This window comes from Mobula hypostoma, chromosome 1, assembly GCF_963921235.1.
Source record: "Mobula hypostoma chromosome 1, sMobHyp1.1, whole genome shotgun sequence".
In the NCBI taxonomy this organism is placed as follows: Eukaryota; Metazoa; Chordata; class Chondrichthyes; order Myliobatiformes; family Myliobatidae; genus Mobula; species Mobula hypostoma.
Window position 1 is genome coordinate 131918498 of NC_086097.1, and position 72089 is coordinate 131990586.

Below are 72089 nucleotides of genomic sequence, written 5' to 3' on the forward strand. Positions count from 1 at the left end.
GCGGGGTGTGGGAACTATGAGGTTGGTGGCAAGGGATGGGAGATCCCCAGAGCTGATAAGGTTAGTGATCGTGATTGTGAGGATGTGATTGGCTGAGACAACTACAACCTGACTGGAGATCCATTCACAATTTGCATGCTGCATCCCTTGTTTTAGAAGGAGTCAACTGAAAACGAATTAAGAAAGGTAATGCATGATGATACAGTTGTCTCCATGAGCCATTGCCCAATAGAGGGCAAACAAGTGTTGGTGCCAACGTCTGTGCCTCTGGTTGGAAATCAGATTGGACCAAAGGAAGACCATGCTGTTCAGAGGAATTGTATAAATGACGAAAGCCATGGTCTGAATACAACAGTTTTTGTGGCCAATGTATCTGAGAAAGCTTCTGATATGTTAATCAGATAGTTACTTGCAAAGTGTGGCTTGGTTTTCAGCTGGAAGGGGAGTTCAAAGAGCTTCAGGAAAGTTGCAAGTATTTGGCATTTATGAGTCTAAAGCGCCAGAATCCACTCTGTATGCATATTAAGTGGGAGACAAAAAGTTGCTTGGAAAAGTAGATGCAAAGGCCAAAGCCCAACTGGATGAATGGAAGGCCAAGATGAGACACAAAAGCAGAGTATTTGTTAGATGATGTGAATGAGGAAACCTAAAGGAGAGATCAGATTGTAAAGGGATCATTAGAAGAATTAATTAGAGAATATTCCAGTGAACTAAATGGAACTTCCCAAGATCCAGATGCACATCCTAGAAAGAAGAAAAGGAAAAGAAAGAGGAGGATAACATAAATCTGTGAAAATGGAAGAGGATAAACAAGAACAGAGTTCTCAAGAAATTCGCAAATGGAGAGATATTCACAAGAAACTAGAAGAAAAAGGACGACGAGAAAACGGAAGGCAAAAAATTGAAAAGGAGAGAAGAGATAGAGAGAAAGAACATGAGTGAGAAAGAATTGGAGGAGCAAAAGAACACAAGAAAGAACACGAGTTGGAAAAGAGAGAGTAAGAAGCTGGGAGAAGAAAGGATTGATGTAAATCAAGAGAGAAAAGCCAAGGAAAGGAGAAAATAAGGTGTCCAGAGCTGTCAGAGCCATTTCCTGCAGTCTCAGAGTCAACCACCATGGAGGAGGTCCCAGAAAATGAATTTGCTACACAGCTATGAGTCTCTCCTGCCAAATAGACTGACCTTCCATATCAGGAAAAACATTACCCCACATGAGTAAGAGATCTTCCACAGCAATTAAATCTTTAGGCCTGAATGGGACAATTTAAAATTTATTATGCTGTGGGTGTCTGTATGGTAGTTGTATTATATAGTGTACTGTGTATATAGTTGATGCACTCTCTATTGAGTTGGAATTTATAGCTAAGCGGGGAGGAGCATTGTGTATTCAGTAACATTTGAGCAGTATTGTAAATATGTTGTTTGATAAAGCTTTCTTGTTCATTGAAGTAATTCACTATGGCTATATGTAAAAATTAGTGATTTCCATACATCATGATGCCACCACGTGATACGTACGCATCTCGCTTAATGTTAGATATGTTATTCTGAAATCCCTTGCTTCTATTTTGAATAGTTTTTATGCTTTGGAGTTACAAAACATAACAGTAAGGCAAGCCTTCCTTGGAGTTAGATCAGCGGGGTCGATGAAATACTCATAATCCTGTATAAAGATTTTGCACCGCCTATGGCTGTTAGGTTGAAAACCAGGCTAGGTGAAATGAGAAGGTGAGCCAACATCCTGATCTCTTTGATGATCCACTTGCACAACCATTCTGCTATCATTCTGTTTCTGGGCAATGAACAAAAATGCAAATTGGTATGGATTACAGTTAACTCCAGTGGGAGAAACTGTGTGAGTGCTGATTTAATATGAACCTTAAACAGTGGACAATAATGCTTCTTTTTTGGAGCAAATCTCGTCTCTAACTACAAATAGAAGAAAGCTACCCTGAGAAGAATTTGTCAAGTCAAGTCTTCTTGGTGCAGCCTCATAAACACAAATAATTCTGCAGATACTAAGAATCTTGAGCAACACACACAAAATGCTTGAGGAACTCAGAAAGTCAGGCAGCATTTATTGAGGAGAATGAGCAGTCAAAGTTTTGGGCTTCATTACAACAGGAAAGGAGGGGGTCAGAAGCCAGAAAAAGAACACAGCCCTTCCATCCTCTTTTTTTCCATTCTTTATTCTGGTTACCCCTTCACTTCTCCTCACCTTTCCATTACATCCCTTTAGTTCCTCTCCTTTTCCCTTTCTTCCATGGTCCACTGTCTTCTCCTTTTAGATTCCTGCTTCTTCAGCCCTCTATCTTTTCCAATGTCATCACCCCTCCCCACACACCCACCTTCCCTTCAGCTGGTCTCATCCATCATAAGCTAGTCTGTAGTCCTTCACTTCCCCCACTTTCTTATTCTGGTTTCTTCCTTTTTTCTTTCGAGTCCTAATGAATTGTTGGAAATGTCTACTGTTTAATCCCCTGCATAGATGTTATCCAACTTGCTGAGTTCCTACAACATTTTGTGTGTGTCATTACAGTCTCAACGGGGAAGGGTGGTAATTGGTCTTATCCCAGCCTGCTTGTTCAAATAGAGATTCTTTATCATCCAGCCAATTTAAATAAGTAACAATATCAGAAGAAGTAGCACATAATAAGAGTTTTCATATGTGTCCCTGGCTTGTGCCTTTCTAAACTTTTAAGTATTAATTCTGTTGTCCACCAGTGTATGTCACGCACTGTAGCATGGCCATTGGTGTTCTACATCACCCATGATACTAAAACCACCTGTGCCAAAGTTTAAAATAATGTATATTGTGATTGCATGAAAACATACAGCATGTAAGTGCATATCCCAAATGTGTGATAACAGAAACACATCTCAGACATGGTAGCTTGTTTTGAACCAAATATCACAGGAAAAGAAAGAGGAGAGACACTGAGTATTGAAGTTGGGTTGTTAAGTTGCAGTTGTACAAGTTTTAGTAAGGCCGCACTTGGAATATTGTGTTCAGTTTTGGTCACCCTGCTACACAGAAGATGCCATCAATCTGGAAAGCGTGCAGAAAAGGTTTACAGGGATGTTACCAGGACTCGACAAACTGGGTTATAGGGAGAAATTGATCAGCCTTGGACCTTATTCCCTGAAACTCTGAACTGAGGGGTAAACTGAGAGAGGGATATAAAAGCATGAGGGGCATTGATAGGGAGAATGTATGCAGGGTTAGAGAATGAAGAACTAGGAGACATAGGGTTAAGGTGAGAAGTTAGAAAAGAATAATAGGAACCTGAAACACACATCAAAGTTGCTGGTGAACGCAGCAGGCTAGGCAGCATCTCTAGGAAGAGGTACAGTCGACGTTTCGGGCCGAGACCCTTCGTCAGGACCCTTCGTCGGGGTCTCGGCCCGAACGTCGACTGTACCTCTTCCTAGAGATGCTGCCTGGCCTGCTGTGTTCACCAGCAACTTTGATGCGTGTTGCTTAAATTTCCAGCATCTGCAAAATTCCTCATGTTTGATAGGAACCTGAAAGGCAACTTTCTTATACAAAAGGTAGTCCATATAAGAACAAGCTGCCAGACAGGTGCATGTGTAGGAAAGGCTTAGGCACAAAAAATATGGGAATAGCTTAGATGGGTGTCTTGTTAGCATGGACCAGTTGAGCCAAAGATTCAACGTCCGTGCTGTATCACCCTGTGACTCTGAATATGACTCTAGAGGATACGGTGATATATTCAGAATATTCTATATTGCAACAGTGCATCTATGTAATCATTGCTCCATCCACTCATTCCCTTACCTTCTCAGCTTTTCATTCTGCCTTCTATCCCCCTTCCTTTCCATTCCTGATGAGAGGTCTCAGTCTGAAACATTGACCATATATATAATCTCCATAGATGCTGCCTCCAGTTCCGCCAGCATTTTGTGTGTGTTGCTTGAGGTTTCCAGCATCTGCAGAATCTCTTTTGTTTCTGTGTGTTGTTCCACTACTATGGAGAGAAGCATGCAGAAGATGTACTGTGACTATTCATCAAAGTTAGGATTCTCAGGCAATGCAGACCATATATCTTTTACTTGGCTGCCTTATTGCAAAGGTTGAAAATTAGTAAATAATGTGACTGCCTCTACCATGATATAGGAAGGCCCACTTAAGCATTTCTGCCACTCAGAAAGATCTGACATACAAGTTTGGAGGAGGTTCTTACTAGCCCTGTGATCCACATCAGGTTGGAGAGAAGGACTGGGAGCCTCTGAAGTTTTTTTTCCTCTTGAACCTAATGAAGCTTATCACTACTTGCAATGGTACCATTGGAATCCTGTGCTTTTGAACCACAACTTAAAATTAAATACATTGCCAGGAAGGATATAAGTTACAAAGGAAGTCATACACCCCAATTGATGCCATCAAGTGTAAGTTAGAAGCTGAGAAAGCTATGAACCTTCTCATGTAAACAGAGATAAAGATGCTGAGTCCAGATTTGCAGTTGCAGTGAATTCACTTGAAAATTTTCATTTTTGACAGGATTTATTGAGGTGTGATTGGATTTGAATTGCAAGATGTTATTAAAATGTTAATAATGCTTAAACTAACTAAAATTAAACTTTTATTGCTGATGATGTCACACAGCCTTTTGTGCTGGTTTATTATTGTCACATATACTCTGATGCAATGAAAAACTCTTTGTTTTTCACATCATCCTGACAGATTATTCCATATATAAGTAACTTGCACTAGTCTAAAGAAAACTGAATGCAGCTGCAGAGAAAGCACAATGCAGGTAGACAACTAAGGTGGTAGGGTCATAATGAGGTAGATTGGGAGATCAAGAGTTGTTCATTTAGCATGTAAGAGGTCCATTAAAGAGTCTGATAACAGAGGGATAGAAACTGCCCCTGAGTCTGGTAGTAAGTGTTTTCAAGGTGTTGTATCTTCTGCCCAGTGGTGGGGTTTGGAAGGGGGTGAGATGAGATGGTAGCAGGGTGAGAGGGACCCTTGATTATGTTGGCAGATTTCTCAAAACAGTGGAAAGTATGGTCAAAGACAACAGAGGGAAGACTGGTTTTCATGGTGGACTGAGCTGGGTTCACAACTCTGCAATTTCTAGCAGTTGACATATGAAGCTGTGATGCACCTGGATAGAAAGTTTCCTATGGCGCTTCTGTCTTTAAAAAACTTCATACTTTTTCCCTTAACATCAAATCATTGTGAGTTAATTTAACCCAGAGTTCTCACAGAAGGGCTTCAATCTGAAATGTTGACTGTTTCTCTTTCCACAGTTGCTGCCTGTACTGAAGAATATTTCCTGCATTTTTGTCCTTAGTTCATATGCCAACATCTCCTTTTTTCATTAACCCCCCGGAGCAAGTCATGTGTGCAATCACTTCCAGGTCAAAATGTGACAATTATGAAATTCAACCAGTTACTCTTTTTATGACTTATTCCTGTGACTCTGAAACAATTCCTATGTCCACAATAAGACCATCATGAAAAGATACAGATGTAGAATGAGGGTATTCAGCCCATCAAGTCTGCCCTGCCATTCAATCATGGCTGATATTTTCATTTTCTCAAACCCATTCTCCCGCCTTCTCCCTGTAATACTTCATGCACTTACTAATCAGGAACCTGAAAAACTCTGCCTAAACACACCCAAAATGAATTGGCCTCCATAGTCCTCTGTGGTAATGAAGTCCACAAATTCACGACCCTCTGCCAGAAGAAATCCCTTTATATGATTCAGGTGAAAATGTCATTTCATGTGCATAACTCCTTTTGGGGTATTGGAGGAGTCTCTAGCTTTCGGCAGCCACTGTGGGACATTGAATATGGTCAACCTACTGAGCTGACAGGCTTGAGCTTACTTCAGTATTCAACATAAATCTCAGGTATTTCCACCTTCTTAGAGGGTTGCTGCTGCAAGGAGAGGGTGGACAAACCAATTTTGTTTTTTCTGGAGCAACTGAGGCTGAGGGGAGAACTGATAGAAGTTTATAAAATTATTAGAGACATAGACAGAATTGATAGCTGGTATCTAACTCCCAGGGTCGAAATGCTAGATAACATGCACTTAAAGTGAGAGTAAGTAAATTCAAAGAAGAAGTGCAGGGTAAGTTTTTCACATAGAAATCAGTAGGTATTTGGAATGCACTACTGCGGTGATGGAGGAGGCAGGTATGACAGAAGCATTTAAGAGCCTCCAAAATAGGCAGATGAATTTGCAGAGAATAAATGGATTTGGACTATGTGTAGGCAGAAGTGATAAGGTGCCATCTGCTTAGTTATTTCAGAACAACATTGTGACCAAAGGGTCTGTTCTCCTGCTGTGATGTTCTATGTTCTATGTTTCTGTAGCAGTGTCCAAGCTGTAACCTTCTGCCCTCTCCAGCACTCAGCCCAAAACATTGATTCAGTCTACACTTACACTCCCAATTCCATCTTTTTTCAAATGAACTGATTTGCCACTCCCCTCCCTACATCAGATGCTACAGTAGTTCCCTCCCTTCCCAATCTCATGCATTCCCAGTCTCCTCAACTGCCAGCTTGGATCCATATAACCAATGATTGATGGTGAGCTATATGTGTCTCTCTCCCCACCCTGACCTGTGCCCAATCTACCCCATCCTAGCCAAGGAAGAAAAGGATCTAGTGACATCTTGTCTTGATGCAGGGATTTGACTTGGAACATTGACAGCTCCTTTCCTCCTACAGACGCTGCTGACCTGCTGTGTTCTTCCAGCAAATCATTGCTCGAGATTCCAGCAACTGAATTCTCTTGTGTCTCTCTAGTGAAACCTTAGTGACAGACTTGACTACAAGTGATTTGTATTGGGGTAGGTACAATGACTAAAATGACTGCAGTCCTATTCCCGTAATAACTTTCCAGCCCATCCTGGAGTTTCTGGGAAACAGTATTTCTTGGAGCAGTCAGCAGCAGGTAGGAGGCTATATCTATTCATTTGGTGAGGTGCATTTCACAAGTACAGTTTTTGGATGATTGTTACTAAATGTAACTGCTATGTGCATGTGGGCTGCATATTTCCTGTCAAAAGACTTCATTGTCTGCACAGTGCCTGTGGTTGTGAAAGGTTCCTTGACCAGAAACCATAAGGTAGTTCTCCCTAATAAACTTCTAGCTACAACTCTATAAGGAATTAGATGTGGATGAGCTGGTCATTTCTCTTTCCCCTCTATTGACCAAGGTTATTCTCTTTATCATTTGGTGATTTTATTGAGTGATGTCAGCTGAGATGAATGGAAGCAAATAATGACAGTCTTGTGGTAACAGAGGTCAGTGGGTTTTATATGGAACAAATTGGGTCACATCCCCTTCTCGTACATTATTTCAGCCTGATTGGGCAAGTGGCCTCCGATAGCTTTGATAATGTATAGTCCTTATTAAATAGTTGCTGTGAATATCTAATGTACCAGTCAGCAGATTACCCCAGCCTGTCAAAAAATCAGAAATTTAAAATGTTCGATGGAGTGAAATATTTACGCGAGATGTCAGAGCGTGAGATAAGAAGAGGAGCTCCTGGCAGCTTGCCAGTTTCCCTTCACATCACACTGGACACCACATCCACCCCTTTGATTTCATACAGCTGTATCCCATGAATATTGGCCTGTACACTAGAGATTAAAGCACAGCAGATGTTTCTCTGCAGGCTAACAAATATATCACCCCTGATAATGAATGACAAATGTTGTTTTGCATTGTGTCAGACAAAACCAGGCCGCTTGTAAAACAAGTGTACAGTAGGAATAGGATATTGATAGGCAATTGTAACACAGTTACCTACATGAGAGTACAGAAGCAAGGTGCCAACACAGGGTTGTGGTCAGAAATCTGTTATCTGAGGAAAACTCAAAGGATTGCTTTTAAAATCATGTGCCTTTATGAAAGGAACATCTGGGATGTTTAACATTCAGTTTTAGTGCTTAATTTAAGGCTGGAGATATGAACCACCCAGTCTTTGTAGTTGTGCTTTTAAAATCTGTACAAATTCACAACAGTGTAACCCAGACCAGTAGACTTGTTAATGCTACTCTCTCTAAATCAACCTGTGAGATATTCAGTTACCCAGAGAGATAAAGAATCAGGCTCATAGGGCAGATGGTTGCAAATAAGTTTTGCAATATCTATTCCTGCACAAGCTTAGCTCTCTGCCTCAAGAACATTGGACTAAGCTTTGAAGAAGTTGCACTCTGTGGAGGAAGTTTGACGATGGGTTAACTCTAGGGCCAGTCCCCCAATTGAGGTTATCTATGTGACAGATGAAGAACAGCATATCCAAGTCAGGAATCTATCTGTCCCAGCTATTAGTTTAAAAACAATTTTCCAGCCAAGATGTTGAACAGATATCGGATTATGGAACATAGGACTACACACTTGTAGAGAGGGCAGTTTATAATAAGATTAGTGAATAAATCCAAACAAAATCCTCCTTTCTGAGGACCCACGTTCAATAATTCAGAAACAGCTTCTTCCCCTCTGTCATCAGATTTTTAAATGGCCCAGGAACCCATGAAAATGACCTTGTAATTCCTTTTATCTGCACTATTTATCTATTTTTGTCATTTATAATAATATTATGTCTTTGCATGGCACTGCTGCAGCAAAACAACAAATTACACACAACATAAATCAGGGATGACTTTCAGTGGACTGAAAAGCTTGAGCACGTAGATACTAAGAAAGACGATGTGCTGGAGCTTTTGGAAAGTATCAAGTCACTGGGACCAGATGAGATATACCCCAGGCTACTGTGGGAAGTGAGAGAGGAGATTGCTGAGCCTCTGGCGATGATCTTTGCATCTTCAATGGGCAAGGGAGAAGTTCCGGGGGATTGGTGGGTTGCGGATGTTGTTCCCTTATTCAAGAAAGGGAGTAGAGATAGCCCAGGAAATGATGGACCAGTGAGTCTTACTTCAGTGGTTGGTAAGTGATGGAAAAGATCCTGAGAGGCAAGATCTATGAACATTTGGAGAGGCATAATATGATTGGGAATGGTCATATTATTCCAAGTGCTCCTGCCACGTTTTGTCACCCTGCAACCTTATCCTTCAAACTCTTTGAATCATGGAGGACAGCATGTGTATGAATGTCTCTCTTCAGCAGACTTCATCATGATTATCATGACTCCAATATTTTTACTATTTTTAAATGTCTCTTAATTGTACATATGACTTCTTTGTGTTCTATCGCTGCGCAGCAGTGAACCATCTGACTGGCCTATCAGAGTTCTCTTTGAAAACTAGTTGACCTGATCAGCATTTCTGATCTGGCTATTGTTCATGATTGCACTTAAAAAAAAAGTCAACATGGGTTTGTCAAAGGTAGGTGGAGCCTTACAAGCCTGATTGAATTTTTTGAGGATGTGACTAAACACATTGATGAAGGTAAAGAATTGGCTTGCCCACAGAAGGCAAAGAGTGGTTGTAGATGGGTCATATTCTGCATGGAGGTCGATGACCAGTGGAGTGCCTCAGGGATCTGTTGTGGGGCCCTTACTCTTTGTGATTTTTATAATTGACCTGGATGAGGAAGTGGAGGGATGGGTTAGTAAATTTGCTGATGACACAAAGGTTGGGGGTGTTGTGGATAGTGTGGAGGGCTGTCAGAGGTTACAGCAGGTAATCGATAGGATACAAAACTGGGCTGAGAAGTGGCAGATGGAGTTCAACCCAGATAAGTGTGAGGTGGTTCATTTTGGTAGGTCAAGTATGATGGCAGAATATGGTATTAATTGTAAGACTCTTGGCAGTGTGGAGGATCAAAGGGATCTTGGGGTCCAAGTCCACAGGACAGTCAAAGCTGCTGCACAGATTGACACTGTGGTTAAGAAGGCATATGATGCATTGGCCTTCATCAATCGTGGAATTGAGCTTTGGAGCTGAGAGGTAATGTTGCAGCTATATAGGACCCTGGTCAGACCTCACTTGGAATACTGTGCTCAGTTCTGGTCGCCTCACTCAAGAAAGATGTTGAAACCACAGGAAGGGTGCAGAGGAGATTTACAAGGATGTTGCCTGGATTGGGGAGTATGCCTTATGAGAATAGGTTGAATGAACTCAGCCTTTTCTCCTTGGAGTGACAGAGGATGAGATGTGATCTGATAGAGGTGTGTAAGATGATGAAAGGCATTGATTATGTGGGTAGTCAGAGGCTTTTTCCCAGGGCTGAAATTAACATGAGAAGGCACAGTTTCAAGGTGCTTGGAAGTAGGTACAGAGGAGATATCAGGGGTAAGATTTTTACGCAGGAAGTGGTGAGTACATGGAATGGTCTGCCTGCGATGGTGGTGGAGGCGGATATGATAGGGTCTTTTAAGAGACTCCTGAATAGGTACATGAAACTTAGGAAAATAGGGGGCTATGGGTAACCCTAGATAATTTCTAAAGTAAGGACATGTTTGGCACAGCTTTGTGGACCGAAGAGCTAATATTGTGCTTTCTATGTGAAGGCTTTCTATGTTTCTATAAATCAGTGATGATGAATCTGGTTTTGATTCTGCTGCATCTTTTAACTTGACTTTGCAATGGTTCACAGAAACAGAGCAGTTACCATCGCGGTCACCCTGGGCTGCGGTGTGCTGCTGCAGTTAGCCCAGCAGCCTCAGAGCTCCAAGGAGCTGAGTTTGATCCTGTGACCACACAGGTGTCCACCAGGTGTTCAGGTTCTGTCCTACATCCCAAGGACATGTCATTAATATTATTTTAATGACATAAAGAATCACAGCAGAACTGCTGTGCAAAAGAGAATTATTTGCAAGAGTACAAGGAATGAGAGCAAGAGAGACTGAGAAGATTGCTTCCCTTCAACTTGGCATGGAGTAGAATGTTCTGTGTCATTACAATTATGACAAGGTAAGGATATAACTTGGAATATCAACATGCATATAACCATATAACCATATAACAATTACAGCACAGAAACAGGCCATCTCAGCCCTTCTAGTCCATGCCGAACTCTTACCCTATCCTATTCCCACCGACCTACACTCAGCCCATAACCCTCCATTCCTTTCCTGTCCATATATCTATCCAGTTTAACTTCAAGCGGCAACATAGAGCCTGCCTCAACCACTTCTGCTGGAAGCACGTTCCACACAGCTACCACCCTCTGAGTACGGAAGTTTCCCCTCATGATACCCCCAAACTTTTGTCCTCTAATTCTCAACCCATGCCCTCTTGTTTGAATCTTCCCCACTCTCAATGGAAAAAGTCTAACCACGTCAACTCTATCAATCCCCCTCATGATTTTAAACACCTCTATCAAGTCTCCCCTCACCTTCTATGTTCCAAGGAATAAAGACCTAACTTGTTCAACCATTCTCTGTAATTTAGGAGATGAAACCCAGGCAACATTTTAGTAAACCTCCTCTGTACTCTCTCAATTTTATTGACATCTTTCCTATAATTCGGTGACCAGAACTGTACACAACACTCCAGATTTGGCCTTACCAATGCCTTATACAAATTCAACATTACATCTCAACTCCTATACTCAATGCTCTGATTAATAAAGGCCAGCAAACCAAAAGCTTTCTTCACCACCCTATCCACGTGAGATTCCATCTTCAGGGAACTATGCACCATTATTCCTAGATCCCTCTGTTCTAAAGCATTCTTTAATGCCCTACCATTTACCATGTATGTCCTATTTTGATTAGTTCTACCAAAATGTAACACCTCACATTTTTCAGCATTAAACTCCATCTGCCATCTTTCAGCCCACTCTTCTAACTGGCCTAAATCTCTCTGTAAGTTTTGAAAACCTACCTCATCATCCACAACACCACCTACCTTAGTAGCATCTGCATACTTACTAATCCAATTTACCACCTCATCATCCAGATCATTAATATATATGACAAACAACATTGGACCCAGTACAGATCCTTGAGGCACACCGCTACACACCGTCCTCCAATCTGACACACAGTTATCCACCACTACTCTCTGGCGTCTCCCATCTAGCCACTGCTGAATCTATTTTACTACTTCCATATTAATGCCTAACGATTGAACCTTCCTAACTAACCTTCTGTGTGGTACCTTGTCAAAGGCCTTACTGAAGTCCATATAGATAAAATCTACCGTTTTACCCTCGTCAACTTTCTTACTAACCTCATCAAAAAATTCAATAAGATTTGTCAAACATGACCTTCCACGCACAAATCCATGTTGACTGTTCCTAATCAGACCCTGTCTATCCAGAAAATTATATATACCATTTCTAAGAATAATAATATACAAGTAACAATAACATACATACAGTTTATATGATTCAAATACACTTATCAAGAACTTATAATAATAATAATAATAATATGATGGAGAGGGGAAAGATTTAAAGGGGACCTGTGTGGCAACTTTTTCATGCAGAGGGTCAAGCGTACATGAAACAAGCTGTCCAAGAAAGCAGATGAGCCAGGTACTATTATAATTAAAAGTCGTTCGGATAAGTACATGGATAGGAAAGGTTTGGAGGGATATAGTGGCTAAGCTTGGGTCGGCATCTTGCTCAGCATAGACCCATTAGGCCAAAGGACCTGTTTCTGTGCTCTGTAATTCTGTGACTCTATGATGCAGGTTTTACCAGAATCTGCAAGGAGAGAAGGAAACAAAGAGGCTTGGGAAGTGAGTTCATTCGGAGGATTGTGAGAGTGTGGAATGAACTGACTGGTAGCTAAATATAGCTATTGAAGATGGAAGAATTAAAATTAGGATTGATCAGGGAGATGAGGCTGGACAAGGATAACTGAAGGCAGGAAATAATGAAATTACAGAAATACTTTGAAGGTGAACTGGAGTAGTTAATCCTAAAACAGCAACTTCATTCCATCTGCTGACCCAGCTGTAATCTCCTGGTGACCAGCCATTTCAGTTTGACGCCTAGTTCCCAAACTGAAATATCATACAGGGGCCTCCTCCACTGCCAGGGTTGAGGCTAAATGCAAATCAGAGGAACAGCATCTCATAGTCCACCTTGGGAGTCTCCAACTTGGCACCATGAATTTCAAATTCTCAAATTTCCATTAATTACCTCCCCAATACCTGTTCTCTTTTCTCAATCCTCCTGATCTGTCTAGCCCCCATCACACTATATCTTCTACATCTCCCTTCCTCTCCCTCTCCATCTGTCCATTACCCACACACACCTCCCTCTAGTTCTACTCCTTCCATTTACTCCTATCAGATTCCACCATCTTCAACACTTTGTCATTTCCTTCAATCACCTCCCAGTTTCTAATGTCATTCCCTCTCTTCACTCACCCTCCATCTGCCTTTTAATCACTTCACCTGGATCCACCTATCACCTCTCAGCTCTTGCTCCACCCTTTCCCTCCATTGGCTTATGCTGGCTATCTGTCCTCTTGCTTTCAGTCAAACAAAGGGTCTCGACCAGATATTCCAGTTGTCCATTTCCCCCCATAGGTGCTATGTGAACCATTGAATTTCTTCAGTGATTTGTATGTTATCTCTGAGATGTTAATACTATTAGTTTTATTGAAATATTCAGCAAAACATTGATGGTAGCAATTAACTGATTGCATACTGCAAGGAAAAGTAGTATCCTCTGGAAATGTGTGAAACTTATTACTGGGTGGAACGGACACTCAATATATTGTCAAATTCATTCCATCTCAAGAACAGAAGCCCTACCAACCTCTCCTAATAAATGGAGGGTTATCTGTCCAGAAAAATGTATTGAGTGGAAGATAGCCACATACAGATTATATGAAAATTAATCAGTCACTTAAAGCAGAGTCATCACCAATGTTGACTGTCAGGGAAATAATCCAATCATCTTCTTTCTGATTGGGCATGCATGAAATCCCATTGGAATTAACTATAGGAAATAATGAATAAGTGGTACTTGAGTTCAAGGTTTTAATTTAATGTCAGGACATTGCTCTTGTTTCTAAAACCACAAATTGCCCTAGGCATTTGTCCTTTAGTGAGCAAGTCACCTACCAATTGCCAAGCAAGTTACATACATTTCAGCATTGCCATGTAATCACTTTCAAATCAACATCTGACATAATTTCACTTGAAAACCTCATCAGCTCCTTGAGACCCTGCTCTTTCTTTTTATGAAAGGAGATCCCAGAGGCAATGTCTCAAAATGAAAGGAAACAGGAAAGAATTAGCTTGGGATGAGGGCGGCAAATCATGTTCTGAAGGCTCCATGAATCACAGCTACCTGGCTTTCAACAAGACTGACTTGTCCATTGCTTGCTGTCTGATCTTTGGATAGTTACTGAAGGATGGAAGCTCGGAATTTTTAAAAACTGAAATAAACTTCATTCATAATAGCAAAAAATTCTTGCAAGAATAAATCATGCAGTGCTTTTTCATCTTGGATGGTCACCCAGAGCAAGTCATCTTCATTCTGACAATCTGCTGGTGTTTTGGAAAACGTCCGCTCTTACAGACAGAGTGGTAATGTTGTGATATCACTAATTCTGCTTGCTATGGTTCTCACTCCAATAGCACAGCTAGTTATTGCTAACTCATACATGGCTTTGCTGCAGAGTGGAGAAAAGACAAATGCAAATATAATGAGTAGAAGAAGGGCCAAGTACTTTTGAAGCTAGAAATTTGAATCACAAGTGTGAAACGAGAATAATGGTAAGTGTCACAGAGAAGGTATTTTTCCCTCTATTTATTCATTCTCTGGGCATGGAGGACACTAGCAAAGCCAGTGATTGTTGTCCATTACCAATTAAATCACTCTGGAAAATGAATGTTTTTTATGGGGTATTTCAGAGGGCGATTAAGAGCTAACTATGTTACTGTGAATCTCAATTCAAAGTTCTAAGTTCAACTTATTGTCAAAGTATGTATAAATCATACAACCTTGAGATTCATTTGCTTACAGGCAGCTATGAAACAAGAAACCCAAAAGAACCCAATTAAAATAAAACCAACACCCAATGTGCAGAGAAAAAGAGAAAAAAGCCCGGAGCATCCCGAGGAGGCCCATAGCCTCAGCCTCAGTCCATCTCAAACTGGTGAAGCTTGCGGACACAAAGCTGCTGCATTCATAGCAGGACATAGCGTCAGACTCAGCACTGAGGCATGCGGAGAGCGGAGTAAGTGTAGCACGGCAGCAAGTGTCTCAACACTCATCTCCAGTCCCGACACGCTGTCTTTTTCAATCCATCTGTTGGCATTAAAATTGACCAACACAGGGTCCTCCTCCATCCTCTTCACTGGGACTGAGGACCCTCCGCGTCAATCTGCTCTAGGTCGGGGCCCCGCCACCACGTTCTGGACCGTACCCTACTTTTCCGAAGCAGCCAAGTGCTTAGATCGATCCAGCCTCATTTTCAGTTTAAATGGATGGGTTCCGAAACTCCTCCGCACCACTCCTTCCAGCTCAGTCTCTGAATCCGACTTTGTCTCGAACATGCCTTGACCTTGCTCCGTCCACTTCCATAGATACCAGACAAGAAGCTTTCTTCAGCACACCTGGCATCCATCATCAGGGATCCCCACCGTCCAGCACATCCCTCTTCTCATTGACTGCCATCAGGAATGAGGTACAAGAGCCTGAAGACCTGTCCTCATTAGGTTTTAGGAGCAGCGTTTTTGCCTCTGACATCAGGTTTCCAAATGGCACATGAATTCATGAACACTGCCTCACAATTTATATCTTTTTCTTTGTAATTTATAGCCATTTTTTATGTTTTGCATTGTATTGCTACCACAAAGCAATGAATTTCATGACATACATCAATGATAATAAACCCAATTCTGATTCAGATGCTGTGTGCCTGTGATACTGCTGCAGGTAAGTTTTTCATTACATCTCTGCATACGGATACTTGGTCATATGACAATAAATTTGATTTTGAGGAATTCTTTTTGATTGGGCCTTTTCCACTCAGGTCTTGTTTTGCAGTCTTTTTCTTCACTGTCTTGTACAATTTGTGTATAATTTATGTTCTATGTGTTTTCTGAATCTATAATTCCGTAATGCTGTTTCAAGCACGTTTTGCTTTGTGCCTATACATCTGTGGCGACCCACTTTCTAGCACACACGAACCGGCTCACGAAACAGCGCGCACAGGCAGAGGGCCTGACCCAAAAAGGGCGCCAGGCCATCTTCACCCACGGGGGGAAAATCCCGCGCACAGAAAAGGTCTGGGAATATGTATTCCCCACAGCAGTCCCGCCCAGGGAGGGCGGGAACAGGAAGACTTTAAAGCAGGACGGGAAGTTTGAATAAATCTCTTTCATCGCAACTCCAACTCACCGACTACATGTGGTTATTTTAGCGCTGTGTGTAGCACACCGCTACAATTGGTGACCCCGACGGCCCAAACGATATTTGGACCAGAGATGACCAATGCCGCATCTATTCACATAGTTTCGTTAAAACTGCCAAGCTTCTGGCCGCTGCGACCCCATTTATGGTTCGAACAAGCAGAAGCTCAATTCCACATTCGGCAGATAACCTCGGAGTCCACTTGCTACTACTACGTGCTGAGCTCCCTCGACCAGGAGACTGCTGCACAAGTTGAGGAGTTTATACAGTCGCCCCTGGAGGACGGCAAATACACAGCATTCAAAGCCCTGCTCATAAGGACTTTCGGACTCTCACGGCGCGAATGAGCACGCTGCTTAATGCACCTGGATGGTTTGGGAGACAGGCCACCGTCGGCATTAATGAACGAGATGCTGGCCCTGGCTGAAGGACACAAACCCTGCCTCATGTTTGAGCAGGCGTTCCTAGAACAACTGCCCGAGGACATATGCCTGCTGCTGTCCGACGCAGATTTCAGCAACTCCCGGGAGGTGGCGGCCCGAGCAGATGTGCTGTGGAATGCCAGGAAGGAGAGAGGGGCATCCGCAGCGCAGATCGCCAAGCCACGTGCCCAACGGCAGACCAGACCAGGCCCGGCAGCAGAGCCTACAAAACCTGGCGATGGGAGTGAGGAGCCCAACGAACAATGGTGTTTCTACCACCAGCGGTGGGGCACAGAGGCCCGCCACTGCAGACCACCCTGCAAATTCCCGGGAAACATAGAAACATAGAAAATAGGTGCAGGAGTAGGCCATTCGGCCCTTCGAGCCTGCACCGCCATTTATTATGATCATGGCTGATCATCCAACTCAGAACCCCGCCCCATACCCCCTGACCCCCGTAGCCACAAGGGCCATATCTAACTCCCTCTTAATTATAGCCAATGAACTGGCCTCAACAGTTTCCTGTGGCAGAGAATTCCACAGATTCACCACTCTCTGTGTGAAGAAGTTTTTCCTAATCTCGGTCCTAAAAGGCTTCCCCTCTATCCTCAAACTGTGACCCCTCGTTCTGGACTTCCCCAACATCGGGAATAATCTTCCTGCATCTAGCCTGTCCAATCCCTTTAGGATCTTATACGTTTCAATCAGATCCCCCCTCAATCTTCAGCCTCCTATATGTCTGGGACAAACAGTAGGGACGCCGTTTTTTGGTCGACACCGGAGCGGAGATCAGCGTCTTACCTCCAACGAGTTACGACACCCGCAACAGAGAACCGGGACCCACCCTGAAGGCCACAAATGGCAGCACAATATGAACCTACAGCACCCACACGGTGCGGCTACAGTTCTGCTCTAGCCGGTTCACGTGGGACTTCACACTGGCCGCCGTGGCCCAACCACTCCTGGGGGCGGATTTTCTACGAGCTCACAGCCTGCTGGTCGACCTGCAAGGGAAGCGATTAGTTCACGCCAAGACTTTTCAAATGTTCTCCCTGGGTGAAGCACAGTTGCCAGCCCCACACCTGGACTCCATCACACTGTCCGACGACAAATTCACCAGGGTCCTGGCAAATTTCCCATCAGTACTGACACTGCAGTTCATGGCAGCCATGCCCAGACACGGACTACAGCACCACATCCCGACCCAGGGACCACCCCTCCATGCCCGTGCTCGAAGGCTTCCCCCGGACAAGCTCCAACTGGCGAAGGAGGAGTTCAAGAAGATGGAGGAATTGAAGATCATATGACGGTCCGACAGCCCATGGGCCTCCCCCCTTCACATGGTGCCCAAGGCAACGGGGGGCTGGAGACCATGCAGTGACTACCGCAGACTTAACGAGGCTACAACGCCAGACCGCTATCCTGTGCCGCACATTCAAGACTTCGCAGCAAACCAACACGACGCAAGGATCTTTTCCAAGGTAGACCTCATCCGGGGATACCATCAAGTCCCAGTACATCTGGACGACATCCCCAAAACAGCACTCATCACCCCGTTTGGACTTTTCGAATTCCTTCGAATGCCGTTCGGTCTAAAAAATGCCGCACAGATGTTCCAGTGGTTAATGGACGCGGTGGGACGCGACCTGGACTTTGCATTCATCTATTTGGACGACATCCTCATAGCCAGCAGTAGTCGGCAGGAGCATCTGTCCCACCTCCGCCAGCTCTACTCCCGCCTTAGTGAATTCGGCCTTACAATCAACCCAGCCAAATGCCAGTTCGGACTCGATACCATCAACTTCCTGGGCCACAGGATTACTAAAGATGGGGCAACCCTGCTGCCCGCCAAGGTAGACGCGGTCTACCACTTCCCCCGACCCAACACAATCAAAGGCCTGCAGGAATTCGTGGGTATGGTGAATTTCTACCACCGTTTCCTCCCCTCAGCAGCCCGAACCATGCGCCCCCTGTTCACCCTGATGTCGGGTAAGGGCAAGGACATTACCTGGGACGAAGAGGCCGCAGTTGCTTTCGTTAAAACCAAAGAAGCCTTGGCAAACGCCGCGATGCAAGTGCACCCCAGAACAGACGTTCCTACTGCCCTCATGGTGCATGCATCCAACACAGCAGTCGGTGGAGTGCTGGAACAACTCATCGAGGGTCGCTGACAACCCCTGGCATTCTTCAGCAAACACCTACGACCACCCGAACTCAAATACAGTGCTCTCAACCGGGAGGTATTGGCACTATACCTGGCAAGCCGGCATTTCAGGTACTTCTTAGAAGGTAGGCCCTTCACCGTGTTCACAGGCCACAGACCGCTTACTTTTGCGTTCATGAAGGTGTCCGACCCCTGGTCGTCCCGCCAGCAGCAACATCTGTCCTACATCTCTGAGTACACGACGGACATCCGGCATGTCTCAGGAAAGGACAACGTCATGGCTGAGGCATTACCCAGACCTACCATACAGGCCCTGTCCCAGGGGGTGGACTATGCAGCGCTGGCAGAGGCACAGCAGGCAGACGCTGAGATCCCCAGTTACAGGACTGTAGTCTCCAGTTTGCAGCTTCAAGACCTCCCTGTAGGCCCAGGTGAGAGGACCCTACTATGTGACGTAGCTACCGGCCAACCCCGCCCCGTCGTCCCAGCAGCCTGGCACCGGCGGGTTTTCGAATCCATTCACAACTTAGCGCACCCCTCCATCAGGACAACTGTCCGGCTGGTCGCCAACAGGTTCGTGTGGCATGGACTTCGTAAACAGGTCAGTGAATGGGCCAAAACGTGCATGCAGTGCCAAACGGCCAAGGTGCAGCGGCACACCAAGGCTCCGCTGCAGCAGTTCGAACCCACCCGCCGGAGGTTCGACCACATCCATGTGGATATCGTGGGGCCTCTGCCAGTGTCACGAGGAGCGCGGTACCTCCTAACTATGATAGACCGGTTCACCAGATAGCCAGAGGCGGTCCCGCTCACCGACACCACCTCCGAATCCTGCGCCCGAACACTAATCGCAACCTGGGTAGCCGCTTCCGGGTACCGGCCCACATTACCTCCGACAGGGGTGCCCGGTTCACCTCCAGCCTGTGGTCGGCTATGGCCAGCCATTTAGGATCGCAGCTACACCACACAACTGCCTACCATCCACAGTCGAACGGACTAGTGGAGCGTTTCCACTGTCACCTGAAGTCGGCTCTCATGGCCCGCCTGGAAGGGCCTAACTGGGTGGACGAACTTCCCTGGGTCCTGCTCGGAATCCGCACGGCGCCCAAGGAGGATCTACACACCTCGTTGGCCGAGTTGGTGTACGGCGCATGCCTGGTCGTCCCAGGAGAGTTCATACCAGCCCCAAGGGGGCAAGAGGAAGAACCCACAGCAGTCCTGGACAGCCTACGTGACAGGCTCAGTAACTTGGCCCCCATACCCACTTCACAGCACGGACAGAGCCCAACCTGCGTACCCAAAGACCTGCAGAACCGTAAGTTTGTTTTCGTACGACGGGGCAGACACTGGACACCACTACAGCGGCCCTACGAGGGGCTGTTTAAGGTGATCAGGAACAACGAGTCCATGTTCGTGCTGGACATTGGGGGAAGAGAGGAGGTTTTCACGGTGAACCGACTCAAACCGGCCCATGTGGACTTGGCACAGCCGGTCCAGGCTCAGGCACCACGGCGCAGGGGCAGACCTCCCAAACAGAGGCTGATCCAGACTGTGGACATTGGGGGAGATATCGCCGGTTCTGCGGGGGGGGGGGTTAATGTGGTGACCCACTTTCTAGCACACACGAACCGGCTTACGAAACAGTGCGCACAGGCAGAGGGCTGGCCCCAAAAAGGGTGCCAGGCCATCTTCACCGCTGGGGGAAAATCCCGCGCGCGGAAAAGATCTGGGAATATGCATTCCCCACAGCAGTCCCACCCAGGGAGGGCGGGAACGGGAAGGCTTTAAAGCAGGCCATGAAGTTTGAATAAATCTCTTTCATCGCAACTCCAACTCACCAACTACGTGTGGTTATTTTAGCGCTGTGTGTAGCACACCGCTACACATCACGATATTTGTGCATATGACAATGCACTCATCTGAGCTCAGGATTTTTATTCCAGAACTATTTATTGAAATTAAAGTACATGCATATACATGAAGCATCTCTGGTTCAGTAACCTAATCATTCGATTCTTCATTTGAATCAACTTTTGGCTCTCATTGAGTTTCTCACCACCAGCAACTTCTTCCAATACACTGGAAACAAAGAGGCTACAGAGGGTATTGAACTCAGCCAGTTCCATTGTGCGTTTTGCCCTCCCACCAGCAAGAAATTCCACAAGAGGCAATGCCTCAGGTGGGCGACGTTCTTCATCAGAGACCCACACCATCTGGCTCATGACCTCTTCTCAATGCCACCACAAGCAAGAGGTACAGGAACCTGAAGGCCAACTCCTCAAGGGTCAACAACAGCTCCTTCCCCATTGATATCAGGCTCTGGGATGAACCTGTAAAACAATAACACCATCTTGGATTACATTTCTTTTTTTCACTCTCAACTTGCACTGGTATTGTTATGCTGTGTGTGTGGCCTCTCCGGTGAAATGATATCGTATTTGTTAAATAGGGGCCATGCACAATTCTGATTTGATGGAGACAGACATGAGAAGCATGGAGGAACATCTGGAGAAACTTCTGAAATGCCTGGTTCACTGCCACTGCTACCGTGCAGTCAAGAATCTCCGGAGGGAAGGCCCAAATCCTTGGCTTTTCCTGTTTCTGGCGGCCGGGGCTGGGGTCAAAACGCTCAGCAAAGATGGTGCTCGGTGTTCGGTGTCAGAGGGCTGGGCGGATTCTTGAAGTTTTCGGACGACACAGAGTCGGACTGTGGTCAGGTGCTTCCAGGATGCTGCATCGGCAAGTTTGCGGAGCTGGAAGCTCATGGCAGGGAGCTTTTCCTTCCTTCTCCTGTCTGTGTGAGATGTGGGACTTTCGAGAGACTTTGAACTTTTTTTACCGTGTCCATGGCCTGTTCTTCATCAAGTTATGGTATTGCTTGCGCTGTTGTAACTATATGTTATAATTATGTGGTTTTTATCAGTTTTTCAGTCTTGGTCGGTCTTGTGTTTCTGTGATATCACACCGGAGGAACATTGTATCATTTCTTAATGTATGCATTACTAAATGACAATAAAAGAGGACTGCGTGTCCTCATAATCTAATCTAATGCTTACTTTGTTTTATATAATTTATGTTAATCTAATCTTAATTTATTTGCCCTCATCTTGCGATGAACCGTGGTGCTGCCACAAGAAGTTAACTTCCCTGTAATTTATACCTTATGACAATAAATTTAAACTTAAATAAAAAACTTTAACGACAGTCTACTTCGTGCTCAGATTGGGTTATTTTTCAGGTGTTCCAGCATTCCTCGCTTTCTCAGTGCTCTGAGCCCTAGATCAACTTCGCTGGCATCCTTGCTGACAGAAAAGAGGAAGAATTCTCAGTGAAATGGGGATTTCAAAATCTAGCAGTTCAGGAGATGGAACTGGAATAGCTTTATTATTGCCACATGTACCAAGGCACAGTGAAGACCTTTGTTCTGCGTGCAATCCATACAGATCATTTGATCACATCAGTACATCAAGATAGTACAAGGGAAAAACAACAACAGAATGAAGAATGTGGTTACGGTTACAGAGAAATTGCATTGCAAAGCAGATGCAAAGATGCGACGGCCAAGATGAGGTAGATTGTGAAATCAGGAGTCATCATATGGCCATTCAATAGTCTTATAATAATAGAATAGGACAGCTTCTTATAAGACCATTGAATGACTATATGACGAGCTTGATGGTGCATGCTTTCAGGCTTTTGTATTGTCTCCACAATAGGTGGGGGAGGTGGGGTGGAGAAGAGCAAATGTACTGGGTGGAAAGGTACTGATTATGTTGGCTTTGTAAGACCATAAGACCTTAAGACATAGGAGCAGAACTAGGCCATTCAGCCTATCCACTCTTGTCTGCCATTCCATCGTGCTGATCCCACTCAACCCCATACACCTGCCTTCTCGCCATATGCTTTGATGCGCTGACTGATCAGGAAACTATCAACTTCCACCTTAAATATACCCACAGACTTGGCCTCCACCAAGTCTGTGGCAGAGTATTCTATGGGTTCATGACTCCCTAGCTAAAAGAGAAGTCCTTCTTACCTCTGTTCTAAAAGGTCACCACTCAATTTTGAGACTGTGTTCTCTAGTTCTGGATACTCCCACCATAGGCAACCTCCTCTCCACATTCACCCTATCTAGTACTTTCAACATTAAGCCTTAATTCGTAGAGGTTTTAGAAAACAAAGGATCAAAGGTTCGAAGGTCCAATTTAATGTCAGAGAAATGTATACACTATAAATCCTGAAATGCTTTTTCTTCACAAACATCCACAAAGAAAGAGGAGTGCCCCAAAGAATGAGCGACAGTTAAACGTAAGAACCCCAAAGGCCTCCCCAGCTCCCCTCCCTCCTGCGCGTAAGTGGCAGCGAGCAACAATCCCCCCTCCCTCCACCAGCAAGCAGTGGCACTGCCCCAGCACACTCAAGTGTGAGCAAAGCAATAGCAAAGACACAGATCTGCAGTTACCCCAAAGATTTCGCGTTTCACCCAGCATTTGACATACCGCAGGTTCTCTCTCTGCCTAATAAGGCAGGAAGAGATGTCTCCGTTTTCCCAGTGAGTGGGGAGACATAACAAACAACTCATTGGTTTACAATGTTAAAAGTCTTTTATGTCGCTTTTTTTCTAGCTCTGTGCCTGAAGATTGCAAAGATCTCGGATCTTTGGGCCCACAGCAGTAGATTTTCTGACTCCCCCAGTGACACACAGGTCTCCTGCCGTGACACCGACCCTCAATCCGCCCGTCTCCAGAGCCCCGAGATCTTAGGCTTCTGAATTTGAGCTGGACTCTCAGGCCGAACCCTTGGCGTGCCGAACAACAGCCAGTCCTGAAACCCTGAAAATGGATCCCATTCCTGCAAAGAAACAACGTCAGCGTGTAACTCCAGATCAGGGTCTTCAAAAGAACGCTGAAAGGGAAAAATAAAGATATTAAAGGTGGAGATAGCTGTTTCTGAAGATGCAGGCAAAGGAGCTGCGGTTTAGCGCCATCTTAACTTCGCTCCGCCTCCCCAAAAGTGTTAGAAGCACACAAAATCCAAGTGAAGTGCCGCCTGGAGGCCTGTGAGCACTTCTGGGCTGTACTCTTTCATCTTGGAAGGAGCATAATGATACCGTAATGATACTTGATTTCGTCAATTAAGTGGCAGAGGCTGAGTCGTCTTGGCGGGATGGATGTGGGGAAGAAGCTTCTTTCATGGAAGAAATCAAAATAAGAGCTTATTTATGATGGAGATGGAGCGAATCAATTTGCTCAGAAGAATGTGAATCTTTGGAACTCTTTTACTTGATGAATAATGGAAGCCCATTTTTGAGCTGAAGACATGTTCTTGATAAGGAAAAGATGAATAGTTATGGGTTGGGCAAGGTAGATGGGAGTGTGAAATTGAAGTTATAATTGCATAAGCCATGATCTTATTAAATGGTACAGCAGGCATAAGGAGTTGAATGCCCGACAAATTCATGTATTTGTATTTCATTTCATAGACCAACATTTAATTCTCTGGAATTTAGAAGATAAGATTGACATTGGAAAAGCCCGGAGCTTAACAATTGGCTTAACATTATAAAGGTGAAGTTAAGAAAGACTGTCTATGCAAACTATGGTGAAAATTTGGAACTTCTCTTTACAAAAGGAACTTGGTACCGGCTAAGAGTTTGTTTTAAACTGAATTAGTGAACTTTAGCTAACTAAAGTTACGGGAGATGTCAATGGATCAGACATGATGTCATCAAATTGCAGAACAGATTCCTGTGTTCCAAACTATAATTCAATGTCAGTAAATGCAAACAGCAACTAGAAGAGTTAAAGAAGCCGAAGATTTTTATGAACCATCAATTGGCTCAAGACTTTACATCTCCCATATACTTGATTCTTGTTTAACCTGGGATTTGCTTGATTTCATCCTCAAGGCTGGAGCAAGGATTAGAGGAGTGCCAACTGCTGCCAATCTTACCCAACAGTTATGGGTAGTTGGTTCCATCATGATCCAGAAAATGACTTTCAGAGACTCTGCAGCTTATGTTCCATGAGTTTTTGATCACTTTTTTTTTACTATATGCCCAATTAAATCAAGGCACTACAGCACTGAACTGGCTCTGCATCTACAGCCTGCAACAATTGGCAAAGCATTGAACTGATTCTGTGGCTGTGGTCTGCATCCATCAAGCTCCTGGACTGGCTTCACACACCTCAAAGGTTCCATGTCTGTGGATTCATTTTGCAGTTAATGTTCTGTATCTTATTTGTTTACTTTTTATTGTTTACACAATTTTTTTTTCACTCATTGGGTGCTTGATGGTCTTTGTTGTGTGGGTTTTTTCTTTAAATTGTTTGATGTGTTTCTTTGTATTGTTACTGCCTTCAAGAAGATGAATCTCAAGTTTGTATACTGTATACACACTTTGATGATAAATGTACTTTGAACTTTGAATATACTTTGAGATACTATTTTGACAGAACAACTATTATCTTATTATGGTTATTATCTTACTTGAAGCAGTTTTATTCGCAAAATTTTGAGCTTGACAGAAAGCTTGGAATAGGAATTGGCTAGTGTGACATGAGGTAAGTTACCTCTCGGTAACATCTCTTGGAATACAATTAGTGGTCCAGACTATGGAAAGTAGTTACCATATCACATTCAATATATATATATATCTAGGGACCGTCAAGTTTGTTTCACTATGAGTTTCTTTTCCCACATCTGATCAACTTGGCTGGAGGAATTTATTTCTTTCTTATTCTATAGAATGTAGAAAATTGAACAGTACAGCACAGGACCAGGTCCTCTCAACCACAGTGTCCACAATAAACATGATGCCAAAATGAATTAAATCTATTCAGCCAGCAAATGGTCCACATTTCTCTATTATGTGCACATTCATGTGCCTTTCTAGAAGTGTCTTAAGTACCTCTGTTATATCTACCTACACCACCACTCCTGCCAGTGCATTCCAGGCACCCACCATTCTCTGTTTGAAAAAGTTGCTCTGTGTATCTCATTTGAACTCCACACTTCTCACCTTAGCTGATGTCCCCTAGCATTAGACATTTCAACGCTGGGGAAAAAAGATGCCATCTGTCTGTCTACACCTCTCATAATTTTATAACCTTCTATCAGGTCTCCCTCTCAGCCGCCAATGAGTGCAAGAAAGCAACCCGAGTTTGTTCACCCTCTCCTTATGGCTCATATAGTCTAACCCAGGCAGCATACCAATAAAGCTGTTCTGTACCTTTTCCAATACTTCTACATCCTTACTGTGCCCAAAATTGCATACTATGCTTCAAGTGTGGCCAAACCAAAGTTTTTCATGGTTGCAACTCTTGACTTTTATGCCATGTAACTTCTTTACCACGTGATCTACTTACATGGACAGTTTCGGATTAAACTCATCTCCCTCTTCCACCTTATAGAAAGCCAAAGTCTGCTGATAAAACCTGGTTTAATAACGTCACTCATCAGCTTTTGTGAATTTAATTATTGATGGGAAGGATATTTGGGATAGGTTGCTTTAGGAGTGTGTGGTTCCATAGTACAGAGCAGAATTATTCCAGCAGTAGATTTTGGAAGGATCAGTGGGAAGTTTTGTGGAGATCTGGAAAGCAAGGTCAGAAAGACTGAAAGGAGCAAATTCAACATTAAATTCCAAACAGTAGCTGATTTGTAATTGAAATGGGAACATAACAAAATGCAGTGAAACAACTGGCAAAGGGCTTGCAGAAGTACGCTGGCATGAATGGCCTCCTGTGCAGCAAAATAGTGTTCATCAGCATTCCTGGGCTGTTGTAATCGATCAAGAGAAGAAGTAACAAAGATTGCTGAAAACAAGCCTTTCAGGGCTTGACTAGCTGGAGAATTCAATTATTGTGAATGCTTCACTGTCCTATATGGGGATGGTGCCAAGACACAAGCCAGATGATCTCCAAAAGCACAACATTGCCATCCAAGCCAGCCAAGGCAGATGGCAGACTCTCAACATTGCTCGCACAATGCCAGAGTTTCTAGGATGGGTGATAAATCAAGGCACTAACAGGTCCAGATCATTATGAAAGCTAGTAACAGATATACACACATCCACCAGGCGATATTTTGCATAATTTTATTCAATTTTGAAGAACACATTTGCAGAAAGAACTTGGCTCGCTATTCAATCTATGGAACAAACTCCTCAGTGAGCTGTTGGAAGCAGTTAGCAAGGATTCAGTTGAAGGCAAATTACATGAAATTCTTCCAGAAAATAACAATTTGGAATACATCGTATGAATAATTGGGTAGATAACACGTGGTAAGTAGAGAATGCCCTGTCTGGAGAATAGTTATCCAGGCTTTCAAAAGCTCTTCATCAAGGGATCTTTTCTAGGCTTATATCTACAGAAAAATTAATGGAGAGCAACTGCTGTGATTAATCTTTTCTGTTCTGTCAATCCCCTTCCTACTCTTGAAACTACTGGCTTCGAACTTAAGAACATATGAAATAAGAGCAGGTGTAAGGCATTGGCCTTTCATTAGAATCCTTAGGAGTGGCATCACAGATGGACAGGGTGTGAAGAAGGGTTTTGACATGCTAGCCTTCATCCATCGGGGCATTGAGTATAAAAGTTGGGGTGTTGTTTTTTTCAGTTGTACAAGACATGAAGCTGTTTTTGGAGTATTGTTTACAGTTTAGATCACACTGCTAGGTTCCACTAGGCTGGAATGAACACAGAGTAAATTTACTATGCTGTTGCTAGGACTTGAGGGACTGACATGTTAGGCAAGCTAGAACTTTGCTGGAGACCGAGGGGTAATTTTATAGAGAGGTATATCATCATGAGGGTAATACAAGGGAGTAAATGCACACAAACATTTTCTCAGAATTCAGAAAAGAAGAACTAGAGGGCACACACTTAAGGAGAGAGGGGGAAAGATAATGAAAACCTCAGGGTAATATTTTTCACACAGAGAGTGGTGCACATACTTAACAAGCTACCAGAGTAAGTGGTTGAGGCAGGTACATAACATTTAAAAAACAGTTGCAGTGGTACTTGAATATAAAAGACTTAGAGGGACGTAGGCCAAATGCAGGATAATGGGACTAGTGTCGATGAGAATTTTGGTCAGAGTGGGTGAATTAAACTGAAGGGCCTGTTTGCATGTTGTATGAATCTATGACTGTAAGATTCTGGTTGATGCTTTACCTCTGCATCTGTTCCTGCTCTCTCGTCACAATCCTCAGTGTCCTTGATATTCAGAAATCCATCCACTCTCTTTTGAGTCAACCCAATGACTAATTCCTCACAGTCCACTGAGCTAGCAAATGTGAAAGATTCACCAACCTCTGTTTCAGGCAACTTTTACTCATCTCAGTATGAAAGTACCTAATCCTTATTTTGAGAACATGACTACTAGCTCTAGGTCCCTCAAACAAAAATACCATCCTCCCTGCGTTTTGTAAGTGTAGGAATTTTGTAAATTTATCCTCTCATTATTTTAAACTTGTGAATCTTCCTAATACCTTTCCTATCCTGTCCCAAATATTCTAACTTTTGTACCTCTAAAATGTTGCCATTCTGATTCTCTCACCTTCTTTTCAAACTTGCTTTAGGTATTTAGCTTCAAGTTTTCTTTGAATGTTGCATATAGAAATGTATTAGAATAATTGTTTTCAAGTGATGAAAATATCACGGCAGAATTTATTGTTCATCTGTTATTGGTTGATAAAGTGCTGAGGTAACCAAGAGTCAAGCACCCTATGGATCAGGAGTTGGACTGGATGACACGATGCTGCAAGTGGCCTGGGTTTATTCTTGACCTCTGATGTTGTTTCAGTGGAGTCTACATATTCTCCCTAAGTTTGCATAGGTTTCCTTTAGGTGTTCAGCTTTCTTCCAACATCACAAAGATGCATGGGTTGGCAGGTAAACTGTCCTTTGTGTGCAGGTGAATAGAGGGATTCATGAGATTCTGGGGAGAATGCAATGGGATTTGTGCAGGATTAGTGTAAATAGCTGCTTTGGTGTCAGTACAGACTTGTTTGCCTGAAGGCCTGTCTATGGCTGCATGACTCAATCTATGGCTCCATGACAATTTATATTTATATAACATCCTTTACATAGTAAAGTTTGCCAACACATTTCAAAAGAGTGATATCAAACAGCATCTGGCATTGAGCCCTGAGATAAGTTAGGCAGGTGACCAAAGACTTGGCCTAATTGATAGTTTTCTAAAACATTAAAGGAAAAAGAGTGGTGGAGAAATGGAGAAATCTAGAAAGAGAATTCGGTGTTTGACCAGTGAAGTCATAGCTACCTATGGTGAAGCAAATAAAATTGGGAGAAAATGAGAAGTGACATTAGAGGATTCTGGAGCTTAAGTAGGCGGTGGAGATTTGATGAGATGGTGGTGTGGAGGAATTTGAGTTGCAGCCACTATTGTTCCCACACTGTGAAGGAAGCTGAGACACATGATTTATCCTATTTGCCAGGACATGACTATTACATTCATATGCTAGATGGTTTGTCTTCTGTTAATCACAACCAAATTAATAATTGCCTTATGCAGATGTTGTTCTTGCATCACTTTCTATTAGAAGCATGCACAATGTAGTCTGTTATAAAGAGGCTTGTTTCACTTATTGACTTGATGTAATTTAAAACCTTATGTAATCAAATTCATCTACATTTTGTTCAACATTTTGGTTTTAATCTGAGTGAGTATTCATGAGCACGTCTTGCTCAGTTAGTCCTTTCTTCCCCCTAAACTAATGAAGGTATCTCTTTGAAATGTGATTCATTGCGGGGATAGAGATTCACCTGCACCCAAGAATCAACAGCTAAGAAAATGAACATTACCAAATACAATGCTAGAACTTTCAACACTAAACTGAGCTCATCCTTAATATTCACTTGTGAGACGGTGGGGTATTTTGTATAAAGTTTAGCAGTTATTTTTAACAATCACACTCCTACCAATGCCATGCTAAGACAGGGTTTGCAAAGATTAGTCTGAACTAATGGTTCGAATGCTAAAGGTGGGGTCAGTTCCCAGACTGACACTTTGACCATGAAGTGAACAGGCAATACACTACCATCAATCTAAATTGAGACACTTTGTTCAAACTGGTAGAGGTGAATATAATTATGAAATTTAAAAGACATCTGGACAGGTACGTGGATAGGGAAAGTTTAGAAGAATATGGGCCAAAAGGGACGAGCTCAGTGGCAACTTGATCAGCACAGGTGGCCTAGTCGAAAGGATCTGATTTACTATGCTGTAGCTCTGTGACTCTATATTTATTTGCTGCATTTTCTTATTAATTTATAGTGTGTGGCAACCATTGGTGATGCCAGCATTCCTTATCCATCCCTTTACAGCCTTGAGAGGGTGGTGATACTTTCTTGACCACCTTGGAGGCCAAAGAAAACTGACCCTAATGCGAAGGTTGCTGAACAATGTCTTGGTGATTCTGGGTCAGTTTATCCTCCATTGGTGAACCTACAGGTTTATTTCAAACTCCAATCCAGTATTTCATGTTCATCATTACTGATATTAGAGCACAAGTATATAGCAGAAGTAGCCCACTCAGTGCCTAAAGATTGCCCCACCATTCCATAAGATCTACCTCAGACCTCATCTCATTTTTTATGCAATTCTCCATAGCCTTCAATTCCAAGATGTCTCATAAAAGAACTACCTGCCTCCACTCTAAGTGCTTCTAATGAGCTATCCTCTATATCTACCTGGAGCAGAGAATTCCACCCACTCTCTGCAAAAAGGAATTTCTACATACCTGTTTTGAATGACCACCTTGCAATGTTAAAACTATGTTGAAAATTCAAATTTCGGTCTTTTGAAACCAAATTAAAGCAATTAATTGAAATTTAATTTTTCTTGCCGCCATGATGCATTAAGTGAAACATCTGGTTAATCAGCCCAGCAGCTCACCACAATGCAACCAGTTTCCTGCTTGGTAGGCTGTGATGTGAATGGAGAGCACTTTACAACCCGCATGTTGTTCTGACTGCAAATCCCTGTGTCTGTTACTCACTCACTGCTATTCAGACATGCAAATGATCATGAAATAAACTTTGTTTCTTGGAGGTTTGTAGTTTTGAAGTTGAACATTCAGATTGCTTACTATATAAAAAAAAGTTCAATTAATGTTTGTGCAATAAACTTAGAGATTTCACTTTTTTAAAGACCCTCTCTGTTTAATTGATGCTGCAGTTTTAATGAGATTTCCACAGACATTATTTTACCCTGGGTGAGCTGGGTGACAACTAAGCAGTAATAACAGATTCAATAATAATTAACTCGGGTCATCTGCTCATCTGTCATGGCTCATCAATTTTAGGGTAGAAGGTCCCAACAAACTTCACAGTTTCTCTCTCAATCCAAAAACTCAGCAGTGAAGCAGTTTTCATGCAACCTTGGGCTAGGTAGGCTGGGTCTGTCATGTCACCCATTGCAGGGAGCCATACTGAATTTGGGGGGAATAATCTTGTGTAAGAAAGGCATGCAAAAGCTCATTGCCAAGCTATATTGATCTCTTTGTCCATCTTTAGAACATAGACAACTGTAGAGCTATTAATCTCTTGAGCCTATTCCGCCATTCTACAATGTGAGCCTATGATTCTTAAAGAGTTGTGATTGGGTTGTCCACTTCCCTCTGGGTGGATGATAACACAAACTAAAATGGCTGTTTTTATTGATGGTTGTGCACATTGATTGGAGCTATTATGATAGAAAATCTGGCTTACTGCTGACTTAATGTATACATCTTTTCCTCAGGTCTTTTAAAACCATGGGGTATCAAAATTCTATCAATCCCAAATTAAAATTAATGTTTGACTTTGCATTATGACCAAATATTCCTAGAAGACTGGACTCTATTTTACTTGATGTTTTCCAATTCTAGACTTTCCAAGCAATGGAAGTAGTTTCTATCCCTCCAGTTTGGCCTTTCCAGTTCTTACTATCATGAAACTGAATAACTTGCCTCTCAACCCATTAAATTCCAGGCAGCACAATGCCATTTTATGCAATCTCTTAAAATGTATTGCTTAAAGCCCACGTAGTATTCTGGTAAATCAGTGCTTTTCCTCCACCAAAGCCAATAATGACACAGCTTACATTGAGGTACTGAGGTGATGAGGTTTGAGAGCTTCAGGTTCCTTGGAGTGACCCTCACCAACAGCCTGCCCTTGTTCAACCATTGACAAGAAAGCACAGCAGTACTTCTTCCACAGGGGGCTAAGTAAATTTTGTATGTCCCATTTGACTCTCACCTGCTTTTACAGATGCAGCATAGAAAGCATACTAATTGGTATGGCTACTGCTCTGCCTGGGACTGCAATAAACTACAGAAAGTTGTGGACATAACTCAGCACATCGTCCAGCTTACATTGGGTCTCATTGGTGTAGAGGAGGCCACATTGACATGTAATTCAGTTCAATCCCCCTACTCTGTGATCCATTGTGGTCATCCTGAGCACTTTCCTGTCAAGATCAAGGACAACTAATTGTAAAGCAAAAGTCTGGCCGACAAAGCTACCACCTTTTATAAGCAGAATATAATGCTAAAGAGTTATGCTGCAAAGAAATAGGTCCTTTGACACCACTCGTCCATACCAAAGAAATTGACTGCTCGAGTTAGTCCCATTTGCCTGCTTGTTTGCCCATATCCCTCTAAACCTTCCCATCCATGTAACTGCCCAAATGTCTTTTGTTTGTTGTAATTATACCTGCGTCTATAAATTCAGTTTGCAACCTGTTCCATGTATTTACCATCCCCTGTATGAACAACTTGCTCCTCGCATCCTCCTCAAATCTTTCCCCTCTCACTTTAAATCTATGCTGTCTAGTTTTAGACTCTCCTTATTCTGGATAATAGACTATGACCAGTCATCTTATCTATGTCTCATGACTTCATATACCTCTGTAAGGTCATCCCCCCTCAGTCTCCTACATTCCAGGGAAAAACAGTACACTTTAATTCCAGAGTTTGTAATATCATTCTATTAATTAAAATTTCATTGCTCTAAACAGACAGAAGAATTTTGGAAAGTGATTACCTCTTTTCCTGCTAAATTGGCAATGTGATAATGCATGGGCATGTGAAGTTATAGATTTCACAAGAACCCCTATTTCAGGGCTTTTGTATTGACTGGATTACTCACGTTCATTTTTCAAGGAGAGGTTTGCACTGTTCTCACTTGTCTTAATACGAGATATATTTTAGGGTGAGAATGAAAATGATTGAACAGGTTAAAACCGGTATACAGCTTTTGAGAGGAAACTTTTGAAAGAACAATGCCAGGAATCTCATTATTCTCGTCTGATGTTTCTTGAAATTCCTCTGAATTATCTCCCTCAATTGTGAAATTAAAAGAAAAAGAATAAACTGAAGAAAAGAAGTAAATTGCATTTTTATGGTATCTTTCATGACCTTAGTATTTTACAGCCGATGAATCACTTCTGTAAAGTTGGCCCATGTCGAATTAATAGGAATCCATTATTAGCCTTGAATAATGATTTGATAAAGGCATTTTGCAAATTGCAAAGTAATACCCACTTGCGTCTTTCACAAGAGAGGTGGGAAGACAGTGTTATTATAGCAAGAGCTTATAACAGCTGCTGTTATAATGATACCATCTGTAGCTAGCCATTGAATTTGGTACGCTCTGCAAAATCAAAGATGCTTGCTATAAGGAAAGGTTTAATGCACACTTAAAGTGTGATGTTTTAGTCCTGAATAGGAAGTGTCAACTTCATGTTATATATGAGGGGTGATCGATAAGTTCATGACCTAAGGTAGACGGAGTCAATTTTAGAAAACCTAGCACATTTATTTTTCCTACATTGACAAACTTAGTCCAGCGGTCATGCAGCATACGGACACCTTCTTTGTAGAAGTTGGCGTCTTGGCCTTCCAGAAATGGTCCACAGCCGGGGTGATTGATAAGTTTGTGGCCTAGAGTAGAAGGAGATGAGGAGAAACTTCAAACTTTCTGCATTTTCAGACAAAGAGTTGAACTATACGTGCATATAATGAGAACTGTATAACTCATCTCCTTCTACTTTAGGCCATAAACTTATCAATCACCCTTGTTGTGGACCACCTGAAGGTCCAGGATGCTCTCGTTACATGCACGTGCAGTTCAACTCTTTGAGTGATTATGCAGAAAGTTTGAAGTTAATAACTCATCTCCTTCTGTCTTAGGCCACAAACTTATCAATCACCCCTGTTGAGGACCACTTCTACAAAGAAGGGATCCGTATGCTCCACGATCGCTGGACTAAGTGTGTACATGTAGGAGGGGACTATGTTGAAAAATAAATGTGCTCGGTTTTCTAAAATTGACTCCTTCTACCTTAGGCCACAAACTTATCAATCACCCCTCGTATACTAATCCATTTATTGGTTGATGATCTACTGCTGAAAAAATGTTGGACTATGATACCTTGAAGATATGAGGATCAATCCACTGTTTGATCATGTATCATTGGCCTTATAGACATGAGGTGATCTAAATTCAATGTTTTTACTCTGCAGTTGTACAAAATATTGGTAAGGCTGCACTTAGAATACAGTGTTCAGTTTTGGTCACCCTGTCAATAGAAAGATGCCATTAAGCTAGAAAGAGTGCAAAGAAGATTGATGAAGATGTTGCCAGGACTCGAGATATCGAGTTATAGAAAGGGGTTGAGCAGCCTGGACTTTATTCATTTGAACATAGGAGAGTGAAGTATGATTTTATTGTGGTATATAAAGTCATGAGGGGTATGGATAGGCTGAATACATTCATTCTTTTCCCAGGTGTAAGCAATCAAAAACTAAAGGGCATAGGTTTAAGGTGATAAGGGAACGATTTAACTGGAACCGGAGGGGCAACATTTTCACCTAGACACAAGGTTTCCCAGCCTAGGGTCCATGAATCCCTTGCTTAATGGTATTGGTTCATGGCATAAAAAAAGGTTGGAAAGCCTTGACTGAGAGGGTGGTCCGTATGTGAAATGAGATGCCTGAGGAAGAGGTTGAGGCAGATACATTAAGAGTATTTGAAAGACTTTGAACAGGTAAATAGATAACAATGTTTGAGAGAGGTATGGACCAAGCATGGGCAAATGGGTTTATCTTAGCTGGGCATCATGATCAGCATGGATTAATTAGGCCATAGGGCTTTACTCATGCTATATGACGCTATGATTCTGTGTTATCCGGAGTAAAGTAAAGGCATCCGTTAGTCTTGCGAGACCATGGATCTGCGCCTGGCAAATCTTCACTCTCCAGGGCGCAGGCCTGGGCAAGGTTGTATGGAAGACAGGCAGTTGCCCATGCTGCAAGTTTCCTCACTCCACGGCACCGATGTTGTCCAAGGGAAGGGCATTAGGACCCATACAGCTTGGCACCAGTGTTGTCGCAGAGCACTGTGTGATTAAGTGCCTTGCTCAAGGACACAACATGCTGCTTCGGCTGGGGCTCGAACTCACGACCTTCAGATCGCCAGTCGAGCACCTTAACCACTTGGCCGGAGTAGATCATATCAAACATAGCTTCCTGGTGAAATTACAGTGGATGTGAAATTAGGCTTGAATATTCGAGTGCACTCTATATGTTTGCATGTCTGATGACTTCTTGGGAATGTCATCGTGTCAATAATGTGTTTGCATCTCGCTGAGTTTGCAGGCTTCAGGCAGACAGGTTAAAATGGACTCTATTGGTGAAAGGATATTCCAAAGGAGCCGACAAATTTAAACTCCTCACTGCAAACAGAGTGAATCACTCCTCACCTTAACCCTTAGCACTAATATAGTACACAAATAACCAGTGGGTGACACATAAAATCTTCTCACATCCTGCTGTGTAGCTCTGAATATATAAGTAAACGAATCCCTGCTCCGAGAACTTTAACTGTGCACCACAACATTTCGTGCTGGGTGGCACCACCTTTAAAGTATTCACTGCCTTACAAAAATATACTTTCCTGTGAGGATCTCCACTCTGCTGATGGGCATGATACCTTGATGCTTAATGTGAGACAATTAAATTCCTTTGCACATGGCCCCATTGTGGAAGAGGCATCTGCCATCACTAAAGACATGACTCCTCTATGGTTGCCCGAGTGACCTTCCTTTTTCCCTGTGCTCATGAGACCCTTTGGGTCCGTACATGAACGTCTGAGTAATTTTGAAACTGTCTCCCTCTTCCCACCAGTCTCTCTCTCCATTTTAATGAAAAATGACCCTTAAAAACATATTGCCCATGGCAATTAAATATCCGTTCATTAAAACTTATCCAACTAACTCACTTATTCAATCATATTTCAAACCTTACAACTAACATCAATTTAAGTGCATTCCCATCACTTTTTCCCAACTGCGTATTTATTCACAGGGAAGAATGTTGCAAATGACTGTGGGTGGCTTTGTGACACAAGTAGTAGAGCTGCTGCCTCACAGTGCCAGAGGTCCAGGTTCAAACCTGACCTTGGGGGCTGTCTGTCTGAAAATTGCACATTCTCCTTGGAAATGTGTAGGTTTTCCTTTGCACGTTCCAATTTCTTTGTCATGATAAAGGCAGACATATCGGTACATTTAGGCCCTTCTAGTCGATGCTGAGCTATCTAAACTGCTTAGTCCCATCAACCTGCACCCGGGCCGTAGCCCTCCATTCCCCTGCCATCCATGTACCTATCCAAACTTCTCTTAAACTTTGAAATCGAGCTTGCATGCAACATTTGGGCTGGCAACTCATTCCACACTCTCACAACCCTCTGAGTGAAGAAGTTTTCCCTCAAGTTCCCTTAAAGTTTTTACCTTTCACCCTGAACCCATTACCTCTAGTTGTAGTTCCACCCAACCCCATGGAAAAAGCCTCCTTACATTTACCCTATCTATATCCCTCATAATTTTGTATACCTCCATCAAATCTCCCATCAATCTTCCACGTTTCAAGGAATAAAGTCCAAACCTATTCAACCTTTCCTTATAACTAAGGTCCTCCAGTCAGACAACATCCTTGTAAATTTTCCGTGTACTCTTTCAACCTCATTTATATCTTTCTTATAGGTAGGTGAGCAAAGTTTTACACAATGCTCCACCTTAGGTCTCACTAATATCTTATGCAACTTCAACATAACATCCCATCTCCTGTACTAAATACTTTGGTTTATGAAAGCCAGTATGTCAAAAGCTTTCCTTACAACCCTATCTACCTACACTTCCAATGAATTATGGACCTGTATTCCCAAATCCCTTTGTCCTACCGCACTCTTCAGTGTCCTATCATTCACTGTGTAGACCTATCCTGGTTGGTCCTACGGAAGTGCAACACCTTGCACTTGTCTGCAATAACTTTATCTGCCATTTTTCAGCACATTTTTTCAGCTGGTCCAGATCCCTCTGCAAGCTCTGATAGCCTTCCTCACTGTCCACTACACCCCCAGTCTTGGTGTCATCTGCAAATTTGCTGATCCAGTTGGCCACATTATCATCCAAATCATTGACATAGATGACAAACAACAATGGACCCACCACTGGTCCATGCAGCATACCACTATTCAGAGGCATCCAGTCAGAGAGGCAAACATTCTCTTTCATCTTCCACAAAGCCAATGTCTAATCAAATTTACTACTTCATTATGCATGCCAAACGACTGAACCTTCTCCATCAACAGAAAGTCGCAAAGCAAGGAACGCTAAAGAACCCACTTAAAAAAATAAGACCAACCCCTCAGTGCCCACAGAGAAAGGGAAAAAATACTAAACAAATCATGCAAACAATAACAGCAAGCAACAACAACAGCATTCTGAACCAAATTCTCGGAGCAGCTCAGAGCAGATCCATACCCTCGGTATTCAGTTCATCATATTAGCGGGGCAAGTCATGGCAAAGTTCACAGACACATAGCATGGCAGCTGGAGGCAATCTCACACCCGTAGCGTTGCGGAGAGAGGAGTCCCTAGGCTATCTGGGCTGGCATTTAAATTGTCCGAACTGTGGTGAATCACTGTAGGGCCTGGATTTCAATGCCGGAGAAGCTGTTCTTTCCAAATTGGATCAGTGCTTAGGATGATCCAACCTCGCCCGACTCTCGACACCCTGCTTTTCCAGTGTATCTGGAAAAGTCCATGCGGACAACATCCATTGCCTTGCCTTTATCAATTTTCCTAGTAACTTCCTGAAAAAAAACACTATGAGATTGGTTAGACATGACGTACCATATTCAAAGCCATGTTGACTATCCAATAGTTACATATCTGGTCCCTTAGAATACCTTCCAATAACTTTTCCACTACCAATATCAGGCTCACCGGCCTTGAATTTCCTGGTTTATTTTTACAGCCTTTCTTAAACAGTGGAACAACATTAGCTATCCTCCAATCCTCCAGTACCTCACCTGTCCTTAAGGATGATTTAAATATCTCTGCTAGGGCGCCTGCAATTTCTACACTTGTCACCCACAGGGTCCAAGAGAGCACTGTGTCAGGCCCTGGGGCTTTATTCACCCTAATTTGCCTTAAGTCAGCAAATACCTCCTCCTTTTTAATCTGTATAGTGTCCATGAATTTGATGTTACTTTGCTTCACTTTGATAGATTCTGTGTCTGTCCCTTGAGTAAATATAGATGCAAAAATTGTTACTCTGGATCTGATGCAGCACAAAAAAACACAGTAAGATAAGGAACGAAATAATAAAAAGACACAATAAATATATGGCCCTTCATGGTTATATCATATACCAACAGAGCAGAATCCAGCCATCCATTTCTGATTGTACAAGGAGCAGAGGAGGGGTTCTATAGACACAACCTTGTGAACCGTTGAGAATAATCATGGCGGAGGTGTTGCTGCCAATCCTTACTGATTGCGGTCTGTTGGCCAGGAAGTCAACAATCCAATTTCAGAGAGATGCATTAACTCTGGGGTCCAGAATTTGGTGGTCAGTTTGTTTGGATTTGTAATACTAAAAGGTAGAGTTGTGGTCAATAAACAATAGCTTAATGTGGATGTCTACTGCCCAAATGCTCCAAAGATAAGCATAAGCTAGGGAGATTGTGTCCACTGTAGACTTGATTGAGTAGTAGGCGAATTGCAATGGGTGAATGTTGTCTGGAAGGCTGGAGTTGATGTATGCCTTTACCAGACTTTCAAAGCACTTCATGATGATGGATACCAAAGCCACTGGGCAGTAGTCATTTAGGCATGTTGGTTTGTTTTTCTAGGTGCTAGGATGATAGTGGTTTTCTTAAATCAAGTGGGAATTTCAAATTGAAGCAGGAAAAGGTTAAGGATGTCTGCAAATACCCCCACCAGTTGATCTGCACAGGATCTAAGAACACAGTCAGAGACACCATCTGGATCAAATGCTTTCCATGAGGTCAGTCTGTGGAAGAATGATCTTATGTACACAATGGTGACTATGAGTTCAGGTGTATTGGAGATCTTCAGAGGGTCATAATATCCCAATCCTCTTCTGTTCAAAACATATTCTCTATGATACACTAAGCTCCATGAGAAGGGATATGCTGCAGTTCGTGATGTTGCCTGTCTGTCTGTCTAGGTACCATATCCGATGCGGACTTTAGTGACCATGGTTTTCCATATAGATCTATCCTTCGTTTTTTGGATGACTTCCATTTCCTCGATGTGTAGCCACCTGGCTACGCTTTTGATCTACATAAGCCGAGGTCTTCCTCTAGGTTTGCTCCCCTCAATCTTTCCAGAGAGTATGAGTTTTTCTAGTTCATCTTTCCACATGATGTGTCCTAGGAATCTGAGTTGTCTTTCTCTTATTGTTGGTATAAGTGATCGAACTACTTGGGCTTTTCTGAGAACTTCTTCATTTGATGTGTGTGTGTGGTCCATGATATTTTTAACATTCTCCTGTAGAACCATAATTCAGCTGCTTCTAGTCTCTTTTCCATTGCTGGAGAAATGGTCCAGCATTCACTTCCACAAGTCAGGATAGAAAAAATGTAGCACTGCAGTGTTCTGTCTACGTGCTCATCTTTCTGTCTGTTAATATGGTCTTCAGTTTTTGGAAAGCTTCTTTCACCATTGTTGTTCTGTATTTGATATCTGATGTTGCCTAACTTTGTTTATTAGCCCGTTATCAAATATAATCCCTGCCATAACTAATGATTGGTCTGGGACTCAGTCATAACTTCCTCATTTCTCTTCTAATTGTGACGAGGGAACTTTTTTGCACAATTGAGAGGACAGTTTGAGGTTCTTGGAGATCGCAGCACTCCCTCAGTAGTACATTACAAGTTTCTGTCCAGATCTTCTGATACTTAATTAGGCTGATTATTCTTCTGCCGTGGTCCTTGAGCAGCGATGCATACCTTGTGGTCACTAATTGCTTGACATTTAAGTGCTAACAGAGCTTCAAATAAATAAGCAAATGCACCTTTTTAATATCAGTAATTATACTGTGAGAGCCTGGGAAATATCAACAAGAGACTACAGACAACTAAGACAACCAATTAGGCATTTTGGTGTCTATAATGACTTAACGTGTATGAAAGTTCCTTGAATAACAATTAAGCCCTGTGACATGTTGCACAGGGAGTACATGAATGACCGGTAATTAACTACACAATGAGACAAAACACCTGTATTAATCTCAACTCCAAACCCCAGTGAGGGTTTACATTAAAATTTAGGGTTGCAAGAAACATTTCAAACATGAGCAAAAATTAAATGGTTTGAAACTTCAGCTATGAGGAGAAAAGAGCTGTGGAAATAGGGAAGAAAAATATAAGACCAGCCATAATCTTTTTGAATACTGTCAACTTCAGGAATTTCAACATGAAAGTCAAATTTATTGTGATTTACACACATAGGGTACACTTAGTGGCCACTTTATTAGGTACTTCTGGTACATGGTCTTCTGCTGCTGTAGTCCATTTATCCCAAGGTTTGATGTGTTGAGCATTCAGAGATGTTTTTCTGCACAGCATTATTTTAATTTATGGTCAATTGAGTTACTGTCACCATGCTGTCAGCTTCAACCAATCTGGCCATTCTTCTCAGACCTCTCGTTAACAAGGTGTTTTCACCCACAGAACTGCTACTCACTGTATGGTTTTTGGGTTTTTTTTTTGCACCATTCTCTGTAAACTCGAGAGACTGTTGTGTTTGAAAATCCCAGTTAATCAACAGTTTCTGAGATACTCAAACCACTCTGTCTGGCACCAACAATCATTCCACGGTCTAAGTCACTTACATTAAATGTTTTCCCTATGCTGATGTTTGGTCTGAACAACAACCGAACCTCTTGATCATATCTGCATGCTTTTATGCATTGAGTTGCGACTACGTGATTGGCTGATGAGATTTGTATTAATGAGCAGGTGTTCAGGTGTACCTAATAAAGTGGCCACCGATTGTATGGAGTCTTCAATACGCAGGATCTAACAAATCTGCAGAGGGTTAGAAACATAGTACCATAGAAATCTACAGTGCATTACAAGCTCTTTGGCACAAAATGTTGTGCTGATCATGAAACGCTAGAAACTGCCTAGAATTTCCCTACTGCACAGCCCTCCATTTTTCATGTAGCTATCCAAGAGTTTCTTAAAAGATCCTACTGTACCCGCCTCTATCACTTTCACTGACAGCGCATTCCATGTACCCACCACGCTCTGTGTGAAAAACTTACCTCTGTCATCCCAAAAGTTCTGAACTTAAAGAGGGGAAACTTTGAAGGTATGAGACGTGAATTAGCGAAGATAGACTGGCAAATGACACTTAAAGGATTGACGGTGGATATGCAATGGCAAGCATTTAAAGGGTGCATGGATGAACTACAACAATTGTTCATCCCAGTTTGGCAAAAGAATAAATCAAGGAAGGTAGTGCACCCGTGGCTGACAAGAGAAATTAGGGATAGTATCAATTCCAAAGAAGAAGCATACAAATTAGCCAGAGAAAGTGGCTCACCTGAGGACTGGGAGAAATTCAGAGTTCAGCAGAGGAGGACAAAGGGCTTAATTAGGAAGGGGAAAAAAGATTATGAGAGAAAACTGGCAGGGAACATAAAAACTGACTGTAAAAGCTTTTATAGATATGTAAAAAGGAGAAGACTGGTAAAGACAAATGTAGGTCCCCTACAGACAGAAACAGGTGAATTGATTATGGGGAGCAAGGACATGGCAGACCAATTGAATATTACTTTGGTTCTGTCTTCACTAAGGAGGACATAAATAATCTTCCAGAAATAGTAGGGGACAGAGGGTCCAGTGAGATGGAGGAACTGAGCGAAATGCTTGTTAGTAGGGAAGTGGTGTTAGGTAAATTGAAGGGATTGAAGGCAGATAAATCCCCAGGGCCAGATAATCTGCATCCTAGAGTGCTTAAGGAAGTAGCCCAAGAAATAATGGATGCATTAGTGATAATTTTTCAAAACTCGTTAGATTCTGGACTAGTTCCTGAGGATTGGAGGGTGGCTAATGTAACCCCACTTTTTAAAAAAGGAGGGAGAGAGAAACCGGGGAATTATAGACCGGTTAGCCTAACGTCGGTGGTGGGGAAACTGCTGGAGTCAGTTATCAAAGATGTGATAACAACACATTTGGAAAGCGGTGAAATCATCGGACAAAGTCAGCATGGATTTGTGAAAGGAAAATCATGTCTGACGAATCTCATAGAAGTTTTTGAGGATGTAACTAGTAGAGTGGATAGGGGAGAACCAGTGGATGTGGTATATTTGGATTTTCAAAAGGCTTTTGACAAGGTCCCACACGGGAGATTAGTGGGCAAACTTAAAGCACAAGGTATTGGGGGTAAGGTATTGATGTGGATAGAGAATTGGTTAGCAGACAGGAAGCAAAGAGTGGGAATAAAGGGGACCTTTTCAGAATGGCAGGCGGTGACTAGTGGGGTACCGCAAGGCTCAGTGCTGGGACCCCAGTTGTTTACAATATATATTAATGACTTGGATGAGGGAATTAAATGCAGCATCTCCAAGTTTGCGGATGACACGAAGCTGGGTGGCAGTGTTAGCTGTGAGGAGGATGCAGGGTGACTTGGATAGGTTGGGTGAGTGGGCAAATTCATGGCAGATGCAATTTAATGTGGATAAATGTGAAGTTATCCACTTTGGTGGCAAAAATAGGAAAACAGATTATTATCTGAATGGTGGCCGATTAGGAAAAGGGGAGGTGCAACGAGACCTGGGTGTCATTATACACCAGTCATTGAAAGTGGGCATGCGGGTACAGCAGGCGGTGAAAAAGGCGAATGGTATGCTGGCATTTATAGCAAGAGGATTCGAGTACAGGAGCAGGGAGGTACTACTGCAGTTGTACAAGGCCTTGGTGAGACCACACCTGGAGTATTGTGTGCAGTTTTGGTCCCCTAATCTGAGGAAAGACATCCTTCCATAGAGGGAGTACAAAGAAGGTTCACCAGATTGATTCCTGGGATGGCAAGACTTTCATATGAAGAAAGACTGGATGAACTGGGCTTGTACTCGTTGGCATTTAGAAGATTGAGGGGGGATCTGATTGAAACGTACAAAATCCTAAAGGGATTGGACAGGCTAGATGCAGGAAGATTGTTCCCGATGTTGGGGAAGTCCAGAACAAGGGGTCACAGTTTGAGGATAAAGGGGAAGCCTTTTAGGACTGAGATTAGGAAAAACTTCCTCACACAGAGTGGTGAATATGTGGAATTCTCTGCCACAGGAAACAGTTGAGGCCAGTTCATTGGCTATATTTAAGAGGGAGTTAGATATGGCCCTTGTGGCTATGGGGATCAGGGGATATGGAGGGAAGGCTGGTGCAGGGTTCTGAGTTGGATGATCAGCCATGATCATAATAAATGGCGGTGCAGGCTTGAAGGGCTGAATGGCCTACTCCTGCACCTATTTTCTATGTTTCTATGTTTCTACCCCCTTTCTACCTACTTCCACGCACCTTAAAACTGTGCCTCCTTGTGATAACCACTTCAGCTCTGGGAAAAAGTCTCTGGCTATCCACATGATTAATGCCTCTCATCATCTTATACACCTCTATCAGGTCACCTGTCACCTTCTGTCACTCCAAGGAGGAAAAGCCATGTTCACTCAACCTATTCTCGTAAGGCATGTTCTCCAATCCAAGCAACATCCTTGTAAATCTCCTCTGCACTCTCTTTCTGTAGTAACCACAGTTGTAGTCTCAGTCAGCTCCTTTGGAGACATAAACCTTCTCAACACTGAGTATATCCTCGTATGGAGGTACCTTTAAGGTGACGGCATCTGTAATTAAGGATCCTTACCATCTGAGACATGGTCTTTACTCATTACTACCACCAGGGAGGGGGCATGGGAGCAGAAAGCTGCACACTCAAAATTTTAGGAACAGCTTCTTTCTTCCTGCCTCAGATTTCTGAGCGGTCCAGAGAGCCATGAAGATTATTTTTCCTTTGAGTTATTTATTTAATTTATCTTTTATTGCAATTTATAGTATTTTTATGTCATGCACTGTACTGCTGCCACAAAACAACAATTTTCAAGACATATGTCAATGATAATAAAGATGATTCTGATTCTGTACATGTAGTGTATGCATAGAGGCAATGAAAAACGTACTTGCAGCAGTATACAGGCATCTAGCATCAGATAAGCAGCATTCACAAGAAAGACATATATTAAGCATAAATGAAACACAATGTTTACAAGAACATAATTAGGGACAAAGTTGTTTTCTTCTTATTCTTAACTTTAACTGAAATGCATTCCTTCCAGGGAAAATTCCATTAACAAAAAGAGTGGGAAAATTGGAGCCTGCTATCCAAAAGGACCTTGTGTTGCTGCTGGTAGGTTAGAAATTTGTCAATCTCTCAGACAAGATTTTGCCATTCAGGAGGTTAAGAGGGAGTAGAAAAATATTGCAAGGATGTCTTAGATTATGAAGACACACAGTCCTCTTTTATTGTCATTTAGTAATGCATGCATTAAGAAATGATACAATATTTCCTCCGGTGTGATATCACAAATCACAGGACAGACCAAGACTGAAAAAACTAACAAAACAACATAATTATAACATATAGTTACAACAGTGCAACAATACCATAACTTGATGAAGAACAGTCCATGGCACAGTAAAAAGTTCAAAATCTCTCAAATGTCCCACATCTCAAGCAGACGGGAGAAGGAAGAAAAACTCTCCCTGCCATGCCCGACCACAGTCCGATGCTGAGCTGTCTGAAAACTTCGAGCCTCCGATCAGCCCTCCGACACCGAGTACCGAGCACCATCTCTATCCTAACAATTCGACCTCAATCTCGGTTGCCAGCAGCAGGCAAAGCCGGGGATTTTGAGGCCTTCCCTCCGGAAGATTCTCGATCGCGATGTAACAGCGGCAGCGAACCTGTGTTTCAGAAATTTCTCCAGATGTTCCTCTGTGCTTTCACATCTGTCTCCATCAAATCAGAATTGTTCATGGCCCCTATTTAACGGATACGATATCATTTTCACCAGAGGGCTGCGCAAGCACGGCGCGCTGCTATCTTCTCCTCCCGCCCTGTTAGTCAGTGAGTCATAAAGTCATACAGAATGGTAAAAGGCCCTTTGGCCCAACTTCTTCAAGCTGACTGCCTGCCACATCTGCTCTCAGGATGAGGTTTTTCATTCCAGGCTAATGAGATGTCCTCCTTCTTCTAAGAAAGGGGCTTCCGTTCCTCCACCATCAATGCTACCCTCACCTGCATCTTTTCCATTTCATGCATGTCCGCCCTCATCCCATCCACCTACCGCCACACCAGTGACAGGATTCCTCTTGTCCTCACCTACCACACCATTAGTCTTCGCATCCAGCACATAATTCTCCGTTACTTCCGCCATCTCCAACAGGATCCCACCACAAAGCACATCTTTCCCTCCACACTCAATTTCCACTTTCCACAGGGATTGCTCCTTACATGACTCGCTTGTCTACTTGTCCCTCTCTACTGATCTCCCTTCTGGTACCTACTCTTGCAAGCAAAACAAGTGCCTTACCTGCCCCCACACCTCCTCCATCACTATCATTCAGGGCCCCAAACAGTTTCCACCGATGAAGCGACTCTTCATATGTATGTCTGTTGGGGTCATCTATAGTATCTGGTGTGGCCTCCTGTATATCCAAGAGACCCGACATAGATTGGGAGACTGCTTCACTGAGCACCTACGTTCCATCCAGAAAAAGCGGGATCTCCCAGTTCGATTCCACATCCCATTCCCATTCTGACATGTCAGTCCATGGCCTCCTCTATTGTTGTGATGAGGCCATACTCAGGTTGGAGGAGCAACTCCTTACATTCCTTATATTCCTGGATAGTCTCCAACCTGATGGCATGTACATCAAATTTCTTGAATTTTCAGTAACTATCCCCCAACCCTTCACCATTCCTCGTTTATGTCTCCCTCTCTCACATTTTCTGCCCATCACTTCCTTCTGGTTCTCCTCCTCTTTTCCTTTCTTCCATGGTCTTCTATCCTCTCCTATCAGATTCCCCCTCCTCCAGCCCTTTATCTCTTTCATCAATCAACTTCCCTGCTCTTAACTTCACCCCTCCCCTTCCCAGTTTCACCTATCACCTACCGCCTTGTACTTCTTCCTTCCCTCCCCCACTTTCTTACTCTAACATCTCATCTTTCTTTCCAGTCCCCATGAAGGGCCTCACCCAAAACGTAAACTGTTTACTCTTTTCCATAGATGCTGCCTGGCCCAATGAGTTCCTCCAGCATTTTGTGAGGTTGGACGGGCTTGGACCTTTTACCTTGGAGCAGAAGAGACTGACAGGTGATCTTACAGATGTGTCCAAATCTTGAGGGGCATAGATATAGATGGATTGAATGCACTCAATCTTTTCCCCAGGGTTAGGGAAGAAAGAACATTTACAATAAGAGTTGAAATATTCAAGAAGAGCTTGAGGGGTAAATTTTTTACACAGTGGTGAGTATGTGGAATGAGCTGCCAGAGGAAGACACTGAGGCAGGTACAGTTACAACTTTTAAACGCAATTGGACAGCCACATGGATCGGATGAATTTGAGGAATGAGCCTTAGACGGGCAAATAGAAATGGTTTGGACAGGAATATTTTTGGCATGGACCTTTCGAGCCGAAGGGCCTATTTCTGCATTGTATGATTCTGTAACTCTATGATGTTAGTAATTTAGGAGTACTGCATAAAACCTCCACCTGTTGTCAGTTAAAGGATCGGAATTGTTGGAGGTATGATGATTTAGCCAATGTAAAGTGCACAGTGAGTCAGTGGAGACATATTAATTTGGGATCAACCCCCAATGCCATGGCTTTTGTTGGGACTCCAAAAGCATTATGACCGCTAGCAAGGTTAAGCGCAACGAGCACATGGAACCATCACTGTCTGCCACTCTTCCTCCAAACCTTACCTCACTGGAATACATTGTGTAAGAGGTAGCACAGCTAGCAGCTGGTATGACTGTATGTACTTAGTACTGGTGACTAAAGATTAATCCCTCCCCTGATGCCTATGAAAATCACTGTAAACTGTGACAAAAGCTGAACTTGCTCTGGATGTGACCTTGCCTTTGACATTGTTTTCATCGGTTTGGCATATTTTGTTCAAGAAGTACCTCCCATCCAACCTTCAACACCTATCTACAATTGGTGGTCATTAATTTGGTCTAATCCAATTACAATTATTTTAGATTCATGTATTACTTACCTTATGGAAAAACTTTGAAAGATAGAAGGCTTTGTTTTGCAGTAAACAGTCATTATTAACATGAAATGCATGGGACTAACATATCACATGTATAATTTTATCTCAGTCTTTGCCATCTGCTGGGTAATATATCATATAATTTACCTGTCTAAATCGGATTCCATTGTACTCTGAAGATTTAAGCTGGTTTTTGGTGAGAGCTATGAGTACAGTAATTAGCATACATCACAAAATGACTTAACATTTTAAAGGCGCTAACTTTTAGTGGTGAAGGACAAGCAGTACAATGAATTCTCAGACAGAACTCCCTAAATGTACATTAAACATGATTAATATTTTGCTGTTTATGTGCTACCTCATTTATACAGTGCAGAAATGTTGAAGGATTGCAGTTATGTGTGAGTCAGCTCCACGAACAGCAGTCTAATCCTCATTATGCCAGTTCATTGTATTCACAAGACAGGTTGATTTTAAAAGCAGTTTGATCAATGATTAGCAAACTCGATTCCTTCAGAGTAAAGTGTCAAAAGCTGATCATTTTGGTTCAAGCATTTACAAAAAATGCAATGCAGGGTATATACTATTTCACTGGGTCAAGTCTAGTTTTTTGTCGTATGCACAAGTACAGTGAGGTGCAAGTACGATGAAAGACTTACAGCATCGCAGATACAAGCAGCTCACAAAATATAAATTACTTTGTACATACATTGTACAGGACATTGAAGAGAAAAAGAAATGCAGACAAGTCCACGTAGTGCAAGAAGTTGTCCGTAGTGATCTGTTGCTGAGGTACAGTTAGGTTTGTGCAGGTTGGTTCATGCTTGTAAGTAAGTAGCTGTTCCTGAAACTACAAGACCTTAAAACCATACAAAGTAGGAGCAGAATTGTGCAACTCAGCCCATTGAGTAGTCTCTGCCATTTAATCATGGTTGATTTCCTTCAACCCCATTCTCCTGCTTCCTCTGCATAACCTTTAATGACTTTATGAATCAAAAACCCATCAAAATTTATCTTCAATACACTGACTTAGCCTCCACACCCTTCTGTGGCAACAGATTTCACAGATTCACCACCTTCTGGCTGAAGAAATTCACCCTCATCTCAGTTTTATAGGGCTATGCCCTGGATTGTATTAACAGACACATCCAGACCCTTCAGTATCTGGTTAGATTCAGTGAAATCCCCATTCATCCTTCTGAACTCCATCAAGTATGGGCCTAGAGATGTCATATGCTCCTCATACATTAAGCCTTTTGTCCAGGGGTACCTGAAGGTGTCAAGCGTCAGATTTCTATCACTCCTAGCCGACTGTAGTAGCAGAAAGAAGGCATGACCCCAGATGGTAGGGATACTTGAAGATTGACACTGTCTTCTTGAAGCAACATCTCTAGTACATATTGTCAATGATGGGGAGAAGTCAGCAAACCATGGATACTTCTGCAGTTCAGAGCTCAGTGACCCAGTTATAGTCATGGCCACGAGATCAGATCCAGTCTCATAGTCTACATTGTGGCCTTCTGAAGTCATAAAATGGACACGTAAGGATCCAGTGCACACTCATGCTGTACCTTAGTGCAGCCTCCACTGTACCAGACCTCCCACTCTCTGGGCATTAGTGAAGAACAGCAAGAGTAAAAATAGAAAATGCAGAAACAATCAATGGGTCAGGTTGCATTTGTGGGAAGAAAATTACAATTTCATTTCTAGTCAGAGAACATTTATCAGAACTGAGATTCTCTGCTTTAATTTCAAACTGTCAGCATCTGCAACAAGTTTTTTTAATGTTTGAATAGGCTTGTTATCAGTTATTTTAAAGAAATGGGTCTGACCCAATGCCTGAGTTGCCTGGTAAGGCACTCTCTCAGTACCAAGGAGGATCCTCTTCCTTCAATATTTAAAGGCCATGTCTTGGTTAATGCAGCTTAGTAGTGACAAAGAAGAATGCACGTGCTGGAATCTGAAGCAAAACACAGTCTCCAGATTTGAACTCAGCAGGTCAGCCAGCACATTTGGGAGGAGAGGAATTGACAACTTTTCAGGTCAAAACCACAAGTCATGATGCACGCTTCAACTGAAAATTCATGACTCCACCCCCCCCCCCACCAAGCCCCCACAAGTGCTGCTTGATCCACTGAGTTCTTCCAGAAACTGGTTTGTTGAATGCAATTAGTAGCTGATTTTGTCTGCTAGACTTCGGTTCCAGAATGTATTTCTAAGCTCTGTCACTGGATTTTGTCTCTGCTACTCTGCTCCTGAGTTCATTAGTCCAGACTGACTACAGTTCAATGCTGATGGGGTCCCACATTGCTAGAAGTAGCATGTTTAGAACTAGTGCAATCATGCTCCTGTCTGCTCTTTCAAATAGATGTAGAAAATCACATTCATTAATTTGAAGAATTGAGGAGTTATCCTTGGTGCCCCAGTCAATCCTTCTGTTCAACCTTCATCACTAATACAAATTCTTTCTTTATTGACACATTTCTGTGTATGGGAAGCAGATCACCTGGTGCATTAAAAAGATGCTGGAAGATCTCAGTGGGTCAGGCAGTATCTGTGGAGGGAAATGGACAGTTGATGTTTCAGGTCAAGTCTTTTCATCCGGAACCTATATAAGAAACAGGACTGTGCTGGTCCTGTTCTAGCCCCACTAAACTTATCTCGTCATACCTCCATCTTGACAAAAGAATTGGGCATTTCTCTGTATCCTGTTCTCTTTCATGTGGCCATGGCCATTAACTCCACCTTGATCCTTCAACATCCCATCTCCATTTGGAGCTATTTACAGCGGCCAATTAATCCAACACATTCCAATGCACGTCTCTGCAATGTGGGAGGAAACAGAAACATTTGGAAGAAATCCATGAGGTCACAGGAAGAGAATGTAAACTCCCCACAGAGAGCACCCGAGGCAAGGTTCAAGCTTAAGTTGTGTGACTGAGAGATAGCTGAGGTATCTGCAGTGCTCTACAACCCTTAAGTGGATTCATTGTGTTAAACAGCATGGAAATAGGGCCTTTGCTTCAATTCATGCATGCCAACCAGGTTACTACCAGCATAGTCCTATTTGCCTGTGTTTGGCCCATAATGGAGAAACTCTTGTTTGATGTATATGTGTATATAGTTAAATGACAATAAGCTTGACTTGACTTGACATCTCCTATCATGTATCTGCCTAAATGCCTTTACAATATTCTTATTGCAATATCCACAGTTTGGAACTTCCTCTGAGGTCGCCGTCCATTCATTGGGATGGCACAGTAGCATGGCTTGTCCAGCCTCTGCCTCACAACTCCAGTGACACTGGTTCAACCTTGACCTCTAGTGCTATCTGTATGGAACTTCCACCTTCTGCATGGGTTTCCTCCCCACGTCACAAATTTAAGAGGTTAGGTAACCACAGTTAATTATCCCTCATATGTAGGTGAGTTGTGGAATCTTTCGGAGCCGATAGGAAGATGTGGAGAATAATGTAATGGAATTAGTGTAGGATTAGGGTGAGCTGGTGGTTGATGGTCCATATGGATGTAGTGGACCAAAGGGCTTGTTTCCATGATGTATCTTCCTATGACTCTATGACTGGATGTCAAATACTTTGCAATATGATAAGCTTTCTAGAAATGGATTCCTTGTTCCTTTTGTCACTTGCTGGCCTCTTTAGTTTCTGGGTATGAAACTGATTCTCAACGGGAGTTTTTATCCAGGCTGCTCTGATCTGGCTTGCCTTCACTAAAAGTTCAGGTTGAACTGCTGGATTTTGCAACGGGGAGAGCAGACAAGAAAAATCAAGGTTACAAGAGGGAGAAAAGGCAGCAATGGGAAGAGTTCTGTGAACTAATGTGATGGGACCAGCACTCAACGCTGGGGGCCCTGGGGCCAATGTGTTCTCCCAGTGGAAATGGAACCCGGGTTTGTGCTCCGCCTCACCCCATCCAATGTAGGTACTCACAGTCTCCCAGACAATGAATAACCATTCTGTGTTAACCACAGCAAATTCTCAGTGTGCTGTCTGATGACAAGGTAATTGGCAAAGTAATGCTTTAAGAGTGAAAAATACTGACCAGTATGCTGTGAGTGGGGGTGAGATGGGGGTAGCGGGGTGTAACACCATTGCTTTCTAAAGTAGTGTTCTTATATGCAAAAGAAACTATTCCTTGATTTAACATCACAACCGAAACGCAGAATACCTGACAGTGTGACAGTTCCTCCGCACAACCTCGGCTTCAATGCTTCAATGCTTCAATTTTAGGTGATACATAACCCCCCGAACCATAGGCCGTGGTAACACCTGCTGAGGTAACATATGAACCTTCTTTGTTGGCTGTGTTTCACTCAGCCCTTTGCCTGTCACGGGGTCAACAAATGTCATGCTGCTGAGTGTTCTTGACACTGGCATTTTTCCCTCTCTTGCCTTCGAGTTGCATTGGCACGCCCACGCACCATGCTGCTCAGAGAGCCAGCTAGGGCTTCACCCTACAACTTGAACAACAGCTGCCCCTGCTTTGCCAAGCTCACAACAGGAAGCCTGTTCTCTGGACACACTTCAACCCATAGAACCAGTTGGTGTCCTTCGTGTCGATACCTTTGTGCACTGACTTGTCGCAATCAGTGGCAGTCCATTTCCTGGTCCAGGTTCGCCTGGTTGCTCAATCCCCTCCCTCCATCACAACTTTTCCTTTTGTTCGTCAGAAAGTTACAGAATGCAGAGTTAGCATTCTCTCCCTCTGACACCAGAACATTATTGCCACAGCAGTATTGTAAAAATCAACTCATCTGGACCTAATAGCATCTGAATGGTCTCCTGGTAACCCCTCCTGGGAAGCTTCATATGGCCTGTATTTGTAAACATTGAGAAAGGATGGAGAGGGGAAGGGAGGGGGTTGTCATTGGTGAAGAAGCCTCTTGTTTGAAATCTTGCTGCACACTACAAGCTGGACAAGTGTGTTTGCCAACATGCCATATGGGAGCCATAGCACAGACTTTAATTTCTTTTCTCTCCGAAAATAATTAAATCTTGATGGCACAGTTCAAATGATTCATTTAAATTCAAAAGTATTACAGAGCCAGATTTGTGCATGTGTGTGTGTGTGTGTGTGTGTGTGTGTGCATGTGCATGTGTATGTGTGTTTGTGTGTGTGTGTCTGTGTGTGCGTGCGCGCGCGCTTGCCAAATACACCACACAGTAACATCTCAGCAGAAGTTAAAACCACTTTGCAACAGTGATCAGTGTGCGTAACCATGGTACTAATTTGATCATAATATAGTCATCTCTGAAGATTACAGCTATTCAATTAAATATTCTAATTAACCTGAAGTATTAGGCAAATGATACTAATTACAAATATTCTCCTGAGAGTCGCAGCAATGAAAAGCCCGCTTGCAACCGATAATTCCAGCCAATGTTCGTTGCACAATGTCCTGTGTCATAGTCTTGTGGAATATTAAAATGCAGTTAATTTGCGTAAACCTCATTTGTTTAATGACATTAGCATTTTGCTTGAAATTGTTATAAACATGTACATTCTCGTTTCCAACCAAAATTTAAAATGAGTACACTCTTGGGGTAACTGAGCAGTTCCGTTTACGGATCTGGCACTTTACTCAGTGAGTGGAACAGTTTAGCTTAACTTTGGACCATTAAACATATTGAAATTGTTTAAGATAGCTTATAATTTGTCTCCACCAATAAGAGAGGGAGAGCATGGCTAAAATTTTATTACGCGACACTTTTTTTAATCAGTACCCAGAGAGCTGGCAGTCTCAATGGTGAACTTTCATCGCAGTTTAGAAAATAATCAAATCTTTTAAACTCAAAGTGCAGGGAATTACTTTTTTTCCCTCTTGCATGCTGCTTCTCATTTAACCCTGCTCAGTCTAAGCAGATCCAACCATCTCTTGAACCTAAAGATTACATATATTGACCACCAGTGTTTCTGCTCCTGTGAATTCAGCAGATGAGAAGTGTCAATGTTACACAGAGATCCAAATAATCAAGAAGCATGCTAGTTCTTAAGGATGTGCCTCAGCTGGGTTACGGGAGGCTTACACCAACATCTGCGTGTAGAAGGATGGTGGAGGAGGATGGCCAAGGGGTCAAGGAGCAGGAACTCTCCTTGTTTTGTAACGTGAAGACTACTCTGATCAATCAACTGTGTGGATTTGGCATGTCATCAAAAACTTTGACAACTCCTAGGGGTGCACAGTGGAGAGTATCCTAACTGGTTGTTTCATGGCCTGGTATGGAAACACCAATACTCAGGAACAGAAAAGTCGACAGAAAGTTGTGGGTACAGACCAGTCCGTGACAGGCCATTGAGTACACTTACATGGACTGAGGCAAAAGGAAGCAGAAACCAAGAACACCCACTGTCCAGGTTGTGTTAGCGTCTCACTACTACCATTGGGTAGGCAGTACAGCAGTCTTAGGTCACACACCACCAGGCTCAGGAACAGTTGTTACACTACAACCATCAGTCTTCAGAGACGGTGTGTACAACTTCACTCTCCACAATTCTGAACTGATTTTACAACATGTATGCTCATTTTCAAGGACTCTTTACAACTCATGTTTTCAGTACTTTTTTTTATTTACATAATTTGTCTCCTGCACATTAATTGTTTGTCAGTCTTTATGTATAGGTTTTATTTGTAAATTGCATTGTATTTCTTTATTTTCCTGTAAATAATGGCACCATTAAGTGGCAAAATTTTGTATATAGCTCTGAGGAGAATCATCAAATATTCCTATTTAGGAATACTACAGCTGAAACCCACAGTCACACCCATGGCTACTTCAGTAAGCAACATCATTTTAAGGCACTTAAAAAAATCTATTGATACTCAAAATCAATGAACCTCGGATGGCAGACTTGGGTCACGAGTGCACTTCCCTTTTAAAAAACGCTTTGCTGGTACACTTGAAACACAGAGGCCTTAGACTCCCACTCCTGACTATCCTGCTGGAAAATAAAATTGAAGACCTCAGAGCAAGATTGCTGGACCAGAAGGGCATCTGGGACTGCTGTGAACTCAGCTTTATGGAAATATAGCTCACACTGGCAATTTTCGGCACAGCTCTGCAGCCCGATATCTTCACCATTCTCTGCAAAGACAGGACACCTCAGTCTTTTAAAGGCACAGGAGGTAGAGTATGCCTTATGGTTAACCCATCGTGGTGCTCAAATGTGGCAGTACTGCTTCAGTCCTGCACACCCGAGCTGGTCAGATGTCATCCATTTTAGCTGCTGAGGGTGGTTTCCACCATTATCCTGGTAGTGGTGTATATTGCACCTCAAGCAAACATCAGGCAGGCACTGGAGGAGCTGAGCACTATGATCAGCAGGCGTGAAACTACACACCCTGATGCCTTCCCTCTCGTTGCGGGAGATTTCAACCAAGCTAGCTGAAGAAATCTCTGAACGATTACCCACCAATCTATCATCTGTGGAACCCGACCTCTGTTATACTACCATCAAAAACACTTACCATGCCATTCCACGCCCACACTTTGGAAAGTCCAATCATCTGGCTATACCTCTGCTCCCAGCATATAGGCAGAGACTAAAGACTGTAGCACCAGTGGTGAGGACAAAAAAATGGTTAAGAGAAGTGGCTGAGCACCCATAGGACAGCTTTGAGTCGGTCGACTGGGCAATATTCAGGGATCCATTTTCAAGTCCAAATGAATACATCACAGTTGTCATTGATTTCATCAAGACTTGTGTGACTGTGCGTGTGTCTTTGAGAACATTCCAGACCTACCCAAAGCAAAAGCCGTGGATGAAGCAGGAGATTCATAGTCTGCTGAGAGCTGGATCTGTGAAACTCAAGACTGGTGGTCCAGAAATGTACAAGAAGTTTAGGTATGACCTACAGGAAGCTATTTTAAGGATGAAATAAAAATTCCAATCGAGGTTAGAGATGTAATCAGATGCACGTTATCTTTGGCAGTGTTTGCAGGCCGTTATTTCCTACAAATCAAAACCTAACTCCATGTAGGCTTCGATGTTTCACTCCCGGATGAGCCCAACGCCTCTTATGCACGCTTTGAAAGGGAGAATAAAACTATACCTGTGCAACTCCCTGCAGCATCTGTTGACCCTGTGCTCTCTGTCTCGGAGTCTGACATCAGAGCATCTTTCAATAGAGTAAACCCTCACAAGGCACCAGGCCCTGATGCTGTACCTGGTAGGGCTCTGAAAACCTGTGTCAATCAACTGGCAGGAGAGTTCCAGGACACCTGCAATCTCTCACCGCTGCTGTCAGAGGTTCCCAATTGCTTCAAAAGGGCGCCAATCATACCAGTGCCCAAGAAAAGCAGAGTGAGTTGCCTCAATGACTGTCACCCAGCGACACTCATATATACTGTGGTGAAGTGCTTTGTGAGGTTGGTCATGGACGGAATCATCTCCTGCCTATGCAAGGAACTGGACCTGCTGAAATTTGTCAATTGCCACAATAAGTCTACAGTGGATGTACTCTCACTGGCTCGCCACTCGGCACTGGATCACCTGGACAATTGTAATACCCACTGTATGTCAGGCTGCAGTTTGTTGACCACAGCGCAGCATTCAACACAATCATACCCTCAGCTCTGATCAACAAGCTCCAAAACTTGAGCCTCTGTACCTCTCCCTGCAACTGGATCTTTGACTTCCACAGACTGGTCGGATTGGAAATATCATCTCCTCCTCGCCAGCAATCAACACTGGCGCACCTGAAGGATGCATGCTTAGCCCACTGCTCTACTTTTCCTGCACCCACGATTGTGTAGCTCCAACGTCGTCTATAAATTTGCTGATGACACAACAATCGTTGGCAGAATTTCAGATGCACAGAAGGTGGCATATAAAATGAGATAGATCAGCTGGTTCAGTGATGTTGCAGCAAGAAACTTGTACTCAACGTCAGCAAGACCAAGGAATTGGCTGTAGTCTTCCAAAAGGGGAAGTTGAGAGAAAGTACACCGATCTACATCGAGGGATCAGGAGTAGACAAAGTGAGCAGTTTCAAGGTCCTGGGTGTCAGTAACTACATGGCAGGTCAGAAGGCATCTGTGGTGGCAGAGAGATTGTTGAAACACCACATCAGGGAAGTGATGTAGGTTCTCAACTGAGAACTTGAAAAGCCTCCGCAGATGCTGCCTGACCTTTTGTTCCTCCAGCACTTTTTCCAGATTCTAGCATCTCCATTCTCTTGTATCTCAGGATGGTCTAATTCCAAAATAAGCTCTGGAAGGAATGTAGCAACACATGGCATCAACTATCAACCTGAGCCCATCGAAAGTGTGTAAGTGTATCACATTAGGGTGTACATAACTGAGTTTGGCTCTACAAATATAAACATATAATACCAATTGTTTAATGATGAAATGAAGAGCACAATGTGACCATTTTGTTTTATGGAAAGTTGTTGAGTTCCCTGTGTTAGCCTCTGAAGTTTTTGTAGCCTGAGAAGTGAATTGATTTAAATGCAGCCAGAGCTCACAAAGAGCAATGCAGCAAATGGTTAATTCAGTTTTTCTGTTTGTGGGGCTCGGCAAGGGATGATTTCTTTAAAGTACTGTAAATGTTACTGAAAGGTACTAGTTTAAAATTCATTTTTCAGAGAGTTTGTGAGGTAAAAATTAATTCTGCATACGCATATTAATTCCCACTTTGCTCTAAATTGGTTAACCTCACAGAACACAGAATTTCTCAAGTTTTAAGCATCAGCGTTTTGATCTGTTTTCGTATACCTGCATGTGTATGAACAGAAGTTTATTTAAGACAATTAAATACATTTTTTAATGGGGTAGGCAAGAGTGAAAAAGGTCAGTTTGACCAGAAATGAGAGGGGAAAGTGCAATGGTTGGTATAAAACCAGTTTGACAATGTTGGGAGATTAATTAAATATCTGATTCTTTTCGCATGATAATGTTGATAAAGGTTTATTCAAGGCACTGAGCAATAGCCATTCAGTTACTTCACACTAGTAACAAAAGCTCCAATTGCATTTTCATGTCAAATGCAGGTTGAGAATTATCCTTTGAAATAGGATGTGTGTTATCTCTTCACTAATTTCAACAAATTATGTCCAGGTCTTTGAAATATCACAATCCCTGACCCTATTCTTTTAATATGTTGCCTGTGGTTTAGTGTGGGTATGGATTGAGAAGATTGTAAATATAATTCTCCCTTCTTTCTCTCCCACTACTCAGGTCACCAAACTTCATGAGCAACAATTTATTGGAGGAGCTCAGCATCTGTCCAAGAAAAGAATTGTTGATATTTTGTGTGCTTCTTTGGGTAGGGCTTTCTGCATTCACTTCCCAAAAGATGTGGTCTCCTCACATCAGCTGAGGGCTTTGTAGAAAGCCTTCATGCATTTCGCAACCATGATCTAATCTTCCAACTTCTTTTCACCTTAATTCTCTGCTCCCAAATTGACCTTAAGCCTTTCTCTCCTACCTGTTAAACAGGCTTGAGGAACAACATGAACACAAGAGATTCTGCAGATGCTGGAAGTCTGGAGAACTTCCGATATATAAAAAAAGTGGAGGCAAAAACTGGCAGGTAATATGTGAGGAGGGTAATACGCAGATGGGGGAAGAGTGTAGTGGCAATGATGCCAGAAGTTGGGAGGGGATAGGTGGAAGTGAAGAACAACTGAAGATAATGGAATTTAATAGGAGATGAAGCCTTTCCATGATCCCATTTTCCCTCATTCCTCCTCTGCCAATCAACTCATTCCTCCCCTCAACCCCCCATAGTCACCTGGAGCTATCTATCACCTGCCAACTCTTGCTTGAGCCCTTTTTCTACTGGCTATCTCCCCTCTGTTCTTTCAGTACAGATGAAGGATTTCAAGGATGTCAGCTGATCATTTCCCTCCAGGCATTCTGTCTGACCCCCTGAGCTCCTCCAGCTCTTTGTGTTGCCAAAGATTTCACCGGCGCCTATCATGAAATTGCAGAGGAGGTATCAAAAACAAAATTAAGAAAACCCTGCAGATGTCTACGAGGAGTTTAAAGAGCTCCTGAATGTAGGGGTATATTGGTCATGTGCAGGAAAAATAAGTTAGGTCATCTGCTTAATTGTTTGCACAACACAACAGCCAAATGTCCTGTTCATGTGCTGGACTATTCTACGTTCCAAATGAAGGAATTCTGAAATATAACAGAAACTACAGGAAGTACTCAGCAGCTCAGATGGCATCAATGCAAAGAAAACCCCTGAAAGTTTAGATTGCAAGTTGATATCCTTAGTCAATTCTAATACAAACTGATTTGAAGGTTGGGAAAAAACAATCTGGTGGAGGAACTCTGGGTTAGCCGCATTTGTGGGATGAAAGTATTTGCTGGATAGACAGGTTATCTGGCCTTATCTGAATCACCAATTTCACGTCATTCATGAAGGATGGAAAAGGTACTTTTTCCCTTCAGAAGGTATGAAGGTGGCTTCCAGTCACAGCCCCACAATATTTCTTTCTCCAGTGTAGTCAAACTGCCAGAACATTTGTGTTGGAAGTCCGTACAGATGTGGCTCATCACACTTGGGTTCAAGCCTAAATGTTTACCAGCTTGAACAGCCCTGCTGCTTTAACATTTGTTTAATTTTCAAACAATCAAAAATTCAAAATCTCATTATTACCCAGCAGCATATGCTAGCCTCATCAAAATGCTTCCCATATTTAGTTAAATGAGTGCGGCAGTGTGTTCCTTGATGATCTCCTGTTTACACACAAACCATGCCATTTATTTGCTTTAGTGTAAGTGATGGCAATAGCAGCTCGGCATCAGAATTCATTCCGGGTTGCAGGAGACAACTGGCTGACAACTGTGAGAATTTGAAATAGTGAGATCGCTTCTCTCCACTGCAAGAGTGAGAACAATTCACCCTCAGTCAGGTAGAATTCTGTCAGTGTTGTACACTCCCCCAATTTCCATTCCACTCAGGTAAGTATGAGAAATACATCTGACAAAGTTGCCCCTCAGGTCCTCTTTAAATCTTTCCTCTGTCACCATAAATCCATACTGAGTAAGATTTACTTAACACAAAACATCGAAAGTAGAACTTAAAACATGGAACAATAATGGACAGGAATAGGCCATTCGGCCCACCATGTCTGTGTTGACCAATCTAAACTAATCCTATCCATCTCTCCACCGTTTATATCTCTCCGTTCCCTGCCTGTTCATATTTTTGTCAAAATGGCTCTTAAACATTGCTATTGTACTGTGTTTGCTTTCACCACCCGCCGTGACAGAGTGTACCAGGTGCCTACTATTCCCAGCATAATAAATTTGTCTTCAGTTTCCTCCTCTCAACTTAAATCTATGTTTTCAAGGCGGAGCTTAGGAGGATAATGGTGCCTAACGGCAACTCCTTTGCTTGCATCTTTGGAAACAGCTCTATTTCTACCTTTAATATCTTTATTTTGCCCTTTCAGGATTCTTTTGAAGACCCTGACCTGGAGTTACATGCAGGCTTCGGTTCTTTGCGGGAATGGGACCCGTTCTCGGGGTTCCACGATTGGCTGTTATTCGACATGCCAAGGGTTTGGCCTGAGAGTCTCGATCGTGTTCGGAAGCCTCAGATCTCAGGGCTCTGGAGACGGGCGGATCGAGGGTCGGTGTCAGGGCAGGAGACTCGTGAGTCGTCGGGGAGGCCGAAAAATCTTTCACTGTGGGCCCGAAGACCCAAGGTCTTTGCAATCTTCGGACACAGAGCTCGAAAGAAAATGACGAAACGGACTTTTAACATCATAAACCAGCGGGTTGTTGTTATGTCTCCCGCTCGCTGTGAAAATGGGGGACACCTTCCTCTCCCTTGATAGGGAGAGAGAGAGAACCTGTAGTTTGTTGAACGTTGGACGCAATGCGAAGCCTGTGGGGTAACTTTGGTCTGTGTCTTTGCTATTGCTTAGCACACGTTTGGGCTCGGTGATGGTATCAATGCACTTTTTTGTGCCGGTGGGGTGAGAGGGATCGTTGCTCGCCGCTGCTTACATGCGGGAGGGGAGATCTGAGGGGTTCTTTGGGGTTCTCACGTTTAACTGTTGTTCATCCTTTGGGGCACTTCTCTGTTTTCATGGATGTTTGCGAAGAAAAACCATTCCAGGATGTATATCGTATACATTTCTCTGACATTAAATTCGACCTTTGAACCTTTGAAGTATTGATATTTCCACCTGGGCAAAAAGACTCTGACTATCTGACTTGTCTATGCCTTTCATGATTTTAATTATTTTTATCAGATCACCCTCAGCCTCTGACACTCCAGAGAAAACAATTCAAGTTTATTCAACCTCTAATTACAGTGAATCTAGGAAACATCATGGCAAATTTCTTCTGCATCCTCTCCAAAGCTTTCGCATCCTTCCTGTAATGAAGTGACCAGAACTGCACACTGTAATTGAAATGCGGCCGAACCAAATTTTTAGACTGTCCAACTTCTATACTCAGTGATCTGACCAATGAAGCCAAGCATGTGGTACACTTTCTTTATGGCCCTACTTTTATGCCTTATGAGGATAGGTTGATCGAGCTAGGGCTTTTCTCTTTGGAGTGAAGGAGGATGAGAGGTGACCTGATAGTGGTGTACAAGATGAAAATATACATAAATAGAGTGGACAGCCAGAAGCATTTTCCAAGAGTGGAAATGGCTAATGTGAGGGGGCATAATTTTAAAGTGACTGGAGTAAGGTATAGCGGGCAATCAGAGGTAAGTTTTTTTACACAGAGTGGTGAGTGTGTAGAATATTTTGTCGGGGTGGTAGACCTATTCTGGTGTTATCTTCCATGGCAAGGTATAAACACAAGAGATTCAGCAGATGCTGGAAATCCAGAGCAATGCACACAGTGTCCTGATGAAGGGCCTCGGCCTGAAAAACTGACTGTTTATTCATTTCCACCGATGCTGCCTGACTTGCTGATCTCCTCTAGCATTTTGTCTGTGCGTGGCTTTCCAAGGCAAGGTGTTAGGTTGAGCCTGTTATCACTCCTGTGTTAACTGCACGATGTGGCTGCACGCAATGTTAAGTACTTGCTATTCCCCCTGAATAACTTCTGTGCCCTGCCTAACATGGTGAATGAAATGAAAGAAACACAAAATGTGTGACAACGAATCATTGGGATTCACAGTGGGTGACCAAACCACAGATGTAACAAAAGATAATCTGGAACAATATTAGCTTTGCAAAATTGCAGCAGCTACCAAAGCTGCTGGTGCCATCTGTACCCACTCAAGCTGCGGGACAGATGTCCCATCAAACCCCTATCACTTCACATTTTAAGTTTATTTTAAAGATAATTTTCATTGTGATTTTGCACACCCGTATTTGTTTCAGTCCTCAAATAACTGAAGTCTCATCAAGTGGATGGTGTGAAGCAAATCTGATGATCAAACAACTTACATGTGTGTGCTGCCCAGGTAACATTTTCCATGTGGACACATGGGACTGCAGGTGCTGGAACCTGGATCAAAAATATTTATTACGTCGTGATATAAACATTGAATTAACAAACCCTTGGCAAGTATTCCCGCTCTGTCCCTTTCTCCTTATTCTCTCCCACTGGCTCCCATCATCCTCTCTCTTTCCCACCCCCCCCCCCATATGTTTATCATCCACACGCTCCTCCAACTGGCTCCCTTGCCCATCGCCTTTCTTTTGTTCCTTGCTTCATCTTCTTGTGCCATCAGATTTCATCATCTAGTGACTTCTGCCTGTCATCTTGCAGCTTGCGATCTCATTCCCTCCCTCATCGCCTGACAGAGACCCTCACCTGGACCCATCTGACAGCTCTTGCTCCACCTCTTCCTCTCACTTCTTTATACTGGCTACTTCGCTTCTGTTTTCTGTTGCAGATGAAAGGTCTCGACCCAAAACATTCACTGTCCTTTTCCTTCCAGAGACTGTTGTCTTAGCCAGAGCTCCTCCAGCGATACGCGTGTGGTAGCATGGTAAAAAATGAAATGGAGAAGGAGAAGGGAGAGGAAAATGTATATTTAAATACACACTGACATCACAATGTTCATTACCACAGTTAATGGTACACCAAATGCTTCTTGAACTGCTTGTACTGTAGATGATGTTAGTCAGGGTGGCATTCACAGACCGTTCCTACGTAACCTAAGAAGAGTCGTCATGTTGCGAAGGAAATCTCAGGATGTGTAAAACTAGGAATTCCAGGGTTTGGCTCGTGTAGATCAAAGAGAATTTTGTTTCTTTCATGGGACACAGATGCTGCTGTTGAGGCCGGCATTTATTGCTCATCCAGCTAACTCTTGAGAAGGTGGTGGTGGGCACTTTGCTCTTGAGAACCTCACATTCCACTCTTAGGATTCCCATCGTGCAGCCAAATGCAGAACTTGAGGAATTTGATGCAGCAATGATGGCAATTGCGCTTGACTGGCTATGATGATGGTTACTGCTGCTACCTCACAAATCCAGGAACCTGCTCTTCATCCTGAGCTTGGGCGTAGAGGTTATGGGCTTTATTTCGTGACTGCATGGGTTCCACGCACATACTGGAAGATCAAACGGCAAATGTAAGTTACAACTAGTCGTCTAGTGGTCAAACGAGTTGAAGGGAGAGAATAAGTTGAAAGGGTATGGGTGAAAATAAATGTGACAGAGGTTGGGATTCTTGGTACTACTACCCTGGGAGCTGACATGCTTACAATGGAACGAATGGTCTCCTGTGTTATGTTAATTTCCGAAAGATAACACAAAATAATCTGCAGATTCTGGGGTCAAAGCAACACTCACAACATGCTGGAGGAACTCAGCAGGTCGGGCAGCATCCATGGAAAAGATGGGTCGACGCTTCGGGCCGGAACCCTTTGTCAGGACTGTAGAGGGAAGGGGCAGAGGCCCTGTAAAGAAGGTGGGGGGAGGGTGGGAAGGAGAAGGTTGGCAGATTCCAGGTGAAAAACCAGTAAGGGGAAAGATCAAGGGGTTGGGGAGGGGAGGCAGGGAGGTGATAGGCTGGAAAGGTGAAGAAAGAATAGGGGAAACCTGCCTCTCCACCAATCTTCATTGCAAACTTGGCAACAAAGCCATCTATTCCATCATCTAAACCATCTATATACAGCATAAAAAGAAATGGTCCCAGCACCGACCCCTGCGAAACACCACTAGTCACTGGCAGCCAACCAGAAAAGGCTCCTTTTATTCCCACTTGCTGCCTTCTTCCAACCAGCCACCATGCCAGTAACTTTCTTGTAATACCATGGGCCCTTAACTTGGTAAGCAGATTCATGTGTGGCACCTTGCCAAAGGCCTTCTGAAAGTCCAAATGTACAACAACCACTGCATCCCTTTATCTACCCTAAATTAATACACCAATTACCAATTAAGGTGGGAGCGGATCAGTGAACTGCCTCAGTCTCTTCCCCCTCCATCACCTCTTTATGCTAGGTATCAATGTGTTTTTTCTCCGTGGAAAGTCATGGAAAGCCATCAGTGGGTTGTGCAGCCTCTGTGGAGGAAGAGGAAGGAATTGTCCGTATTTTAGGTCAAAACCCTGCATCAGGGCGTTTTACATAAAATTTGGCATGAAAATCTTCAAGGTTGGTTAGAGCTCATCCTGTCTGGTTACTGTTTCAAAACCTGAATCTCTGCCTGCTCCTGATGGGCAAAACTTGTTTCTGCGCTCAATCCGGAAATGCGCATGTGTCATTATTCAGATTGAAGCTCCCGCTGGAGCATTGACTGTCTGAGTTAGGGCGTCTCTAGTCAGAGATTAAACTGAGGTCTTTCATGCAGGGGATCAGGGGACATCCCAGTGTTGTGGCCAAGATATATCCCAGTCACCAATATAAACAGCAGATTATCCGGTTATTATCATATTGTTGCACAGGGGAGCTCGTTCCCTGTGAGTTGGCTGTTGTGCGTTTCCACATTACCACAGTGAGTAAGTACACTTCAGCATTGTTCATTGGATGTAGGGTGCTTTGGAATGTCCTCGGGTCATGAGAGGTGTAATATAAAAGCATGTCGTTCTTTTGTTTTCTTCTGTTTATATTACTCTCTGTTCAACAGACGAGATGGCTGCTAATTAAATCTGATGAGCAGCCTAAATCGGAAACTTGCCAAGGCAAAGGGTGCGAGAAGTTCACTGAGACACATTGCTTATTATGTGCAGTCTTTCAGGCAATAGCACCAACATCAACATTTTAATCGCCTTTTGTCTGGGCCTAATTTATTAAAAATGTGTACCGTTTTCTTTAAACCTCTGGCATTTAAAGGGGTTCTTTTCTTTTCAGTGGAATGCCACAGGTCAAATATTCCCAAAAGATAACCATTGGGTATAGGATTCCCTGCATCCAGTTAGAAATGAGTTATCAATATATGTAATTAACACACAATTATCATTTGCTCTTCAGCTTTGTCAATGACTTGAAGTGTAATTGTAGTCAATAAATGCAAGACAATCAGTTCCTGATATTAAGAGATGTAAAATATGAATAATTTATACCATATGTCATAAAAGTATGAGAGGCTCCAAGACAGTTATCTACCCTTGGGAACTTAGCTTCAGATTGATCTTTGGAGCCTCTGAACCTTTCAATCAGGTCAATGATCTCTCTACACTCACATATCAATTGCTATCATATTATCCTTAATTAAAGCAATTGAGTACTCCCTGTTACAAATAGTGGTTGTGCAGATGAAGCTTTCTCTAGTGTTTGCTGTGTTGCTCCCCTCATAGAGCCCTCAACACCACATTAGTTTTCCTAATTGACATCACCTTAATGCATTGACTCAAAAGTGTGCTAGACTTTATCGTAAAAGTCACTCACCTGAAAAGTTTCCTGTTTAGTAGCTGGGATCCTTTTTCCTGTGTGGGGGTTGTTGGTGGTGGGTGGAGACATCATGTAGATATTTTTTCCCTATGAACTAAGGCCTTACTAACTCTGACTTAAGATTGCCTGAGTGGGGGAGACATTTCTGCAAACATGGTGAAGATTTGTCCAAGTTCATTCAAACTTTGCATGACTAGGCTGTCTGGAGCGGGAAACAACGGGAAACCACTTTAAAATCAAGCAAATTCTAAGATCAAATATCCCAGTGTATCAGCATCTGGAATGAGCTGCCAGAGGAAGTGGTTGAGACAGGAGTAACAACTGTATTTTTAAAGACATTTTGTTAAGTATATAGATAGGGAAGGGTTAGAGCACAGTTTCCCAGCCTTTATTGTGCCAAGGACCCCTACCATTAACCGAGGAGTCCGTGGGCCGCAGGTTGTGAACCCCTGGGTTAGAGGGATATGAGCCGAACTTGGGAAATGGAACTAGCTTAGTTTGGCCCCTTGGTTGGTGTGAATGAGTTGGGCCAAAAGGCCTGTTTCCATCCTGTTGAACTCTATGACTTAATGACACTATGACTCTGTCTGGCAAATATCATCTAGCGCAGTCATTATATAATTCATAAACTATTATTTCCTTCCAATCAGTTCCTTCCTCAAATCCCAATATTTTCAAAAAGTTAAGACTTTCAAGAAAACTTTAGACAATAATCTCATCTTTTCCTCAGTTAGCCCCAGAGGAAGGTGTTGAGGAAATTCAGCCATTTTGCCTTTTATGGGAAACACAAAATACTCTGCAGATGCTGGGGTCAAAGCAACACTCACAACATGCTGGAGGAGCTCAGCAGGTCGGGCAGTATCCGTGGAAATGATCAGTCAACGTTTCGGGCTGGAACCCTTCATCAGGACTGAAGAGGGAAGGGGCAGAGGCCCTATAAAGAAGGTGGGGAGAGGGTGGGAAGGAGAAGGCTGGTAGGTGCCAGGTGAAAAACCAGTAAGGGGAAAGATCAAGGGGTGGGGGAGGCAAAGCAGGGAGGGAATAGGCAGGAAAGGTGAAGAAGGAATAGGGGAAAACACAATGGGTAGTAGAAGGAGGCGGAACCACGAGCGAGGTGATAGGAAGCTGGGGGAGGGGGAGGGAATTACCGAAAGTTGGAGAATTCAATGTTCATGCCAAGGGGCTGGAGACTACCCAGATGGTATATGAGGTGTTGCTCCTCCAACCTGAGTTTAGCCTCATCATGGCAGTAGAGGAGGCCATGTATGGACATATCCGAATGGAAATGTGAAGCAGAGTTGAAGTGGGCGGCAACTGGGAGATTCTGTCTGTTGTGGCGGACGGAGTGGATGTGCTCGACGAAGCCTCTTATGGGAACATGTGAACACTATCTCTACCAATCCACATTGATTCACCTTTCCTCCCCACTCTTAATAACAAAAAAACTATCAGACTCTGAATTAATATTTTCAATTTATTTCCGTATCAGATTTCAGATCTCCAATATTCTTTGTGTGAATTTTTTTTTAAAAAGGCAGAAACTCTCAGCAGGTCAAGCAGCGTCGGTGAAATGAGAAACAGTTAATGCTTCAGGTCTCAAATGAAGAGAAAAGCAAGTTAGTTTTCAGTTTCAAAGAAGATGGGGGAGGGATGGGTAGAACAAAGAGATTATCTCTGATATAGTAGTAGTAGTAGTAGTCATACTTTATGATCCCAGGGGAAATTGGTTTTCGTTACAGTTGCACCATAAATAATAAATAGTAATAGAACCACGAATAGTTAAATAGTAATATGTAAATTATGCCAGTAAATTATGAAATGAAATAATGCCAGTAAATTATGAAATGAAATAGTGGAAACCAAACTGACTAATGTCGCAAGTAGATGCAGATTATGCTTCTTTGTCTATGTTATATGTTGATTATAGCAGGGTTATGGGATATGCTTAGTGATTCACCTATACTAATAGAGAGGATAAAAATTGAAAATAGATCACTGTCAGAAATGATTAATTTTGACACAGGCAGAAATAAACAGTGAGCCACCAAAAGTGTGAGAATCTGATATTTGTTCCTTGCGTCAAAAAACATTCCCAGCATTGGTCTAATAACCTTGTTCTAATCTTGAATAGTTCCACATTAAGAAGAAATAAAGTCTAAACATCAAAATTTACCTCATGAGAACTTGCACCTTAGTGTCTGCCTGTACTGCACTTCCTCTGTAACTGTTACACTTTATTCTGCATTCTATTATTGTTTTCCCCCGTGCGCTGTAGGAATGAAATGGTCTGTATGGATACTTGCAAAATAAATTTTTTACATGTACTCTGGTGGATGTAACAATAATAAACCAATTTACCGATTCACTAGTTTGCACTTTTCGGAAACTCTTCTGGATACCTTAGTTTCTGTCCATCTTTCCCTTAATGGATGAGATCTTAAGTAATACAATAAGAAGCAGACTATTTGGCTAAATTCAACCAAGAGGTAGCCCAATTTGCTTGGACTTCATCCATATCCTTCTAAACCTTTCCTATCCATATCTATATATAGTGAACTTATTTTATCAGATCTGCTGACATTGAACTGCAGGTATGTTTCATCTCAATCTAAAGTGCATGACACTGGATAGTGGCAGGATCTTACCTGACATAACGCTAGCCCATGAGAAGGCCAGAACAAGCATTGTGTCCTTACTTTGCAAGCCAACAGATATATCAGTTATTTTGAGTGCCCCTGAATTCAGTAAACATTAAAAAAAACTATTAATAAAATGTAAGTTATAATTTTCAAATCACTAAAAATCAAATCACAAGTATGATTTAAAAAAACTTAAAAGTATTAGAACTAACTCAATTAAATAGCAAAATATATTCTACCATTTTACCTTGCTGCCATTCCTCTTTAGCTGAAAATTCCTGGGCCAGGTTCACCATCCAAGGTCCAATGTAGAGACATAATTGTGTACTTGCTGCGACATCAGAGCCAGCTGGTTTGGGACTAGCACGTTTAATCCTGAATTATTGGGAAATGGGCAGTTCTGTTTGGAAATGCTGGCATTTTGGTGTAGAGAGCATATGGCATAACCCAGCAAGTTTCAAACTGTATGTTTCAATGGCTTGCAACACATATAAAAATTGCTGGTGAATGCAGCAGGCCAGGCAGCATCTATAGGAAGAGGTACAATCGACGTTTCGGGCCGAGACCTTTCGTCTTGACAGACCATCCTGATGAAGAGTCTCAGCCTGAAACGTCGGCTGTACCTCTTCCTATAGATGTTGCCTGGCCTGCTGCGTTCACCAGCAATTTTTATATGTGTTCCTTGAAATTCCAGCATCTGCAGATTTCCTCCTGTTTGTGTTTCAATGGCTTGATTAGATTGCTCCTTTATATTTCTCTGCAAGCTTCACCCAGGCAATTTAACCAGGTAGGGTCTCATTTTAAAGAATCTATGCTCAAACACCCCCAAACAGTGTAGATTATTTGCTAATTCCATCTACACGTTTGCAGATGATACCACTATAGTGGGCTACATGTCAAATAACAATGAGTCAGAGTCCACAAACAAGCTGGTGTTTGACTTCAGGAAGGGGGCTGTCCACATCCTCATGTCTACATCAACAGTATTGAGGTTGGGAGCTTCAAGTTCCTAGGTATGAACATCACCAATAGTCTGCCCTGGTCCAACCATATGATGTCACAGCCAAGGAAGCTCATCAACGCCCCTACTTCCTCATAAGGTTAATGTTGACTCATCAATTTTTGTTTATACTTCCCAGAAAGCACTCAGCCTTGATGCATAACGGCTAGGTTTGGCAACTGCTCTGCAAGTGACCACAAGAAACTGCAGATTAGTGTGGACACAGCTCAGCACACTGGAGGAACCAGCCTCCCCACTATGGACTCTATCCATACTTCCTGCTGCCTCACTGAAATAGCCACCATATTCAAAATCCATCCTCTTCTCTTCTCTTCTCTTCTCCCCTCTCCCATTGGGCAGAAAATACAAAAGCCTGAAGACACATACCTGCAAAGATTTGATCTGTATAAACAGTATGCAAGCTAGCTTTTCACTGTGTCTTAGTACATATGACAATAATAAACCAATACCAAGCAAAACACCCTTTTCCGAACTTCTCATCACCTTTCTGAACCAAGACTAACACGTTCTTCCAGAGAAATGCCCAGAACCAAATGTTGCATTTTAAATAAAATCAGGTATTTGGAACTGTGCCAGGGAATAATCTACAGTACTGAGAGACCGCAAGTCAATCCGATGCAATCTCCACTACATTGGCGTGATCCAACATAAATCGGGGGACTGCTTTATTGAGCACCTCCACTCCATCCACCCAATGTGGAATTTCCTGGTAGCCAACCATTTTAATTCCTACCCCAATTACCATTCTGACATGTCAGTCCATGTCATGATGAGGCCGTTCTCAGGGTTGAAGAGCAACGCATTTTATTCTGTGCAGGTAGTAATTTTTTTGTTCCCTTCCCTCTTCTTATATTCCCCACTCTGACCTCTTACCTCTTCTCTTCACCTACTTATCACCTCCCCCGATGCCCCTCCTCTCCCCTTTCTCCCATGGTCCACTCTTCCCTCCGAACAGATTCCTTCTTCTCCAGTCCTTTACCTTTCCCACCCACCTGGTTTCACCTATCACCTTCTAGCTTGTCCTACTTCTCCTTTACCCATATTTTTATTCTGGCATCATCTCCATTCCTCACCAGTCCTGAAGAAGGGTCTTGGCCCAAAGTATTGACTGTTTATTCATTTCTAGCTGGAGTTCTTCCAGCATTTTGTGGGCGTTGCCCTGGATTTTCAGCATCTGCGGAATCTGTTGTGTTTAGGATTAATGACTGTGCTTGGAGGCTGCATTGTATTGACAAGTGAGAGTGCTAGCCCTCATTTCGTCCACTTTATCCAGCAAGAAATTGGAATGGTTCTGTTCTTCCTGGTTAAGCAAATCGATCTCAGTTCCTCCCTCCTGTTGTGTGCCTGCCCTTCCCCCAGTCCGCAGAGGTGGCCGGATTGTAACTGATACAGTTGGCAGGATGCATGAGCAGCTTCAGCAGCAAGGCGCCGTGTAAACACTGAAAGAAGATCAAATCCACTTCAGATCAATAGGCACCAGACTTGCAGGCCTTTAGCATAGGGAGATTCTCCAGAGGACAATTATATACATAAACAGAACTCAGAAACACTCGTCACACAAATACACTTGAAAAGTCCAGTAAGACACAGAAGTAAAATGTTGCATGCATTGTCTTTGCATAGATTGAAGTATAGAATGCACACCACTGCTTGAGAAACCTGACTACAAAGACGTCTCCTCCATGGTTTTAGCTATAATTCAAGGCTGTAAACTATCTTAGATATGACTGCATCAAATAAACTTGATAACAAAATGATTAAGTTGTCTCTTGGATTTTGTCTCCATTTTCTCCCTGCTCTTCAAAATAAAATGTTTGACAAATGTTTCCCACCGCTGTTTCGAAGGAGTTTGTACATTCTCCCTGTGACTGTGTTGGTTTCTTCACACATTAAAAAGATATATGGGTTAGTAGGTTAATCTGTCAAATGGTGTAATTGGGCGTAGTGGGCTCAGTGGGCCAGAAGGGTCTGTTACTATGCTGTATCTCTAAAATATTATTGAAGCAGGATACTGTGGAAGGATGGATATTGGAGGGAAAAAGAGGGATGACGCAACAAATGCTCAACAGGTCAAGCAAAATTTGTGACGATTGGAAGAGAGTGTGAGCATCAGGTCAGTGAATTTCCATCATAAGTAGGCAACACTCAAGGTAAGCATTCTTTAAGAGAAGAAGGAAGTGGAAGAGAAAGTTCAAAGAGAGTAAAAAGATGATGATAAAAAGGTAGGAACGTCTCTGTGGCTCTGCTTTGTGATTGTTTCCACTCATGGATCTCTCTGCTACTTTCCAGGTAGAATCGATGCCCACTGGGGCTTTATAAGGAATCCAGGGCCTCTACTTGATAGAGTTCAAAAGGATAAGGGGATATCTAATTGAAATCTACTAAATACTGAAAGCCCTGTATAGAATGGACATGGAGAGGGTGTTTAATCCAGAAATATGCCTTAGAATAAAAGGATGTCTCTTTAGAATTGAGATAAGGTGGACTCTCTTTAGCCAGAGGGTGGTGAATCAATGGAATTCCTTGCCGTGGAGGGTTATGGAGGCCAAGGCATTAGGTATCTTTAAGGCAGAGATTGACAGATTATTGATTGGTAAACCTGTTAAAGGTAAAGGTAAAGGTGGTAAAGGTGGTAAAGGTAAAGGACAGAAGGTGAGAGCATGGCTTTGAGAAAAAAATCAGCTACAATTGAATGACAAAGCAGACTCGATGGTCTAAATGGCCTAACTCTATTCATATTTTATGGTCTTAACGGAAAGGATGAACTAAGTTTGCAAGGTGAGATCAAACCATTTTAATTCAAAAGACAGCTTACTACAACATGAGTACATCCTAGAACACAACAAAAGGAAAGAGATAAGGGTGACATAATCTATCTTGATATCTTACCAGAAAGATAAATATTACCCAGAAAATCTCATGTTCCTTTCTCTTTGCAATAGGATTTTTGTACTAACCTGAAAGACCAACCTGGAGCTCAATTTAACATTTCATCTCTTATAGTGCAGTATTTCTTGATCACATTACATGAGTAACAGCTTTAACTTCTCAGCTCAACTCTCCAGAATGGAACTTGAACCCATAACCTTCAACCTGGAAGCAGGAATGCTGCCAGCT